Source organism: Zingiber officinale, chromosome 5A (genome assembly GCF_018446385.1).
Source record: "Zingiber officinale cultivar Zhangliang chromosome 5A, Zo_v1.1, whole genome shotgun sequence".
Taxonomy (NCBI): Eukaryota; Viridiplantae; Streptophyta; class Magnoliopsida; order Zingiberales; family Zingiberaceae; genus Zingiber; species Zingiber officinale.
In genome coordinates, this window is record NC_055994.1 from 99,901,831 (window position 1) to 99,973,919 (window position 72,089).

The 72,089-nt window shown below is 37.9% G+C and overlaps 4 protein-coding genes across 11 annotated transcripts; 2 read left to right on the plus strand and 2 right to left on the minus strand.

The window, feature by feature from the left end:
• The first annotated feature begins 2,633 nt into the window (after positions 1-2,633).
• LOC121981220 (G-box-binding factor 3-like) lies at positions 2,634-9,007 on the plus strand. Of its 4 annotated transcripts, none has more exons than XM_042533633.1 (13): positions 2,634-2,911; positions 4,553-4,632; positions 4,916-4,966; positions 5,051-5,140; positions 6,318-6,395; positions 6,543-6,584; positions 6,666-6,808; positions 6,896-6,953; positions 7,051-7,099; positions 7,252-7,490; positions 7,934-8,011; positions 8,115-8,240; positions 8,425-9,007. In XM_042533633.1, exons 2-13 carry the CDS (start codon positions 4,573-4,575, stop codon positions 8,683-8,685), a joined length of 1,275 nt encoding a protein of 424 aa, XP_042389567.1. In that variant the 5' UTR covers positions 2,634-2,911; positions 4,553-4,572; the 3' UTR covers positions 8,686-9,007. The 4 variants fall into 4 exon arrangements, with proteins under 4 accessions (XP_042389567.1, XP_042389566.1, XP_042389568.1 ...); XM_042533632.1 differs by having other exon boundaries at positions 2,636-2,911; positions 8,422-9,007; XM_042533634.1 differs by having other exon boundaries at positions 2,636-2,911; positions 4,922-4,966; positions 8,422-9,007.
• Positions 9,008-10,356: 1,349 nt separating this feature from the next.
• On the plus strand, positions 10,357-26,735 carry LOC121981221 (mitochondrial carrier protein MTM1-like). 3 transcript variants are annotated; one of them, XM_042533636.1, is made up of 10 exons: positions 10,357-10,745; positions 11,018-11,107; positions 11,930-12,058; positions 12,146-12,205; positions 13,517-13,687; positions 15,505-15,601; positions 25,681-25,772; positions 25,891-26,040; positions 26,375-26,433; positions 26,599-26,735. In XM_042533636.1, the coding sequence occupies exons 1-10, from the start codon at positions 10,494-10,496 to the stop codon at positions 26,729-26,731; spliced, it is 1,233 nt and encodes a 410-aa protein (XP_042389570.1). In that variant the 5' UTR covers positions 10,357-10,493; the 3' UTR covers positions 26,732-26,735. The 3 variants fall into 3 exon arrangements, with proteins under 3 accessions (XP_042389570.1, XP_042389572.1, XP_042389573.1); XM_042533638.1 differs by lacking the exon at positions 13,517-13,687; XM_042533639.1 differs by lacking the exon at positions 26,599-26,735 and having other exon boundaries at positions 26,273-26,411.
• A 199-nt stretch (positions 26,736-26,934) lies between these two features.
• Positions 26,935-27,631, minus strand: LOC121981222. The gene has a single exon (XM_042533640.1). The coding sequence runs from the start codon at positions 27,615-27,617 to the stop codon at positions 27,372-27,374; it is 246 nt and encodes an 81-aa protein (XP_042389574.1). The 5' UTR covers positions 27,618-27,631; the 3' UTR covers positions 26,935-27,371.
• Positions 27,632-28,746: 1,115 nt separating this feature from the next.
• LOC121981223 (protein SUPPRESSOR OF PHYA-105 1-like) lies at positions 28,747-42,463 on the minus strand. 3 transcript variants are annotated; one of them, XM_042533642.1, is made up of 8 exons: positions 42,240-42,462; positions 40,120-41,707; positions 39,081-39,238; positions 35,081-35,912; positions 30,759-30,905; positions 30,175-30,489; positions 30,026-30,085; positions 28,747-29,554 (listed from the first exon to the last, which is right to left on the minus strand). In XM_042533642.1, the coding sequence occupies exons 2-8, from the start codon at positions 41,602-41,604 to the stop codon at positions 29,363-29,365; spliced, it is 3,189 nt and encodes a 1,062-aa protein (XP_042389576.1). In that variant the 5' UTR covers positions 41,605-41,707; positions 42,240-42,462; the 3' UTR covers positions 28,747-29,362. The 3 variants fall into 3 exon arrangements, with proteins under 3 accessions (XP_042389576.1, XP_042389575.1, XP_042389577.1); XM_042533641.1 differs by having other exon boundaries at positions 42,116-42,462; XM_042533643.1 differs by lacking the exons at positions 28,747-29,554; positions 30,026-30,085; positions 30,175-30,489 and having other exon boundaries at positions 30,759-30,910; positions 42,116-42,463.
• Positions 42,464-72,089: the final 29,626 nt, after the last annotated feature.

Here is a 72,089-nt window from a genome sequence, read left to right on the forward strand (position 1 = left end):
GACTTGGATATCTATCTAAGATCCTTCAAGAACTGGCGGTGAAAGTGGAACACACTGTGGAGAAGCTGCTGAGAAGATCGGAGATGAACAGTGCAAGTTATGCCGAAGGAATCGCACGCCAACGGCTTTATCCAGTGCCAACGGTCGGATCCCGATCGATTGGTTTGCTCCCAATCGATCGGGGAGGCTTTGGATCGATCAACTGATCGATCCAGAGCGCCTCTGTGCTCTAGGAATTTGCCTGGATCGATCAGTCGATCGATCCAGGGTTTATCGCGACAAATCGCAGCTTCCCAATCGATCCACTGATCGATTGAGACCTCTGGATCGATCACCCGATCGATCCAGCAGGCTTCTGTGCGCTCGCGACTGCCTCCCAATCGATCCACTGATCGATTGGGACGAAGGCTTCTCGCGAGGACTCCCCAATTGATCGGCCGATCGATTGAGCTTCAGCCAATCGATCGACTGATCAATCCAGCTGCTGGTTTTTGCCCAAAACTAAGTCCCAAGCCCCCAAAACCAACATCCGGTCAACCTTGACCTGTTGGTACATCATGCCTAGCATCTAGTCACCCTTGACCTGCTAGAACTCGCTCACCAAGTGTCCGGTCAATCCTTTGACCCACTTGAACTTCTACTAGATGTCTGGTCAACCTTGACCCATCTGGATTTCTAAGTGCCAAGTATCCGGTCAATCATTTTGACCTACTTGGACTTCCCAACACCAGATTTCTGATCAGTCTTGATCCATTTGGATTTCTCGTGCCTGACTTCACTCATCAGGACTTCCCATTTATTTGGCTTCACTCACCAAGACTTTCCATTTGCCTGGCTTCACTCACTAGGACTTTCAACTATCTAGCTTCACTCACTAGGTCTTTCAACTGCCTAGCTTCACTCACTAGGTCTTCTCTTTTGCCTGACTTCACTCACCAGGTCTTTCACTTAGCTTCACTCACTAGGATTTTCACATGGCTTCACTCACCAGGATTTTCCTTTGTCTGGCTTCACTCACCAGGACTTCCCTTCTGCTTGGCTCCACTCACCAGATCTTTCACCTAGTTTTACTCACTAGGATTTTCATCTGACTTCACTTACCAGGATTTTTCTTCTGCCTGGCTTCACTCACCAGGTCTTTCACTTCTTCACTCACTAGGATTTCCCATTTGCCTGGCTTCACTCACCAGGACTTCCCTTCTGTCTGGCTTCACTCACCAGGACTTTTACCTGGCTTTACTCACAAGGATTTCCCAATCAAGTATTCAGTCAACCTTGACCTACTTGACTCTTCTTCACAATCTCCACACATGAATAATTGCACCTGCAATCTCCATGTGTTGTCTATATGTATTGTCAAACCAACAAAACATAAACATTAAGACTCGAGCTTGATCCAATTCAAGCTCAGTCAAACTAGGTCAACCTTACTTAAAGAATATTATACCAACAATCTCCCAACCGTTTAAATAATAAATGAAAGATTACACATTTCTGATCTCCTTTTATTTTTATCCAATAATACTATAGTATATTTTTTCTGTCTAAAAAGCATCTTTTATTATTATTTTAAAATAAAATAGCTACGTATATTTTTCATTCTAAAAATATTATAAGAAAAATTACTTAAATGTAATTAAAAATTTAAAAGTATTTATAGCAAAATAATTTTTATTAATTTATTAAATTTACTTAAATTTGTATAGTTGATATCATATATTTAATTTACGTCAAAAGTATTTATAATAATGACTTATCAATTTAATAATTTTAGATTAATTATCTATTAAAAAATTTATCAGTTAATTTATTAAAATTAAGATTTAATTTTTAAATATTTAAAAAAATTTTGAAGGCGTCATCATTTAGTGTAGCTGCCATAAATAGTTATTACAAATTATTTCGATAAGTTTCGATAATCTTAAATAATTTAGTAAATAGCATTTTAATATAAAAATATTTTATATGTAATAATTTTTAATAAATTGAACTAAAATTATATTTTTTTTTAGAATGAAAAAAATGAGACTGTTATTCTATTTTAATACCTCGAAAAGGGCGTCCTTTTAATTTGATTGGACCATATTATATATTATATTTTTCGTCTCACGCCATCGCCACGTTATCCCACGCCGAGTTGCCTCCTTTTAATGCTCATTAAGCAAACTCCCACCTCGCGTCTTCGATCATTTTCGTGCGTTTTGATTGGAAGTCATTGGGCCCCACAGCGTGGGCTCCTGGGGTCCAACCAATAGCAAGATCGCCCAACAAGTAGGCATAAAGAAACGCATTCACGAAGACGTGAGAGGGCGGTCCCAGAGTTCGCATGCTTGCCGACCACCACGTCACCGGCCACGTGATTGCTGGCAGCTACCTCTCAACGACACGTGTACGGGCGATGTCACGCCGAAGGAGGTAGTGGCGCCCGACAACGCCGGGATCCACATCGACCCACTGCGAATACCCGTCGCGTCACCGCGGTGACTCGTCAGCACAAGTATGGGCCGAGAACGGCAGTGTTTTGCTGAGGCCCACTTGGGTGCGTTCGATTAGGTCAGGTTTTGCGTGAGCTTAGCGCTGGCCCAGGTTCGCAGTATCACGATAAGCTGATACGGACACGTGTACGGTGACGTGGCCTCTTCCTCTACACTTCGCTCGATTTGGTAATAGCTCTCCTCTCCTCTCCGCCGTCTCCGATGGATCCATGGAGAAGAGACTAGCATAGGGGTTGGGGTCGGTTTTGCTTTACTCGGCGGCGTATCGGTCGTTCTCCTTTTGAGATCCTTCGAGTCCGGCGTCCCTTCGAGGGGTTTGATTCCCTTTCGCCAGTAGGTTTCCACTTTTGGAGGCATAATCGTTGCGATTCGGTCAATTACGGAGTTGGTGAAGCAATTCGTGTAGGATATTGCAGGTAAGAGAAATTTCTGGGTGATACGGTGAATTCTTGTTGCTCTGTTCTGGTTTTTATTGTTTTCTCGTCGCCGATGTACTTTGGTCCATATTTGGGGATGTTTACTTCTTGCGCTTTGTGTTCGTTAGAATTGGGGTTTTGGCTCTTTTCTGGCATAAAAATTGAATCTTGGTTCCTTCTTTCCGGTACGGCTTTGGAATTTACAATTTTCGATGTAAACTCGATTTCTTCTGTGGGTGTTTGTGTTTCTGCGTGGGTTATCAGAATGATACATGAGATAGATCTGGATAATTTGGTTTACCAAAGGATAGGAAAGATTTGAAATGAAGAATCTGAGTAGCAGATGATAAGGAAGTTATTTTCCTCTTTTTCAAAAGAAAAAGGAGCTTATTTTCCTAAAGCAGACTGAATTCTATGATATGGTTCATAGTTGTACTTAGGAGCCTGCAATATAGTCCAGTTAAGATGAGTCTGCTCTCGTCTGTTGTCCCGAACAGATTCCGTACTTGAAAGGATTTACTGCTTTTTCAAGTTTTGTCGTTTGGTTGGTAAACAGTAGTTCGTTTTGTTCCTTCTACTAAAATGTTTGACATATTCTATCATTTTTGACAGGAAACACGAGTTAGTGTTTAGTTCATCCATGAATGCAATTTCAAATGGTTCTTTACTCTTTGAATTTAGATACCATGATGACGCTTACTAATGCGTGTCTGTCTGTTTGCTGATTGCTATTTTGGCCTATTGACTAAGGAACAGTTATCCCTTACTACTGGCTCCTACTTATCTGTGTAGTCGTGAGAAATTAATGATAAGATGGTAAAATTGGTTGAACCGTGACAATAAATTCATTAGTTATGGTGATGGACCTGTCTTTAATTATGGACAAAGAAACATACTAGAGTTTGCCATGGAGTACTAGTTAATCAGAGTCTAAGAATATACATGAAGAGATAGTTATTTTGACTGTCTCAATCAGTTCATTCTGTAACACCCAAGACTATATGTCTGGATTACCATGTTATGCTGAACTAGGGAATTTGAAGTCTCGGTTCCATCCTGGGTTCTTCAAGGCTCTCAAAGAGAGATGGCTGATTATAATTGGAAGCTCTGGATTTGTGGCAGTTTTCATTCATCTTCATTATACCTTAAATATTTCTTGATTGTCTTTGCTGCCTAGAATAGGCCTATTTCCAAACAAAAAATTATTTCTTCTCTCTTTATGAAACTTGTTATTCAGTGTCAATCTAATCACATGATTTTGTGATTTTCAGCAATTTTCTAATGTGTTTGAATCTTGATGATCTTCCAACCAATTGCCCTGCTGAATTTTTGGTTTAATTTATTCATACTACTTAGCCGCCCAATCTCTAGCATTTTCAACTATATGTGGGCATGCACACATGTTCTGACTTATTACAATCCATATGTTTTATGAGATACTGCAGGCAACGCAACATATTTGCAAGATGGACATTTGGTAAATTTCTGAGTAATTATTTGTTGGGTCATTTGTCAAAACTCAGGTTTTTTTCTGAAAAGAAATATCTTGTTGTATATTATATTGCAACAAGTCCCTTTATTTTGAAATTTTAATCAATTACAAAAGCAAAAATCTATTAACCATACAATTTGTTTTCTCAGGTGCTTCAGAGTGCAATTTAATGGGAAATAATGAAGCTGCAACACCTTCAAAGACCGAGAAATTGCCTTCACCTGTGCAGGTGGGTGGATACTTTTTGTGAACATTAAACGCCATCTTTTAAATAACAAATTGGCTATAGTTGGTGGGCCCAGATGTATTTGTACAATGGTCCATGTAGGTAATCCCCTTGTGGAAAGAGAAAGGAATAATTTCATTTTGTGCTTTCAATATGTCACTATTTTTATGTCATCCTTATGATAACCTAAATCTCTTAAGATTAGTTCTTTTCCTTGTTTGCTAGTAGCCTAGTAGTGAGAAATATAGTTTTTTTTTTCCAACTCGTAAATATTCATTCTTTGCAGTTGCAGGAGCAGCCTGCACTTCATCCATATGCTGACTGGGCAGCTATGCAGGTTGGTCACTACTTGATTTTATTCGTATGGTTGTGGATAGTATCAAAGAAAATTACCAACGACAGGTCATTTCTTATCTTTCAGGCATATTATGGTCCTGGAATGATGCATCCTTATTTCAGCACTTCGGTTGTACCTGGTTATGCACCGCATCCATACATGTGGGCTCCTCGGGTACATGAAACTCTCTGTTCATGTCCTGAACTGTCTTCTTTTCTAGAAACTTCTTTTTGTATCTAAAAGGTGGATTCTCTATAGCATAGCATGTGTTAAGTAATGTCGTTAGCATCAAGCATTTGCGGGGTTTTTTTAAGGAAAAAAAATCTTGAACATAATTTTGTATGATCCTTTTGTACATTTGGGAAATTGGGTTTGCTCCCTCTGTGTGCATCCATGCATGATTTCTTGAAAGTACGTTTCTGTTCTTACTCTATCCTTTGAGTCTAAGATGGATGTGTGATATTACTAGAAAGAATAAATGGAAAAACATGCACTATCTCAGTATGAACCTCTGATTCTGTCTTAACAGCTGTAAAAGACAGAGACACCACTGAGTGCTAACTTGATATGACTTTCTATGAACTAAAACCTATGCATTTAGCTTAAATACAAGCTTATGTTTGCGGAAATAGTCGGATGAGGGACTTCATGTTGTCATGCGACAGGAATGAAGTTGGTTCAAATTTATGTGGTTGGACAAACCTTAGAATACTTGGATCTTATTTCCATTTGGATTTGTCTCAAGTAATTGAACCTGTGGAATAATATATTTCATTTTGATCTTGAATTGGAAAAATAAAAGTAGGTTTCCAGTTACAGTACCTTAGCTTAAAGTTTTAATAATATAATCATACAGGTCTCGCTAATCATGTTTGATCCTATAGTATTTTGTTTCCCTCCATTTGCTGATTATTCATGCTTATTCTTCTGTTGTTTGGTTTGACATCTAAGTATGGAGAAGATGATCAGAGAACACACGTGCAAATTGTTTCATCTTCATTAGTGAGGCAGGTCCATGTGCCAATTACTTCAAATTGTCAATCTAATTCAGTGTGCAATGACTAGTATAGAAACTATATTACTGTTATAGTTGTCTGCTTTCTATGATAAAACAGTTCAAGTAGACCTTGGAAGATGTATGAATATTATTTTTTTCTTAAGATTTGACTAGATTAGATATGCATACAGTAAGATTCCCTAAATATCAGTGTCTGTTGTTGCTCACAGAACTAAGATTGGAACTGCAAAAAAATGTTAAAGTGGCAATTCAACATGATTTTTATTGTATAAGTGACTATTATATAACTTTCATCATCTTGATAATTGTTATAATTCTTTTTCATGAACTTAGCCGCTTGTTCCACCTTTTGGGTCACCATATGCTGCAATGTATCCAAATGGAGCTTATCCACACGCATCAATGCCTCTTGTAAGTTGTTCTATGTCATTAATCTTATTGGTTTTGTTCTACGTTTGCTGTGTTGGATATCTAACAGCTGTTAGATGTAAAGCTTACTATATTGATGATGATTGACTGTTAGAATTCTTTTAATGAGAATTATGGTTTTATTTGCAGGGTTCTCATGCACCACATCCTGGCGCAACTGAGGCAGTTGTGGTGAACACTATTTACTTTTGCAATCTTTTGGTTGTACTTCATTTATTTTTTAAAAAATGATTATTTGTCCCTTTTTTACAGATGGCAACCCCTTTGAACGTAGAAGCTCCTGATATATCATTGGGATGCAAGGACAAATGGTTAGTGACTAAGCTTAATGCAACTGTGGGAAACAAAACTTCAAAGAATGCATCAGGTGCTCATGGGAATGAGCTGTCACAAAGGTTTATTCAACTGTATATTACTGAAATTAGTCAGATAGTTTACTTTGATTGGATCTATTAGAGAACCTTTTTTTGTTATACATACAGCGGGTATAATAGTGCAGATGGGTCAAGTAATGGAAGTGATGGGAGTAATTCGGCAGGAGTAATGGCCTTCTGCCCTCTTCTTTATTTCTCTTCTTCTTTCAAAAGTATCTTTGGTACTTTCTTGAAAATATTCAGAATGTTTTGTCTTGTTATAGGGGTCTAGCAACCACGTAAAGGTTGGTTCAGAAGATAGGCCATCATCAGGTATCACTGCATTACTCTCTAAATGAAGCATCAGTGTTCCAATTTGTTTGAAATATTATCTATTTACACATCATTTGAAATATTATTTTAGAGGATTCATATTTATTATGTGAAATTACTTTGAAATCGTGTTATATGTTTTCTTATTGCAGATGAAAGAAACATTGACTCAAATATCAATTCTGCTAATGGTGGAGGAAAAACTTCCTCCAAAGTCTCTTTTGGAGTTTCTGGGACACCTACTGATATTGCTGGAAATCGAGTGAGAAATAAAGCTTCCCCTGGTCCAGCACAACCATTGGTAGTGAAAAACACCGGCACCCCTGTCCCTTCATCAGCAATTCCTATGATGCCTGGTTGTAATGGCGTACCTTCTGAACTATGGATACAGGTTCGATCTCAAGTCCATCTGTTCGTTTTTTATTTCTGTTCTTGGAATTGCTACTAAAACTTCCAGAAGCAATGATCAGCCATGCACTTATTGCTGTAAAAAAAAATTATGTTATACTTTATTATCTTATTGTTGACCTTTCTTATTAATATGCTCAGCATTTAGTTTATTTCTCAATCCTCATACAATGTTGTAATAGGTCATTAACTGTGCTCATAATTGATTTCCATTTGTGCTCAATCTCAGAACTTTCTTGTAGGGTCTTATAGAGAAGCATCCATTTAAGAAACAAAATGCAAATCGACATGTTTCTTTGTTGCCCTGCATCTAAGCTAGTTGTTGATGCTTTAAATTCTAAAGCACTCCTATGGCGGCATATAGAAGTGTTCCTTTTCTTGATGTAGCTCGTCTCAGCTAAATCTCTAGGTGATTTATTTCTTCAGGATGAGCGAACACTGAAACGGGAGAAAAGAAAACAGTCTAACAGAGAGTCTGCCAGAAGATCAAGGTTGAGAAAACAGGTATTTTTAAGTTCGACTTTTGACCGATATATATACGCCATAATTTCCTTTCCATTTGCTGCCATCTTTCTCTTGCTGAAATTTCGTTTGTTTTGCATTTCAGGCTGAAAATGAGGAGCTTGGAAAGAAAGTGGATACCCTGGTTGCTGAAAACACAAATCTTCGCTCTGAAATTAGTCAACTTATCTCAAGCTCTGATGCACTGAGGACCGAAAACTCAGTTTTATTGGTACTCTTCTTTTCTGCTAGTGCCTTCCCTCATTGCTATAATCCATCTTAACCAAATGCGCATGCTCCGCTCCTTTAATGCAATAAAACCGTATTGTAACAACGATTGTTTGGATAAACAAACATTATGAATTGTATCAACAATAATCTGAATCTCACAATTTGTTTTATTTTTTGCACAGAAGAAACTTAAGAATCTCCAAACAATCCACGCCGAGGAACCATCTCTTCCTAACGCAGAGATTGAAGGTGCACCATCAATTGTTGCTGTAAACTTACTGTCGATGATTGATAAACCAAACTCGATTAGCTCGGGTGAAAATCTAGAATCCGGCAGTGCTGATGACCCAGATGGCAAGCTTCAGCAGCTTCTTGACACTAATCCAAGAACAGAAGTTGCTGAAACTGTGTTGACCATGATTCCAGTGACTGTGCAGGACAAGTGATTATAGTGATCCTGTATAATCTTCTAATTCTTTTCTTCTCTCGGCTTACGAGAATCCATGAAACGACGTTGGAAGCTTTTAGAAATCCCAACTACTAATGGAAGATAACTAGGAATCCATGTAAACTACTTTGTTGGAAGTTCAGAAATCCCAACTGCTAATGGATGACAAGAACTGCTGTAAGATCTATAAAAAGTTGTTGCCTTAACCATTAGCTTGCTTGTTTGTGCTTTGTAGTTTTGGCATAAGTCTGCACAACTTTAGGATTATGTAAATGAATTGAGCTGAGTTGGTTTCGGGGTGTTAAAATCTTTTTTGCCAAGGTTGTTTAAATTTGTGTTATTAATTTTTTTTTTATTAAATTTACTTCTTATTTGTTTGTTAAAAGTATGATCTAACTGAAACTTGTTATCAATTTCAACCAGTGGTATAATTATATTTAAAATTTAACTAAAATAATAATCTAATAATAAAAGTATAATGTGAAATTTAATTTTAACAAATATTTTAAAATCAAAGTTTGGGATGTCAATGGTTGTAAGAATATAAATTTTAACTCGAAATCTAAATCTAAATTCAATATAAAAATTGAATACTCAACCAATCTCAATGTCTCTCCCCACCTAATTTTTTAATTATTATTTTATTTTATTTTTATCTAAATATTTCATAAATGTTATACTTAATAATTTACTATTTATATACATAAAATATTATAATTTTTAAAATAAAATTTAATTTAATCCTTAAAAAAACTCCTAAATATTAAATTCAGATGAACTTGAATTAATCTAAATCTAAACCAATCCAAAACTTTCCTAATTCGAATCCAATCCTAATTTAAATCCGAATCCGAAGACCTCTTACTCTAATTAATATTTTTCGGATGATTGACGGATCAGATCCATTTTTACTAAGGCTATAAATAAGTCGAGTCGAGTCGAGCTTTGAGAGTGTTTAAACTTGTTTGATAAGGTAACCAAGTCGAGCCAAGCCGAGCTTAAAATGAACCAAGCTTTTGAAATGAGTGTTCAAGCTTGGCTTAATTTATTTTTTATGAGCTTGAGCTTGTTTTAAACTTAGTTTGAGCTTGGTTCGTTTAGATGTTATCAAGCTCTCAATTCAAGCTTGACTTGAGCTTAGTTCGAGCTTGGTTTGTTTAGATGTTATCAAGTTCTCAATTTAAGATTGTTTGAAACTTTTAGTTGTTTAATTGGTTATTGAGCTTGATAATTTAAATTTATTTATTTTATTTTATTATTTATTTAGCATATTAAAAAGAGTTTTATTAATGAATATAGTTTGTGAACATTATTCATGATCATTGTTCATGAACATTATTCACGAACGTTGTTCACGAACGTTAACGAGCTGAACATATATGTGTTCAAACTTGATTGTTTAGTTTAATGAGTTGTTCAAGCTTGTTTGTTTATTTAATCTAATATATATTGAACGAACATAAATAAATTCTTACCAAACTGAACATCAAATTTGTTCATGAACACTTGATTCATTTACAACCCTAAGTTTTTACATTCCTTTGAAAGTTTCTCTTTTTGAAATTGTTTTGATCAGTTAAATTGTTAGATGTATTTTGAAAATATAGAAACATTTGTGCTGAAATGAAATTCTGCTACTATAAATTCGTCGGGTCGTTATTTTTATCCGTTTGGGTGTGCGTGTGTTTTTTCTTTTCTTTTCTTTTCTAGGGTTTTAATACGCTTCTGTGAACCTTGACCTGACACCACCGGCAGAGAGAGAGAGAGAGAGAGAGAGAGAGAGAGAGAGAGTTTGGAGTTTGGACGATGGTAGGTTGCTCGAGAAGCGGGTTTCCCAAGTGGATCCCCGCTGCCACCAGGGTCGAGTTTGATGGCGCCTCGTCGGCAAATGCATCGAAGTCGGAAGCCCAGTCCACCTCGTCCTCGCCGTCGCCCTCCGCTGCTCATCTCGTCTCCTCTTCGCCCGACTTCCAGATGGGATTCGGGGAGAGGGCGCTCTCTGCCGCGGGTGCCGCTGTGATATCAGCCATCCTTGTGAATCCCCTCGACGTTGCAAAGGTGAGATCTTGACTTTGTTTTTTTTTCAGCTGGCGTTTTCCTTTTTTGTTTTTTTTTTGGGTCGCACGACCATGACTTTGTTGTTTGTACCATGTGGTTTCCAATGTTTTTGGTTGGGCGAATCCATTCTTATTTATCTCTTGTTGATACTTCATTCTGTGCCACTTTTCTTTCAGTTGTTTCCAATTGAGTTTCTGGTGGAATCAAATTTGTCTCTTCTCTTCTGATTACTTTTTGGAGTTGTAGCAACCTTTCTATATTTGTAAACGCAGACGAGGTTGCAGGCGCAAGCAGCTGGGGTTGCATATTATCCCATGCAGCATCAGTACGGAAGAAGCATGGCGTCCATCGGCCCAACAACAGTATGGTTTTACCTGCTTTAATATATTACTATTTTAGTGCCAGTGTCTGTTTTTGAATTATCATTCAACTTGTGGTGCTAGCATTACATCTGTTCTTTTTACATTGTTAGATTAATACGACCTAAGATGTGCAGATTCTGCTCTAGTCGATACCTGAAAGCTTGATTGGTTGCAAATTAAGGGTCTCAGTATCTGTGGCAGATCATATGAGCAATTAATTGTTCGAAAAATTTCAGTACTAGCATTCCTCTATATGGTTAATGACTTTAGTTGATACTTTTGAACTCCAAGACAAATGTCTGAGCTTAAGATATCGGTTGATGTAATTTGGCTATTAAATTTTCTGATTCACTGAGAACTATATTACAATTTGCAAGTTATTCTTCATTCATATTGCGTCTTTGGTCGGCATTGCCCATCTGGTTTAATATCATACTGGCATGATGTTTGCCTTTATGCTAAACATGCCATTTTCAGAAAAGAAAATTATTATAGATGTTTGCCTTGAAGGCGAGCCTTGGCACAACGGTAAAGTTGTTGCCATGTGACCAAAAGGTCACGGGTTCGAATCCTAGAAACAGCCTCTTGCAAAAAGTAGGGTAAGGCTGCGCACAATGGATCCTTCCCCGGGACCCCGCATGGCGGGAGTTTCGTGCACCGGGCTGCCTTTTTTTTTATTTTGAGATTAGGTTTGTTAAAGAACACCATGTTTTTATTTTGAGGACACATCTCTCTTCCGACTATTTTAAATCTTTTGTATTACTGTGTTTGGGTTAGTTATGCAGTATCTCATGACTGACATAACTTTGATAATGTGCTCAGATAATTTCAGATTTGAGATGCTCCCCATCCTGCAATCGTGCTGCTATATTTGGCACTGAATCTATTTGCCCTCCTGACTGTTTCCAGTACAAGGACACAATGGATGTTTTCAATAAAGTTGTTAGACAAGTAAATGCACTAAACTAACACAAATATAATAATGTCTTTGCAAATTTTCCCCATTATGTCATTTTTTTTAACTTCTAAAAACAACAGGAAGGTTTTGCTAGATTGTGGAGGGGTACAAATGCAAGCTTAGCATTAGCTGTACCAACTGTGAGTTTCCAATCTCATTGTCATATAGCTGCATAAATTCCTTGATTATATTTTTCCCTTTTTTATGTACTTTTATTTTTTGAACTTGCTTTCATGCTATACCTTCTGCACAATGTTCTCCAATATTCTGGGCCTACATTATAGATGTTTGACATGACCTTAGTTCACAAGGTCTACTACTTAACTATTAGACTTTTTATATGAGTTTTTTTCTTCAAATTTTATCAAATAAACATGCAAATTTGGAATATATTTACAATTTATTAATTATTGCTGTGTGATAAGGGTCTAAGTTACTACTCTAGGATAATTTATCAAACAAAGATTTTAGATCTGGCTTTTGACAAATCTAGCTTGAATTTTGATTTGTGGCAAATCTATCTATTCATGTACTTTTGTAACCATCATAACTCATTGTCAATTTACAATTAGCTGATAGATATGTAAGCCTTGTGACTTTTTGGGTGTATCATCATGGGATTTGTAACAAATTTAGCTCGAATTTTGATTTGTAAAATATCTATTCATGCACTTCCAACTTTGCCACCAGTGTAACCAATTGGCAATTTACAATGGATTCTCTTAAAGATGATATAGCATGGTATTTTTTGGGTGAATCAACATGCCTCCTTGATTGACATAGACTAGTAAAAAATTTAATTGATATACGATTACACTATGATTCATTAGGGCTTCTATTTAATTTTAAATTTTTTATCAACCAAAACTATTCCTTGTTGTGGTAGCTCATTGTGGATGTGCCATGTGGTAGCAAAGGTGCCACATTGTGCCTGGTGATGCCATTAGGTTGAACATAATATGAACATGCTGACTATATGTTTGATTCTTACAAAGTTGAAAGTCAGTCAAGTTTATTAAATGCGAAGATTTGGGCTGCTACCAAGTTTTAATTATTGACCAACTTTTTCATAATGGAATAGGACCTCAATGGCTCAATTCTTAAAGAATTAAAGTCACAAGGCAATTGAATTTAACAAAGAAAGTATTTGCCAATTTTGGAAGGTTAAACTAACTACTTTAATGGGGTCTTGGTCTCTTGGATTCAGTTGAGTTAGGACAGGACATACTAGAAAGAGAAAACAAATTCATCATCTTAGTATGTATAATCTGACTTTTTATTTAAGTGAATTATTGTAATCTGTAGCTTGTGCAGCATGAAATTTGTTGAGACATTACTTTTTTTTTGTTGGCTACATTAATCATAATTTTTTTCCTACATGGCTCGGATAGTTTTCTTGAAAATTTTCTATTTGGAAATTTATGTGATACCTTATAGGACTTTGCTTGTAGGTAGGAATATACTTACCCTGCTATGACATATTCCGCAATTGGATGGAGGAGTTCACTTACCACAATGCTCCAATTTTGACACCTTATGCACCTTTATTTGCCGGCACACTTGCACGTTCATTAGCATGTATTTCTTGTTCACCAATTGAGTTGGCAAGAACACGTATGCAGGTAACCTCATATAACTTTAAGTTGGTTGATTCACTATATTAGATCTAATACTTTTTGAAAATAAGAAAAATATCATATCAGTGTACCTATTTGCGATGGACTACATGCATTTTATCTTGCCATTAAGCTTTTATATACATAAAGTTTAGAAGAATGAAATATTGTATTATTATTATTAAAGTGAACTACTGCATCATATTTGTTGGGCTTAACACAAAACTCTATAACTAAAACATCTTATGTGGAACTAAACTCACAACACATACAATTAGCAACTTTGATAACTCAATATCTCTAACTTCCAATAACTCAATAATGCTAACACTCCTCAAGTTAGAACATAGATATTATGGATGTCTAACTTGTTATAGAAAGTATTGACGTTTGGATTGCAGTTGTAGGGAAAGCAATCTTTAAAGCCAGTGAACACAGATATTATCTATGCCTAACATGTTGTATAAAGAGTTCATGATTGGATTGTAGTTTCAGGGAAGAGTTTTTGAAGCTTAGTGAACACATTGCAAGATATTGAATTTTGGAAGGATGGATGACAATTTGCAAGAGCTTGTAGAGGGAGATAGAGATATGAGGGTTCTAATGTCCACTCTTTTTATGAGGGAATAAAACAACTAGGGGAAAAAAGAGGGTAGAAAACAGATTCATAAGAAGAATAATTAAAATATTTTTCATCCAATCTTTTCTTTTGACAGAAAGAAAGAGAGCAGATAATTTTTGGAAACTTTATTCATCAAATATAAAAATCATAAATAAAAACAAATTACAAGTTGTCAAAGTATCTTTTTGCCTCTTCCTGGTGATTGAACAAGAAAATCCTTATCATAGGAGGCAAAACCACTTAGATACTAAGTTTGATGGAATAAAATATTTTACTATTATTATTATGAAAGATATTACATCATATTTATAGGACTCGCATAAACTCCTATTACTAAAATATCTAATGTGGGAATGTTGGAGTAAATCCACTGCACATGTAGCTAACAACTCTAATATCTAATAACCCAATAACACTTATTACAGAACTTATTAATCTGTTCATGTTTCCAATTACCGGCTTGATTTTGTCATGTTATGTTTTTAATACTACATTTAGGCCATGTTTGCCTCATAAGATTGGGATGTACAAGTGCAATAGGAAGGAATAATCATAAAGAATCTTCAGTATTGTTTTCTTGGAAGCTAATGATCGTATGGAGGGCATGAAAGGGCAGTGAATTCATGGATAAGAAATTGACCACATCACCCTTTTACCATCTCTCGCCTTGTTTGCCCAATTTTGGGTGGGTTAATTTCATGGGAAAAGAGTAGTTGCCTTTGGTTTCCCTTCAATTCAACCATTCAAGAAAACAACAAATTCACTTCGTTTCCCTTCCCTTAACCTAAAAGCTGGATCTTTTACTGAAGTAAACAACCCCTAAGATCATGTGTCTCATTATGGAAAGTAATGCGGATGAAAACAGGTTGAGAAAAAGGTTTTTCCAGTGATCATTGTACTCTGTTTCTTTGGCAGAAACAGAAGGAGGGAAGGAAAGGGCTGGGGAAATCTTTCTTTGGCTAGCTCAAATCTATTTTTGATTGATTTTGGGCTGAAAAATACTCTTCATGTGCAAGAGAACCCAAAGCTAAATGCTGCTATCTGTTCATGTGGTATTTATTTAGAATGAATTTGTTTACCAGTTACCTATATATCAACTTAAGGCTTAGTCTCCACTGGTTAACCTTTGCTTGCTTTGCTTTCTATAGTGCAAAGTCAACTCAGAGATATTACAATTGTTTATTAAATTTTGTGTCATCAGGCGCATAAAGAATTTAAAGTTGGAGTAAAACCCCCTGGAATTTGGAAAACACTAGTTGGAGTACTATCTTCTCTCCGTACGAATGACAACAGTGGCTGTAAGTTGATAGATTTTTATCTATGTAGCACAGATACTCTGAATTTTTTTTCTCGAAGTATCGGATACGGATACAATACGGGTATGACATGCCGATATGTGTGTTGGATACGGCAAAATCAGTATCATTGACTTTCTGTAGGTTTGACTAGTTGGATACGCCTTGGACACGGAGGGATATGTTTTTTCGATATGTTTGGGTGGAATTGCAAAAAATTAAAAGTTTAAGGGTCAAATCGAAAGAAATTGAACTTTGGGGGGACTAATTAAGAAATAGCTGAAAACTAATTGGGCTTAATAGCCCATTAGCCTTAGACCTGTGTCTGATGATTGACTATATTTTTTGTTTGCAATGGATATTATGAATGATGATTATAGTTTTCTATCTCTAAATTTTTTAATTTTCAATACTAAATTTATATAAATATATATAATATTTATATATTTTAATAATTGTGGTATTCTAGCCGTATAGTGTCTTATATTTTCAAAATTTACCGTATCGCCTTATCCGTATCGCCTTATCTGTATCGTATTGTTACGATACCCGTCATGTATCCATGCAACATAGATTTTTATACTCACATCACACTGGTTTAACTCTCCATGAAGTAGGCATGTGCTTGAATTGTACAATGTAAGTAGTCTCTTTTAGTTTGTCAAAAATGGAAACTGTATTCATGTTGGATAGGAATTGAATATAATGTGACACATATACATCTTATTTGATATTGAGTCTTTTTCAATTGACCGCTTCTTAGATTGATGCACTTGATATTTGTCAAACATGTCTAGGTTTTTTTTTAATAATGTTGGTCTGATTAAAGATTTGGATAGTTATTTTCTTAGTTGTCTTGCTCTATGCTATAAGCTTAGAGAAGGATTAATATTTTGTATTAGGGTTGTGCTTTATCAGTAGTTAAGCAACTCATTCTAAGTCCTTGGTTAATTATTTATCCTTTATAAAATTCATATTCCAATAAAATAATACCCGTGATCCTTCAATAAATTAATCCTGTTTATGTCATCTCATATTTTGGAAGATTTGCAGTGTTTGATTTCTTTTTTCACATGTTTTGTTTTACCTGATTCTAATTTAGGGTCATAATATAATTGTAAAAGAGAAAGATACTATATATTTCTTCACACAAGAATCCGCCTCCATGTAGGTATTTATATACATAAGGAGGGAAAGAGAATCCTATGATTTATGGTATGCCTATCAATCATTAATTACAATCAATCACAATCCCTATAATTAAGCTAATCTAAATCAATCATAATCCCTACAATTAAAGGAACCTTTGGAAATATTCAACACTCCCCTCAATTGGAGCAGATATGTTAATCATATCCATTTTGTCACAAAGTTCTGAGAATTGTTTTCCTTCTAACACTTTAGTGAAAGCATCAACAACTTGGTTGGATGATGATGTGAATGGGGTGATAATTTTCTAACTCATTACACACTTGCGAATAAACTGATAGTCAACTTCAATATGCTTAGTCCTCTCATTTAAAATTGGGTTACTTGCAATGTGAATAGCTGCTTGGTTTAGGAGTGTAAATGAACCAAGCTGCTTGTGAGCTATTCGAAGCTCGATTCGATAAAAGCTCGTTTAAGCTGGTTTAATGAGGCTCGTTAAGATAAACAAACTAAGCTCAAACTTCGCAATACTCGGCTCGTTAGCTCGTGAACACGTTCGTTAAGCTTATGAATCAATTTTTAAATAAAAAAATAATAGTTTTAATATTGAATTTATAGATTTTACACTCTACTTATGAAAAATATAGACAAATATATTAAATTTATTTATTAGAATAAAATTATAAGTTTTAATAAGAATATTATAATTTTCTCTAAATATATAATTTAGTTTTTAATGAATATTTAAATTTATAATTTATATTTATTAAGCTCGTTTAGGCTCGATAAAAGCCGAATAAGCTTGTGAGCCATGAATATATTCGTTAAATAAAGCTCGAGCTTGGTTTGATTATAAATGAGCCAAGCTCAAACATTCAAGAGTTCGGCTCGGCTTGATTACACCCCTAGCTTGGTTATCATAGTACATTGGCAGTGGTTCAATATAGGTGAATCCTAATTCTTCAAGCAAATTCTTCAGCCATAACATCTCGGTTACGGCGTGAGTCATGACTCTGCACTCAACTTTAGTAGTCGACCTAGTAACAACAGTTTGTTTCTTACTTCGTCATGTTACTAGATTTTCCCATACATAAGTGCAATACCTAGAATTGGATTGTCTGTCGGTCTTAAATCCAGCATAGTCGGAATCAGAATAAGCTTCGATCTTTAGGTGCTCATTTATCTTAAATGACAACCCTTTTCCTGAAGATTCTTAATGTACTTAAGAATCCTGATAGCGGATGAGTTTCCCTTATCCTCAGAGAACTTTCCAATATCATTCCAAACACTTAAATTGATATCTATAAACGTATCAACGGGCTTTGTTTCAAGCAATCCAGTTTCTTTAAGTAAATCTGTAGCATACTTCCATTGGCATAATGAAACTCCATATTTCTTGTGAGCAATTTCAATTCCCAAGAAATACTTAGAATGACCCATATCCCTTGTCACAAAGTGTTGCTACAAATGCTTCTTAGTTTTGTCTATCCCACATATATCATCATCGGATTTTAGGATGTTATCAACATAAACAATAAGAATAATAATCCCATTCGTGCTCTGTCGTACAAACATAGAATGATCCGATTTGCACTGTTTGAAGCCAACAACACTGATTATATTACTGAATTTACTAAACTAGGCTCCGGGGGTTTTGCTTAAGACCATAAATAGGCTTTTTAAGTCTGCAAACCATAGTAACATTCTCCCCCTTAGCAACATACCCTGGAGGTTGCTCCATAAACATAGTCTTGTGCAAATCTCTATAAAGAAAGATATTCTTCACATCTAGTTGATACATTGACCAAGATTGATTGACAGTCAATGAGAACAGAACTCTAATAGAATTCAAGTGAGCAATAAGAGAGAACTTCTCAACGTAATCAACACCATAAGTCTGTGTAAATCCTTTGACCACTAGATGAGCTTTGTATCGATCAATAGTACCGTCAGCTTTAAATTTTAGAGTAAATACCTAATAACAAGCAACAATATCAACAGAAAGTGGTGCATCCACCAGCTCCCAGGTACTGTGAGAGATAAGGGCAGACATTTCCTCATCCATTGCAGTTCGCTAAGCCAAATGTTGATAAACCTCGAAGTAGGAAGTTGAAACTTTTGTAGATGATAAAGAAATAGCAAAAGCGAGGAATGTAGGACCAAGATAATCAAACAAAATATAATTAAACAAAGGATGAGTAGTGTAAGACCAACTACCTTTACGAAGAGCGATAGGTAGATCAATATCAACGGGGCGAGCATCAAGATTTGCAGGAAGAGGAGGTGAGGAACATGAATATGGTTTTGGCCGAGCATGCCTCGTGTGCACCTGCAATGGTTTAGGAGTCGGAGAATTTGTAGTGAGAGACATGGATGGTGGGATAGGTAATGGAGGAGATGCTAATGTATCATGCGACTGAGCTATACGGAGGGAAAAGGATGGTTGGGACTCAAAAAAACGTAACATCAACATAGGTGTAACTGCATTTGTCATGGGTTCAAGATAATATCCTTTTTGTGTACAAGAATATCCAAGCAGAATGCATTTAATAGAGCGAAGAGACAAATTATCCAAGCCAGAGTAAAATTATAAACAAAACAAACATAATCAAATATGAGAGGAGGCACAGAGAAAAGAGAGAGAAGCGAATATCCCTATGTAACACAGTAGAAGACATTCTATTTATGAGAAAGCAAGTTGTGAGTACATCATCATCCCACAAAAAATTAGGAACATGCATGTGTCAAGCAAGAGTACGAGTTACGTCTAAAATATGATGGTGTTTGTGTTCAACAACTCTATTTTGTTGGGAAGTGTATGAACAAGAGGTTTGATAAATTTTGTCATGGGAATTACATAATGTAGACAGTCTTTTGAATGAACTCAAATGCATTATCGGTACGAAGAATGCGCAAGGCAATAGAATATTGAGTTTTTATTTTGTTATAAAATGACTCACTTCTATTTTTGAGTAAATATAACTAAGTTATGTGAGAATAATCATCAACAAAAATTATAAAATACTGAAAATCTCTTGACTTAACTCTACTAGGTCCCCAAACATCACAACAAAACGTTTATCAACTCTAGAAGGAAAAGAAGTATGATGATGTTTGCTGAACTCACAGGACTTGCACTAAAATCAGTAGATTGTACGGGAACTAAACTTTTGAAAACGGAAGATGGGTCACCTAGACGACAATGCACTAATAAGGGGAGACAGTTGTTGAGTGCTCGAGAATTTACAGGTGTAACTGAATTCAGATAGTATAAGCCATCACTCTCATGTCCTCCACCAATTATCCTCTTCGTGTGCAGGTCTTGAATAATACAATAGGATGGATAAAAAGATATAGAACAAAGCTTTTGTTAGTTGGCTTATGGACAGTAAACTAAGAGCTTTTGTTAGCTGGCTTATGGACAGTAAACTAACAGGAAATTTAGGTGCAAAGAGAACATTATCAAGAGTGATATTTGCAATGGGCCTCACAACGCCTCTTCCCGTAATCGGAGAATAGGTATCATTAGCTAGACGAACAAGAATAAAGATGAGGAAACAAAAGAGGAAGAGAAAACAGACTTGTTACCAGTAATATGAGAAACGCACCGAAATTCGACATCCAAGACTTATCACGAGACACAGCAAATGCACCGGGAGAGGATGAGGCAGCAGTGGTAGAGAGAATGCTAGCAGAAAAGCGAAGTAATTTCTTATAATCAGTATGAGAAACAGAGACCATATCATCATGACCGTCAGTATCTAGTGATGGAGTCGATAGTACGGTAGATGCATTATTAGTCAAGTTAGGCTTACCAAACTTCGTCCAACATTTCTTGGAGGCATGGTTGAAACGACCACAATGAACTCACGAACGACTACTCTTGGTGGTATCAGTTCCACGACCATGACTACTATTACAACCTTGAAAGAACCCACAACCATGAGTAGTCATAGTTAGTGTTGGAAGATGAGGAAAAACTGGTATCAGGATGGCCCGTGGTTACACGAAGAACTCGAGGTAGAAAAGGACGTCAGCGTAGAAATCGACAGCACAGGGCGTCAGTGCCGAAATCGGTAGAAAAGGAAGATGGGATCAAAACGGCAGCACAGTGCATAGACACCAAAATTGGCAGAAAACGATGCCAACCAAAATCGGCAGAGAAGGACGTTGGTGTCGAAATCAACAATAGCAGTAGGAGGCGATAACCTGTGTTGTTAAAGGCGTGCTCGAGGCACGCCCGATGCGCTAGGCGCACAAGGCGATGGAAAAACCCCTCTTCCCACGCGAGGCGGGCGTTGTTCGTCAGGCGCGCGCTTGGGCGTGCCTCATGCGCCTTTGCACCTCAACGAAGGCACGATCGAGGCGCGATCGTGAACAAATCTGGATTTTAAACCAAAAAAAACATTCCAAATCAACTTTGTTTGGAATTAGGGTACGGGAAACAGGAGCAGAAAAGAACACAGGAAGGGAAGAAGAGAACGCAAGAAGAAGAAGAAACCTGAACCCATTTTCGTTCGCCGCCACCATCGCTGAGTTGCGTCGTCGCCCAAGTATGTTTTCCTTCTTTTTTCTGTTTTTTTGTTCTTCACTTCGTCTTCTTCTCTTCTTCTTTTTCGTCTGTTATCATCTTCTTCTTCTCTTCGCTTCTTCTAGTATTTCTTTTCTACTTCTTTTTCTCTTCTTCGTTTCTTCTTCTTCTTTTCTTCTGCTTGTTCTTTTTTTTTCTTTGAGTTGCTGATTTGCGTTCTTCTGCTGTGCTGCTGTCCGGTTTTGTTTTGTTTTTCCTGTTTTTTCATTTTTGCAGTTTGTGTTTTTGCTTCCTACTGCTGTCCGGTTTTGGATTTTTTGGTACTGTTTTTCAGTTTTTACTGGTTCGTATTGGTGCTGTTGTTCGATATTTCATTTTTTTTACTGTTTTTCTTTTTTGTTTGTCTTGTTTTGCTTTTTGTTTTTTTACTATTTTGTTATTGCTGGTACAGACTGTACAGTGCTTTTCTATTGTTGGTACCATATTGATTTTATTTTGTTTTTAAATTTTCAGACTATTTTCTTGTTCAATTATCATGGAAGGTAGTAGTGATACTCCAACATATATATCAAAAGATCCGGGATGGAATTATTTTCAAAGAGTTAATTCGGATAATAAAAATGATTTAATTTGTAATTTTTGTCAAAAAGTTACAAAAGGGGGTATCTATCGTGCAAAACAACATCTTGTTGGGGGGTTTCGAAATACTACGACTTGCAAAAAATGTCCGCCTCATGTACGTGAAGAAATTAAAAATTTCATGGAGAAAAAGACGGAGAAAAGTAATCTTTCTAAACTTGCGACATTGGACTTTGAGGATGTAGACCCTCTTGGTGATGATATTGGAGCTAAAGTTGTACCACCTATAAGTACAAGTATAAGTTCTAGATTAGTGAATATGCAAAAAAAGGCCCAGACAAATAGGTCCAATGGATATGTATTTCGCTCCTAATGTAAAAAAAAAAAAAATGTTGAAAGTAAAAAGGGTAAAGAAAGGCAAACAACGATAAAGGAGGCATACAAGAAAGAATTGAGGGAAAAAGCTTGTATGGCTATAACTGAGTGGATGTATGATGCGGCAATTCCTTTTAATGCCGTTAACTATTCAAGCTTCAAAAGATTGTTGGACTTGGTTGGCCAATATGGTATAGGTCTAAAAGGACCTAGTTATCATGAGGTGCGGGTTCCTTTTCTAAAAAAGGCTGTTGATAGTGTGACAAATGATTACATTAAGTCGTGTGAAACAGAATGAGCCAAGTATGGTTGTAGTTTGATGGCAGATGGGTGGATCGACAAAAGGCAGAGAACATTGATTAATTTTTAATGAATTCTCCTAAAGGTTTAGTTTTCATCGAATCGGTTGATGCTTCTAATTATGCAAAGACCGAAGACAAAATATTTCAGTTGCTTGATCGATTTATGGAGCGTGTAGGAGAAGTAAATGTTATTCAAGTTGTTATGGATAGTGCAAGTAACAATGTGCTTGCTGGTAAGAATCTATTTAATTCTTTCTTATCAATATGCTTTTTCTTATATATGTTAAATTTATCTACTTTTCTAACTTCTTTTGTAGGAAAATTATTAGAAGCAAAAAGACCACACTTTTATTGGACTCCTTGTGTTGCTCACTGCGTCGACTTAATCTTAGAAGATATTGGGAAATTGCCTGATTTTAAAGCAACATTGAAGAAGGCAATGAGTGTGAATGCTTACATTTATGTTTGCCCTGACATGGTAAATATGTTGAGGCAATTCACAAGACAAAAAGAACTTTGTCCGGCGGGTGTCACAAGATTTGCTACTGCTTTTCTCACTCTTGAAAGGATGCACCTACAGAAGCAAAATTTAAGAAAAATGTTCATTTCAAAGGATTGGGCAGAGAGTAAATGGGCAAAAGAAGCGGCGAGGAAGAAGGTAGTTAAAATCATCATGACACTTAGATTTTGGAGCAGTATTGTGCATATTTTAAAAATATATGGTCGTTTAGTCCGTGTTCTGAGACTGGTTGATGACGAAAGAAAACCTGCAATGGGCTATATTTATGAGACTATGGATAGGGCAAAAGAAATAATTATGAAGGTCTTTAAGGAGAAAGAAGAGAAATACAAAGAAGTGTTTGAGATCATTGATACAAGATGGGAATGTCAACTTCATCGGCCTCTGCATGCTGTAGGACATTATTTGAATCCAGAATATTTTTATTTATACACAGATTCAAATATATGTGGAGAAGTGGTGAATGGTTTGTTTGAAACTATGGAGAGATTGGTTTCAAGTGTTGCTGAGCAAGATAAAATCACTACCCAACTCTCTATATATCGAAAGGCAAAAGGGCTATTTGGGAGGAATGACAATTGTACATGTAAGAGCATTATCTCCAAGCAGAATGGTGGAATGTTATGGAGCAAATACTTTAATCTGTCAAAAGTTCTATTAAAGTGCTTTACCACTGAGTGCTTCCCGTCACAACAAGAATCGAGGTGTTATGTAATAAATATAAATGTTTAATACTATTAGTATGGTACTTTTATAAGTAGAAAATATTCCTATCTATTTTATTATACTTATTGTGATTTTTGATATTTTGTAGAAAAAAGGAATTGTCTAGCTCAATAAATAGCTTAAATGATTTGGTATTTGTGAAATACAATCGTGCCTTAAAACTTGAATGATGCACGTGATAAGATTGATCCCATCTTTGATAGATATTGATGATATTAATGAATGGTTGATGGGTAGAATGGATGGAGAAAGTGATAATGAAGAAGATGAGTTGGTTTGAAGGTGATGACTTGACATGAGATGTCGCTTGCAGGCTAGTGAGTCGAAGAGCTGAATATTATACTAGAGGAAACAATATTACATCCATGACCTCTAGTTCATATGCTAGGCCTAAACAAGTCGAGAAGGGAAATACATCTTCTTCTATGAGACACTCATCTCTAAGACTTAGAGATGAAGAAGAAGAAAAAGAAATTGAATTTGAAGAAGATGAAGATAAAGAAGAAGAAGAATACAATGAGGATGATCTTGAGCTTGATGATTAATTTGACTTATTACGCTTGTTTTGATGAACTTTGTTAGTTTAAATTAGAAAGTTGAAACTTGAAAGTTTGAAACTTTTATTAATTTTATCATGGTGTTGTTTTGCTTGTCATATTTGATATTGATGTGTGTGGAATATTAATAGTTATCATATTTGACATATTATATGAGTGTCTCAATAGTTTAGTAGTCATCAACCTCATGTTCAAGAGACGCGCACCTCGGGCGTTCCTCGTGCCTCAGGCTCTAGGAGCCCTTTGCGCCTCGCGCCTCTAACAACATAGGCGACAACATCAACAGGAAGTAGCAACAGGGGACGGCAGAAAAATTAGATTAGGAGAACCCTGCTCTGATACCATGTAAAAGAGAAAGAGACCATATATTTCTTCATATAATAATCCGCTTACATATAGATATTTATATACTAGGGTTGTAAATGAGCCGAGCTCAAGCCAGCCTAGGCCGAGCTCAACTCGATTTATACCGCCTCGACTCTTGCTCAAGCTCACTCGAGCATGTAGAGTTGAGCTTGAGATCGATATTTAATTATGGGCTCGAGCTCAAGCTCGATTTTTTTAAAATTATTTTTTAATAAATTAATTAATATATTATAAAAAAATATATTATTATTGACTCGTTTGGTTCGACGAGCCGCTGAGCCAGTAATAATTAGGCTTAAGCTCGGCTCAATTTCTAATTAAGCCGGCTCGAGCTCGGCTTGAGCTCGGTCAACTTCAAGCTCGAGTTGAGTTTTGACTGAGCCGCTCGTGAGCGGCTCATGAGCGGCTTGGCTCATTTGCACTTCTATTATATACATAAGGAGGGAAAGAGAATCCAATAATTATGGTATGTTTATCAATCATTAATTATAATCAATCATAATCCCTATAAAGCTTGTTGCTTTGTGACCAAAATGGTCATGAGCTCGAATCTTAGAAATAGTCTCTTGCAAAAAGTAAGGTAAGACTGCGTACAATGGATTCTTCCCCAGGACCTTGTATGGCGGAAGCTTCATGCACCGGGCTATTTTTTTTTTTAATCATAATCCCTATAATTAAGATAATCTAAATCAATCATAATCTCTATAATGAAGGGAATCTTTGGAAGTATTCAGTTATGACATCTCATATTTTGGAACAATTGCAGTTTTTGATTTCTTTTTTCACATGTTTTTTTCTCATCTGATTCTATTTTCAGGTTTTGACTTGGATTATGTGACTGTAGTGTCTTATCGTCGTCACATATTTGTATTTATCCTGAATTGCTTATTAGATATTTCTGTTATCTTATTCCCTCCTATCAATTTTAACTATGAAACTACAAGACAACTTACAACGACTTATACTTCTGGAAACAGTCCGAGGATACCGTGTTCTATGGACAGGTATGGGGGCACAACTTGCTCGTGATGTTCCCTTTTCTGCCATATGCTGGCCAACTCTTGAACCAGTATGTTATATACGCTGCAATTTATGCACTCGTGCAATTTTTTTGCCTATTCATTTGATTTTAAATGTTGCTTAGAAATGCTTATAATGTTATGTTTGGCACTTGCCTAATTATATAGATCCGTCGAAGATTACTTTCACTAGTCGGTGATGAAGGCAATGCTGCTAGTGTTTTAGGGGCGAACTTCTTAGCTGGTTTTGCAGCCGGGAGTCTTGCTGCCTTTGCCACATGTCCTCTCGATGTTGCAAAAACAAGGAGACAAATTGAGGTTTGCTCTCAGAATTCCTATGTTTCCTTTCGTCCCTCCTTACAGTTTTCACAATAAATAAGTTGGCATTTGGTACCATCAGCATTCTAAGCTGTATGGGGGAGGGATGGGAATCGAGCGCCTTCCTCCACCATATCGTTATCCCTATCCAGCAGTAGAAAGCCAGTCTTCTGAACATTCTATTATCATTTGACATCATGCTTATAACTGCTATTTTTTCCTTTTCTTTTAGTGTTCCTTTTAGATGGGGATCGATTTATATTAGATTACACGAAAAAAGACCCTCCCAATTGAGACTCATACTAATTCACTATTATCTGGACGCTCATAACAGAAAGATCCATCAAGAGCACTAAATATGACGACGAGACAGACACTGGCAGAGGTTTGGAGGTACATCTCTTCTTAACATAGTTATCTTGAAATAACTATTCATTCTGAAAGCATTTTTTATGCTTATCTTTTGCTTTTGTGCCAAACTGATCATTTGACCAACTCACAGTGTAAGTAGTCCATCGATAAACCTTCCAATTAAATGACCTGCTTTAACATATGCAGGACTGGAGGCGTCAGAGGTCTCTTTACTGGTGTAGGTCCTCGGGTCGGACGAGCAGGTCCTTCTGTCGGCATCGTAGTCTCCTTCTATGAAGTCGTCAAGTACATTTTATATCAGAGAAACACAGATTCATGAAAGAGTAAGAAGTTATATTTGCAACGGCAGCACATAAAGATTATTTTGCTCAAACTCTCTAACAGTCCTCCATGGCTCTGTCTTCTAACCATACAAGAAAATAAAGATGACAAACCGAATAAAGACAGCTTCCAATTTTGACAGAATATACAAACAATTTTCCGTTGTCGAGCAATGGTAACTCGAGAACGTTGTATTTCAAGAGGCCGAACAATATGAATTTTGAGATTTTTTTTTTTTTTTCAGTTACTGGGCGAAGTACGCGATGCTTGATTGTTATATTTTTGCTCTATTTGAATGGTAAAGAGTTGATGGCTCTATTTTTAGACTGAACATTGTTATTCATCTACTGTGGAGGCTTAATTTTGTAGCTCCAATTGTTTGAATCTAAATGCTTTTTTTTAGTTAAACGATCTGTTGCCATGAACTTAGTCTACATCAATGATCTAAAACTAAGATATCATTGTCAAGATGCTACAATAATATCAAAATGTGGTGTTTAAATAATGAATGAAGAAGTAATTGTTTCACTCGATCTCAATAAACCATGTAATTAATCATAAACCTATCACATTATATGGCCTTCTTTATATATAGCAGCACACAGCAACTGTTTAATGGGTCACCTCAATTCAAAGCATCAGTCACCGCCGGCGACGGAGGACGAGGTCCAGAGGAAGGCGCCGATGGCAAAGCCCCTCTTGTCGGCAAGGTCGCCGGCGACCGGAAGCCCATACTGGGCCAGCAAGCGGTCCAGCTTCCACTCCGGCATGGCCTCGTAGTCGTCCTTGCTGTAGCGAGGGTAGTGTACCGGCATCTGGAAGTGCCCGCCGCCGCCGTTGGTGAACAAGTCGGCGCTGTTTGGCTTTGCTGCCACGGACTCCATTCTCCCTCCCTCCAAAGCCTAATTATTAATTGCGAGTACAAGTTTGTGGTGAATGTTTATAAAGAGAGGGGCTGTTAGAATACAGTTGGAAGGAGAATGAGGGAGGTGGAAAAGGGTTAGGGAATCACTGAGCTCATGATCTCTTCCTTCCTTTTGAAGACAACTAAGTCACAGCTTTCCTCGTAATTATATATTTTATTTATTTATTTATTATTATTATAATCACCATACAATGTGAATGAACTCTCACTAGGTGCATGGCCATCACGCAAAGTTTATGGACTACCAGTTCCATAGATCTTCTTCAGGTTTAATCTTAGCTATTAATGGTTAATTAACAAAGATCAGTTTAAACGTTTAGAATATATAGCCAAAAAACGTTAGTTTAACAAAGATCTTCTAGCTGAAACTATTAATAGTATATAAAGTCGAAGATAATACATTAGATTGTTTTTTGAGAAGATTTTAAACAATAAAATTGTTAAATAGAAGAAATAAAAAAAATAAATTTAAGCATCACAAGTAATAAAAATAATAATTTCTTAAATTTTATTAACTCTGACTATTATTCCAAGTTAATTATCAGGAAAATCTAAAATCGGAAGATTTTCATATTTGGCCAAAGCACAGTTGGTGTATATAAATATGTTTGAGGGGTTTGTGTTTATTTAATCTGCGTTCTGTTTAGTAGTTAACTTGCATATTCAATTATAGGAAAAATAACAGATAATTTTGTAAAGATTTTTTATTATCTGAACAATATTTTAGATTAGATGGTAGCTAGTAAAGACTTTAAAAGTTATTGTTAAAATCTTGATTTGAATTCATCAACTTAGTGAATGTTTGCATGAGTACCTTTAAAACAATATATGTAACCTATTTAGTCTAATTGATTCAAAGTAAACCAATTCTCAACCAACAACAACAACAAAGAGTAGTTTGCCAACTTAATCATGTGTTAGTTTGCCCTCGAACTTCCATTTAGAATAGATATAAAGATTGAGCAGCTAATTATTATTTTTTTTTAAAAAAAAAGTGAGATGGGGTTTGATGGATAAAAGCAGCAACCATATCACACCCACATGCAAATTCCCATAAATTTTAGCCCAAGCAAATCTGAATTTTCTTCTGAAACAGAACATGCACACTTAATATATTATCAACACTAGATCAACATTTACAGCAACTTCCAAGAACATTGGAAATTCTTTCACAAACTACAACAAAATCGATTTTTCACAACTCATTTCTCTTCTAATCTAGTTCTGTAAAGAATCATTAGGTAGGTAACCATTATAGTACATTCTGATCATAGGAAGCACCTCTATATGCAAAGTATAGTGCCTCTCGTAGGAAAAACTAAAACCTGGAACCTCTTGCTTTACAGCAAGGATTTTGGAGTTTTCTATTTCGGCGAGTTGCTAGTATCAATCGACAGATCAATTTTGTGCATCACATATCGGAATAAAACTTGGAAGAAATAAGCATCACATTGCAGCACCTCCTTGTTTAATTGATGATGATAGTTGTGATTCTCAGATCGTGTCATTCCTTTGACACTTTGGCATCTTGGAATTTGTTTCTGGTGAAGCCTTGGCAACATAAAGTTTCAGAATAAAATGGCAGCGGCGCACATAAGGTGCTATATCATGTGCATATTGACAGACTGGTTGCGACTTCAGCAGAATGCCAAGTTTGCCATCAGGAACATCATGGAGATTAATTATGACAACTTTTTTTTTTTATCAAACAAGCTTCAAAACTTTTATTCTTCCTGTGGAATTTGCTGCGATGACCATATTTGATTTGCTTCTCCAGCAGACACTCGAGACAAATTGTCCACCATCATCATTTGTCTCTTGCCCCGTTATTGGGTCAATGGAGCCAAATTTGTGCGAAGTCATTGGCATGGGAAATGCTCTATAATAAGCATAAACCTGGAGAAATGATAGAGTTTATGAATAAAAACATATAATTGATAGTCAGTAGAATCTCAATTAATTGGAAACAAACAACATATTGAGATGACCAATATGAGGGAGAGAGGGAGTTTGCAGTGGGGAAGCAGAAACTGAAATTCTCCATTTGGAATAACCAAAGAGGAAGGGTGAAACTGTTGCCTATGCTCCTGAATATTTAGATTTTTGTCTCCATGGATTTGGGAGTTCTATTTGCTGGCTAGGCATCGGGTTTTCAGTATTTGCTATATTGCAATACACACTTAAAAAATCTGAGCACCCAAGACCTTCACATATCAAAGTTCATGGCCAACTAGTACCAACATAAACTTTCTCAGAAATACAAATAGTATATTTTGTTGATCAATTTCTGATGATTTTTCTGTTTGCTATTTCCCTTGCCATAATTATTATTATGAGAGTGAGCAACAAAGTTGCAAGCAAACTTACTTCATTTGTTTCTGAACCACATGCTATATACCCATCACAAACAGACAAGCCAATGAAATTCTGCAGAAAACATGATAAATGCGAATCACAAATAAATTCCTCAAAAGATACAGTTATGTAAGTAGCTAAAAGAATTAAAGTGGGAATACCTTCTCATTGGTATGGCCACTTAGAGTTAGGCTGCAGGCATTGGTGGAGAAACCACCAGAATTTGTTTTCTCAAGATCCCAAATTTTAAGTGTGTTGTCAGTTGATGCAGAAACAAGTGTTTCTGAATCTATAAATTTAACATAGCTGACTGCCTTTCCATGCCCAGAAAGAGTACACCAAGGAATTCGAGTGTTCCTTAAATCATAACAGTAGGTTTTGTAGTCAGCACATCCAATAGCCAAGAGGTGTGAGGAACATGAGAATTGGACAGAACACACATTGGCCATAGTTCTTATGGTGTCTATAGAATTTTTCTGCAATAGCAAAGTAAGTTCAGTTGATAGTAAAGTAAGCAGGCAAGTCCAGTAATCAAATAAGGGCTTTATTGCCAAGAAACATAGCAAATCCCGAACTTTCAAGAATAATTTACTTTCTTTCTATTTTACTAACTTATTACAAATCCACAGTTTAATCATGTGATGTATTACGTGTACAAAATAACTTTCTTTTCAACATGTAGCAGATTAAGACTACATGTGACCATTGAGCAATGCCTAAATACAATATTTATTCAGTACCATACCTCATTGATGCTCCAGAGTTTCACAGTGCAGTCATCACTTCCACTTGCCAGCTTAGTTGGATCAACAACAGAGAAATTGACAGACCATGCTCGTTTCTGGTGCTCTGTGAACCTAGTGAATCCATGCCCAGTACTTGCATCCCATAACTGAACTTAACAAATATGAACAAATCAGAAAGCATTGAAAACTGATGCGAAATAGGAAATTTATTTATTTTTAAGTATTAGAATTGTAAGAGTTTATTTTGTAAGGTTCTCATCTTTAGGAGAATAAATCTTCAAAGGAAGGTTACAAGTTGGTAATTGTCTTAAGAGCATATGGAAGTTTTGGTAGTTCAATTTAATTTTGTTTGTTTCTTATTTTATAATTTAATTTATTTCCTAGTTTTTTAGGTTGGAATCATTAAAAGGAGTGAAGGGGAGCCTTGGCACAATGGTAAAGTTTTTGCTTTGTGACCAAAAAAATCACGGGTTCGAATCCTGGAAACAACCTCTTACAAAAAGCAGTGTAATGCTGCGTACAATAAATCCTTCTCCGGTATCCCGTATGGCGGGAGCTTCGTGCATCGGGCTGCCCTTTTTTAATCATTAAAAGGAGTCCAGTTCTCCCATGTTAGAACATTTTTGCATAATAAGATTTTCCTCTTCGTGAGTTTTTATTCTTTGTTTGAGATTATTTATTTCTTTGTGTGAGATTGTGTGTGCAAGTTCAAATGACGTTAAGCCTCTATGCAAGTTTTGATTTGCTTCTGTGCCACATCAAAAATTTGACCAAAAAATATATTTCAAAAATAATGAAAACAAAACCATGTTGCACTCCTCTACCAATGAGTTTAAAACACATGAAACTAATAGAATCTGTATCAAATTTTAATTTCCAATTATCTCCTCTAGATAGAATCTTTAGCTTCTTGTAAACTTTCAAGAAAAAAGGAAGTTATCTAGCATCTCCACCTACATATAGGAATGATGCAGCTTATTCAGTATAGTAAAATTCAAGTCTGATCAATCAAGTAAATGTATCCCTTACTAGTTCAAATTGAAAACAAACTGAACTAAATCAAAACTTCTATTTGGTTTGTTTTTTCACCAAATTAGTTTGATTCATTTCAGGTTAACTGAAGCATGACAGTATTTCAACTAGTTTTCAATGTGCTTAATTAATGTAAGCCAACCAAAATTGAAAAATAAAATAATATTGTCTTTGCAACAATAAAATATATATTTAGCAGTGAGGACTTGTTTAGAACATTCAAGGTGTATAAAATTTATTGCAAAAATTCATTATAACAATATAACTTAACACATTAATTTTTTCAATAAAAATTTGGTCCACAAATAGTTGTAATTTAATATCAAAATTAAGAAATTACAGAGTTTTAAATGCGAAAACCAAAGTAAAACTGAAAACTTTAGACCTTGTGGTCATGAGTTCGAGTCACAGCAAAAAAAAGCCTCTTGCCATCTAAGGTAAGGCCACATAGAATAGACTCAATGTGCTCCAAGCTTCATGCATCGAGCTTCCATTTATCAATTTTGTTGATATGTTGATTCAGTTTATTTTGATTTCCAAATAATCAGTATAGAAAAATGCAATTCAATTAGATTTGAACCCAATGGGCACACACCTATAACCAAGGCTGGTTTTTTTTATGTTCCTCTCACCTAGAGACATGAGATGTGATATGGTAAGTGTACTCTTATGAGAAGAATTTTTCTTACATACATCATGAATATGGCAAATATTTGCAATTTAGAAGTGGGATGAACTTGCTATGTGTCATTCTATCACATCTCCATGGATCCTAGAGATCTGAAGCTCCAGCTTGAAGAGCATCAAATGTGCAAAATTCAAGTGTGGTGTAGCCTAGAAGATCCCTGTAGTGTCAGTTCAATCTTGCTTATGAATGCAATAATACCGCCTCCTGAATGCATTGGACTTTGTGCTTTCCTTTCGCATGCATTTAGCTACTTCTAGTCTCCATTTGAAGTTCTTTCTAAGGTTGTTGGACAAGATTGTGGATATGGATGGAAATGATTGAGTTAAGTCATGCTTTGAATAAACTCGACCCAATCAAAATATTTTCCAAATTTTTTTAGTTATGGAACAAAAATCAGATTCAAATTTGAATACATTAAGAAAAAAAATTTAAACTGGAAAATTAGTTAGGTTTGCTTTTTATTTTTGAGAATTTCTCAATACACATAGCACATATTGTAGATTATGAAATTATATATATAAACCAGATCTAACTCAAATTTCTATAAAAACCTGAAACTCAAAGATGAAAGATATTTCCAAACCCAAAAGAATTGGATTGCTTCAGGTCGATTTTTTGGACAGTAGCTGCAACTTTATTATCCTCTGAATCTGTTCCAACATCCACCATTATTACTACTAGTTCAGATGAGTATGAACAGTATAGACCTGGCTCAAGAATGCCTTTAGTTCATCCAACATTATTGGCAGAATCTCCATTTTTGGAACTACTTCCATGGTAAAATACAGTGCCATAAAGCTTCTTGGTACTATGCAACTTCTCATATAACTAGTAACTAGGAGTTATTTTCTATTTTTTATCTTAACTTTATCATATCCTCATTGCTAATTGTTTGCATAACCCTGTTATTTCCCTGTAAATTGGTTCTCCATAACACTTTTAAAGATAGTTGAATTGCGATGTAGGCTTAATACTAGTCATTTGTATTTTAGGACTTACAGACAAATATAACGATAAGTAGCAGTCATGAATATGATAGAGCTTACTAACTTGATGACCAATATCCCTCTAGCACTCTAACTACCACCAATATCTTTACTAGTGGGCATTATCATCTTGATCATTTGTGTTTGAAATAAAGGAGTTTTTCAGTCTATGGTTACAGTGAGACGTGTAAGCTTAGCAAACACAACCCTGTCTTTTTCTTTTGGTACTAATGAGTGTAGTAATATGATGATCTTAGATTAATTACCTTTCATAGTAGTAACCTAAGCATAATATGACATCTCAACTTCTGACTTTCACGTTTTCCTTCCAAGAATCCCTCTGCAAGCTTAATTCATAAATTTGTAACATCACTAGTCCCAATTCTCCCTACCCCCGCTAGTGCCAATGAACGGTTGAGTGCAAAATCTTGATCATAATTTTTTGTCTTTCTAGAAAATAACTCCAATATTTAACACAACAATCCTAGACTAATGGGGAGCATTTTATCAGGACTCATTAGGCAGGAGAATTGAAACATTAACCTGTTGCCAAAAATTGACAAACAAATGCTTAGCCCAAATTAATATTACTTGCTCATCTAAGCTTAAAATTTGCCATTCATTAGCTCTATCTCACCAAGTGGGACTAAATTAGGATGTCACATTTTTTTGGTGAATAGGCATAGGTTTCTTGGAAAATGATTACATCATGTAGAAGATCACCCATCAATTAGTATCTAGGAAAAAATAGATCATAAAAGAGCAATGAATTCCATGTGGTACTTTCTTAATTTCAAAAATCAAAGGCATCACTGCAACTCCCAACTCTCAAAACTGACTTCATATGGCCTGTACTTCATATGTTAGGAGAAAATAGTCTTCAACTTAGTTTTCTATGCAGTTAGGGTGGATGTGGTTTGGTTTATTGTTTTGGTAAGAAAAATTGAAACCAAACCAAAATATTTCAATTTAAAAAACCCAAATCAATACCAAACTGAAACCTTATGGTTCAATTTCTAAATTGGGCCTAAATTTTTATATTGGTCAATGCTGACCGGCCGACCCCACCTAGTGGGAAAAGGCTTGGTTGTTGTTGTTGTTGGTCAATGCTGATTGAAATTGAAATTGAACAATAAACATACATGTCAATCAAAAATAGATTAACATTGCCTTTTAAGCAAGGTTTTTATTGAAACAACAATCAAACTTTTTACAGTTTTAATATTTAGACTAAAACAACGAACACAAGCTGATAACACTAAGGAAATACTGGCTTAGCTATATATTCAATTTATTTATACAAAACTTTAACAATTTAGTTTGGTTTTAACAACTTGTAAAATTTCAAACAGAAATCAAACCAAAATGACTGTTTTCCAAATTGGGTTGGTTTCAGTTTTGTTTTGGGTATAGATGGCCACCCCTATCATGCACACCAAATGTATTGGAAAATTATTTTGCATGACCTAGTCCCCTAGAAAGGCAAAACAAAGTCATAGCATGGATAAGAAAGGACCTTATAACCATTTGTAATCAAATTAAGATAAATAAGTAAAATTGCTAACACATTACTAAGCAAATGTAATAAAAGATGTGAGATTATCAAGATACATACCTGGACGACACCTTCATAATCTGCTGAAGCCAAATAACTATTTATATAAGTATTCCAACAGACACAGCTGAGCTTGGATCTACTAGACATTTCAACCAGTGGGTAATGAACATCCAAATTGTCATTCAAAAGCGCACCAAACTCAAAAATCTTAATTTTCTTCGATACTCCAGCAGCAGCAAAGTAATCCTCATCACGGTCAAAACTCAAAGCACAAATGACATTCACAGAGTTGAAGGTGTCTACCTTTTTCAAACTCCCACAAACTTCAAATTTACTATACCGAGCATACTTGCACAAACCATTAAAGAAGGTGCCCAGACAATCCTTTGCTTCATTTGCATCATTCTGAATAAGGGAATATCTATTACTATTCTTCAAAACGCCACAGTCAGAATGGATTGCAGTAATAGGACCAGCTGTGTCAATTTTTGAGATTTGAGAGAAGTATGCATTTTCTAGTTGATCAAAATTCTTCATCAACCTCTGCTCATATTTATTTGATTTGGAATGTGATTGTAGTTGTTGAATATGTGATACTGTGTTTTCATTCATGCTGGAAGAATCTACGCGATTTAATAGGAACTTTGTGCTATCCAAATATAACTGAGCTCTTGATAAGTGCCTTTTTTCAGCCTCCTCTATATCTGCCTTTAACCAGGCAAGTTCTGCTTCTAGCTTTGAGGCCTGCTTCACTTTTTCTTCTTTCAAAGATGAAAGAAAATACAATAACAAATCTGATTCTGCATCTTCCTCTTCTACCAAAGCTGATGATTTATCTACCGAGAGCAAATCTTTACTTTCATTTAACAGATCACTTTGAAGAATATCCCTGAGCATGAATTGGCATTACCTTTAGGTTATACCATATCGACTCCATCAAAGAGGAAATGAAATCTTACATGAAGTAAACATGATGGTAGATATTTCTCAGCAAATATTATCATTAAAAATGCAACAATCCATCCCATAGTTTGCGGAGTTGATATCCAAATAAGCCAGCCCAGAAACATCCTTATTGGTCAGATTGCCTCAATCATATTGGAGTTTGAACACAGTAATATGAAAAGAATGTAATAATGAAAATAAGAGTTAAAGGGAAATTAAATTTGTTTAATGTGAAAGACAATGAATGAGGAAGTGTGCCATTGTTTTAAGGAGCATCCAAGAAGGAGAGCTATATGGATATACTGTCTGCAATGGATGCCCAGTTAGCTAAGGTGGAAGTCACTGTTGGAAAGCTGCAAGAATAGTCTGACGACTCAGAGGAGCATCTCGAGGAGCTAGACTCCACAGGTGAGGAGGTTAAGAAAGAGATGTAAGGTGCCCTCAATAAAATTGTAGACCAACTGACCTAGAAGAATGCCATCCGGGAGGCTATGGTGGTGTTTTGCGCAAGGAAATGGAAGAGCTCAAGGGAGAGCTCGCTTCTTGCAAGATAGTAATGGTAGGAGGCTTGCTTGCAATGCAGTCCGCATACTATGTGAAGGTTCCTGAAACTAATAGGTCCACAAAGGATGTGGACAATTTCCTTTGGGGGTTAGAGCAATATTTCAAGGCCACCAACATCAGAGATGATGCGCTTAAGATTCATACTGCGTCCATGTATCTTACTGATATAACTTTACTATGGTGACACCGTAGGTCCATTGATAAGAGGAGCGAAGGTGCTGCCATTGATACTAGGGACAATTTTAAGGGTGAGTTTAAGCAACAATTTTACCACGAGAATGTGGAAGATGAGACCCGAGCTGACTACATGTTGCATCTATGGTTGCCTACATGTGGTTGGCTTCAACATGTGAGACAATGTGAGGCGGATGTAGTTGCTTATGGTGGCAAAAGGCGAATACGCTTGCCCCTAGCGCCCCCGCCAAACCGTCCCAAGGTCAACACGGAGGAGGTAAATCACGGGCGGCTACTAGCCTTTGGAATAGTGACTAGCACATAAAGGAGGCATTTACCTCGGCTTTGCCGAGATTCGAACCCCAGACCTCATGGTGGCAACACCTCATGCGCTAGCCACTAGACCCATCCAAGGGGACACGTGCAAACACCATGAATAGATTGCACGTGCAAACATCCAAAAAATCAAAACTATAATTCATTTGACTCGATTTGGCTTGTATCAAACCAAATATATAATCCTACTTATTACCAATCTGATCCTTCTCAAATAACCACCTTTAGCCCTTATGATTGTGGAATACTATTATAAGTCTAGTTTTCAGTGTGATAACTTGTATGTGTTATTTTAAACACCTATTTTGCCAATATAGAATAATATTGATGTTGGTTATACAATATGTTTTGCATTATTGATTAACATGGATTTTTTGATATTTTATAAGCTTTAAATTGTATAATAACATTTATTTTTTAAATGATTATTGATGGGAAATGTTGATTAGTATACTTCATTGCAAATATGCTAATCAATTTTATAATATATCTATATATTAATATAAATTGTATATGCTTCTGCATATGCACTAAGTAGTGAGATCATTGCATACCACTTCCATTTACTTTATTACCTGTAAATTGTTAGATAGAATAGGAATAAATTAATTGTTGTATTACTTAGTCTAATGTCCTAGCTTTTAGATTAGATAATCTACAAGATATCCTAGTTCTCACTTGATATCCAAGCCTATCCACTACCCACTAGTTCTCCTCTATCCTTCTTTTCTTGCCTATGTCACCTAGAAGTCTTCCTATCATAAGATCTCTCTAAAAGGTTACCCTTCTTCATCTTCCCAATTTATCCAACATACACCACCAGACTCCACTCCTTTCAACATACCACCACCGTTAATGAGACAAGCCCCACTAGTTTCCTAGTCCTACCTATCCCCAACCATCCGACACTCTCTTCTGAATCTCGTAAATGAGGTCATGGAGGTGGAGACCATGGTCGTGGACACAAATAACCACAACCTCTTCAGATTTTGACTCTACTCTAGAATTAAAGATGAATAATTCTAAATTTTACTCAAAAACTGATCTAGTTCATCAAATCTTGCTATGATTTCTAGCCATGATAAAAACTAAGCCTTTGTGGTTAATTAATTCAAGAGCATTTCCACAAATGAATAGTAATGGTGAATTATTTTTTGGACTCTATCTTTTTATTTTACCACATGTTTCTATTGTTGATGACACTTATATTTCTATCAAAGAAGATGACTCCTTGCTCAACTCCTCATTGCTCTTGAATAAAGTGCTTTATGTTTGAAAGCTTCCCATGAGTTTATTTTTTTTGCTAGCACTTCTACAAAACCCTTAACCTTTTAACATGCCCATTGTGTTTTTCCGGTCATAATTTTAATGAAGTCTATCAGTTAGATGATCACCTAGCCTCTAACGTTCTTACTACAAACAATCTCACCATACAACAATGGCATTGTTGACTTGGTGATCCTTTTATCTAGATTTGAACAGGTTGTTAATATTCCATCTCTGTTGACCAAGCTTTATTGTGAAGTGTGTGAATTTGGTAAGGATCATTGAGTATCATTTCCTCCTAGTAGTCAAGAATATACCTCTTCTCCCTCCATTGCAATATTATATCTTAGTCTCTATTTTGTGCATGCCTCCATGAGCTTCAAGTGTTTGTTCTCTGAGCCGACATAGAAAAATTCTTGATAGTCCTTCAAGTGTGTCTCCCTTATTACTTGGTTCCACCCAATCCAACATTTTAAGAAAGGGTCTATCAAATTTGAAGCGCATACAACCATTCTCAATGATGATTTGACATACATGAATGTTCGTTTCCTTGGTGAATTTCTTACCATAGCCTTCTAATGTTAAAAAGGCAAACTATGGACCCTACTATGAAAGGAAAAAAACATTTTCCCTTTGCTATTCAAAATTACGATCAACATACATCTAGAGTAGCATGAAATGGCAGAGATTGGAGGATAATGTCTCAAAGTGCATCAAAACTTGTGCATGGATTTAAGGCATCTTCAGGAATACATGCAAAATGAATGCACACCTTGGTCTTGGGCGACAAGAAGGGTCAGGATGCAACAACCAAAGAATAAAGCCAACTTCCTTAAGATTTTCTGACACAAAGGTTGGTGGAAGAATACGGTGGCGCAGATTCAACAGTGCAGCAGAATGGAGTTTCCAAGTTTTGCAGCAGCATAACAACTGAAAACAAAGAGGTGAGAAATTTACTAAAAATATAACAAAAATAATGTATTAACTTGCTCAAATGTATAAACGAATCCAGTAGAGAAAATATCCCCTTCATTTGCCTACTTAGCAAAACTGTTTTTACTTCCATGAGGTTATTGAACCAAGACCAATGAAAACTGTGTTTATCTAGACATAAATCACCTTGAGCCATCATCAGTGATAGAAGGGGGAAGAGAAAAACAATATGAAGCTGACCCATAAGAATGTGCTGGTTAATGCATAAGCAAATTCCTTTCATAGTATTCCTAGGAATAGTTCTTTGCTAGCAGCCAACATTCCTTTTCTGTACACATCGAATAAAGGATAATAAGAAAGGAATGGAATGAAAGAATCAAACTGTCATCCCTACTTGTCTCCTTCATGGACCTATATGTTTAATTTGTGTGCCAGAAACCATCATTAGATCTATAATTCGCTCTCCTTATATCCTTGGGAAATCAATAACTTGATCTTTTTCCTTCACAATACTTCATGGCATTTTTTTTATTGGTGCTGTAATCTCTATTCATTTTTTCCAGTGTAACCACATTTTCAACTATTACAAATACTAATGACTAAACGCCAACAAAACAGATGAGAGTAAATGCAGAAATGAATCTTGTTTCTCTAGCATTGTTGGAAATAAGAAAATCATTGAAAGGAGAAGATCATTAAAAAAGGAACCTTAGAAATAAGCAAACCAAATACATATATTCAAATAGTAACAAAAAATGGCAATGGTATCAAGAAAATAAAAATCATGAACATGTATCCACCATCCTGAAAGAGGTTGGGCAATTCTACCAACACAATTTATGTCTTAATGAAGTGTTTCAGTTGTCCGCTTCACTCACCTCAAACAGAAGAAGCCCAAGACTGTAAACATTTGTTGAAAAAGAGCATGTGTGATCATTTATTTCCTCAGGACTAGCATACCAACTCTCCTCCAATTTCGGTAGTGTGGACTGTTGGCTGATGAAACTAGAATTGCCGTGCATATTCTTTCTGTCCAATTTTAATACCATAGAATCATTGCTAGGATTGCTTGATCTGAAATTATCAGCATCATGTTCAAGATGATCAACACCTTCAAAATCACTGCTTGACGGGCATGTGGGGTGCTCACTACTAAAGCACTTAAGACCATGAAATTTCTGTAGCTTCACCGAAGAAACTTGACGAGTGTCATTATCCTGGTCACTGCCCTTCTTTCTTTTCAAACGGCTGTCTAGATGGTGAATATATCGTCCCACAGAATCTTGATGCTCTATCTCACTCTGTGGGGCAAACGAGCCAATGTATTTAACTTGATTTGAGGGCAACTTGACAAAATATGACGGTCGTAAATTTTGTAAAATGATCTGTCGGGAGTGACAGATGTCAACAAAATCCACAATCTGCTTAAATATATGCATGCGTTCAGCCTTATTTATCTTTTGGTCTTTAGGCTTAAGCCACTCCCTCAAGATAATTTCTCCTTTATAAGGATTTGAAGTTTCTACCTTGTCAAACAAGATAGCATCTGCTTTAGCACTAGGAGTGTGAGATGATGCCAAAGTGATGCCCAAGCTAGCACTAGGTTGTTCAACATGTTGAGAAATCACAGTGCCAGGAGCATTATACTTTCCTTGAAATGTGACTCCTTTACCCTTTAGTGAAGTCTTCAACAAGTATTGGTGAAATCCAAACCCAGAGGGAACCTTAGTCTGAAGCACAACAGGAGAATTTGTTGGCTCGGTATTTGAGCTGAGATGCTTGTGAGCCTTAGATATATGATCAGACAATCCAGAAGGTTTTGGCTCAGACTGTGTCACTAGCATTCTCTTTGTACCTGATGATGGAGGCAAAACCTTGTTGTCCAAATCATCACTGTGATCCACTGAAAAGGATTCACTCACATCTTTGTCTCTTGATTTCCCTGTAAGCCTTGTGAAATTCTTCCATAGACCCAACTTATTTGATGGTTTCTCCCCGCTACCTGTGCTACTTCCTGTAGACAAGTTAGGATTCCTATAGCTTTTCAGAGTCAACTCTTCCACCATCTCTTCCTGTCTCCCTAGAGAGTTGAGGCCTGAGCAGTGTGGTTGACGTCCAGAATCTGTTGGCATATCAACATTTAAGTCCTTTTCTGTGACACTGTTACCAAACAACCCAGGTGGGTGCAGCAATGCAAAGTGTTCAGACCATTCAGCATCTTCAAGGTTAATATGTGCTTGCGTTTCTAGTGCAGAATCACAATTTGGCTCCTCTGGTGCTTTGTCAATCTCTACTCTTTTGAAATGAGGAGCATCAGGCCCTGAGTCCTCAATTATCTCATTTACTTCTTCCGATCTTTCCATAACTCGTGAAAAGTTCCTCAGAAACAAGGACCAAGACAACTTTGAGAACCAACTGCTTCAGTAGCCATTCATAAAAATTCCATATTTAACTTCAACAAGGCCCCTGCACCATTGTTTTATATCCAATGCAACGATAAGTAGAACGTAAGTGCAACAATGCGCATTCTATCCAAACGGAACAGAAAATATTCATTAAAACGAAATAAAATGCAGGACGGTCCTAGGGTTTCAGTTTGTAAATGCCAAAAAAAACAGTTCTGACATTATAATAGAGGAAAAATCATATTTTTCCACGAAATTCTGGCTTATCGGAACCGCAGATCAATGTTTACAGAGAGATTATAGATAGCGCCATAGTCCCTAATAGATTACGTACGTTAGGCAATGACCATCTAGTAACCAATCAGGCAAAAGAGGGGGAAAATAAAATAAAATAAAAAGATGAACTTGGAATGTGAGGGTACCAATTAAAAGCACACAAGTCAGTTGGGAAACAAACTAACAAGCATACCAGGAAAGAGGGCGGGATCGAGGAGCAGAGCTGAGGAGATCGATTGGAGGAGCAGTCGCGGGAACAAGAAGCGACGACAAAAAGAACCCTAAAACTGCCAAAAGCGGAAAGAAGCAGAGGTTACCTGAGCATTCACCATGATTAACAAGTAAATTCCACTAGGCCTGGATCTGCCATCTGCACATGACATATTCTCTCTCTCTCTCTCATCCTCTCTTCCCCTTATTCAAAGAAGATGAGGGGGAGAGAGCGAGGTGTCATCGTGCCACTCGAATTGTACGATTTCGTTAGGCGACACTTTTCATTGGATGGTTGCGTGCTTCATTGATCATCCAGGAAGGGACCTGGAATAAGGTTTCCATTTTTTAAATCATAGTTCATTTTTGGAAAACTTGTACGAACATCCTTATAAATATACCGTTCAAATATTTACGATTTCAAAATTTACGCATTTTACAAACTGACCATTTTAATTTGGCTAGAATTTTTTATTATAAAAAACATCCCTTATTTTTATTATCATCCATTTTTTTTTTTAAAAATGGCATGTTAAATTTTCATCCAAAAATGATTCAAAGGGTAATGATTAAAATGTCTCTATCACTAGTTAAAATTAGTTTAGAAGATGAAAGGAAGGAAATATTATTTAGTTTATGATACAGAGATTATTATGAACGGATCCAGATATAATATAGTAGTTAAAGTTAAGATAATAGAATAGTGAAAGTTAAGATGAGGTGGTAGTCTAAGTTAAAGGGAGGTGACAGTCGGGGGTTACTTTTAACAGGGCTTGGTTCTTCGCCTAATGATAAGACCCCTAAGTACAAGGACAGCCGGCCTAGAGGCCAATCAAACCAAAGGAGCTTAATGCTCCCCGTCTATATTAAGACACTTAGTATAAGTGGGTTGATTTGACAATCGATTAGATATATGGGCGTTCACTGTTCATTCCGCTGTTCTCCTGTATATGGGCGGCCGGATATACAACTAACTAAAGTTATAAGGCTCGGTATCCTTATCTTCACTGAGCAAACATACAAGGCAAATTTTAGAAGAAATCAGACCGGATTTATAAAGCTCAGATATCACTTCAGGGATAAGTCTCCCAGTACAAGGATGATCGGTGAAAAGTATCGGTCGGGGCTCTCAGGGCTTATTTTCCCATTATCCAGAGATAAGTATCCATGTGTATGGTCAATCGGTCATAAAGTCGTTTGGACCTAGGAGACTTGATTCTTTATTCATGATCAGATCTTTAACATTACACAACATATATCTGAGTAGTTTTAAGAGTCAAACGTCCTACTATACTTGTTGGGTCACTTCAGAGCTAGAGGAGGTGAATAGTTTCTCGTGCTTCAATGATAATGATTTGCAACGGAATAGACTCGAAGCAAGTTCCCAATGTTAACACAAGGATTTACTTGGTATCCACCTCAAGAAGAGATGACTAATACAAGGATCCACACACTGAGCACACTCTCCACTAAGAAAGAAACTCCTTCTCGGAACAATTGGAGGTGGAGAAATCTCTTACAATACTCACACAAGTATATAACTCAATAAAAGAAATAAATACAAGAATACAATGGAAAACCTCATTCTTGCTTGAACTCGTGTATCTTGTAGATGCCCCTTGACTTTAGAAGTGCAACAACACTTATCTCCAAGATGCTTCAAGAAATGGTGATGAGTAGTCATAAGCTCAATGAAGAGAACAGGAGAACTTTTTTTTTTGCATTTGAACCTCGCCAATGGCTTTATCCCGTCGTGATCTAGGGCTCCCAATCGATTGCCACGTCAGATCCACGCAATCCCAATCGTCCAAAGATTACATCCTGCGCAACGATCATATCCCAATAGATTGACCAATCGATTGGGGAGGTTTTGATCAATCAACCTATCGATTCAAAGTGTCTCTGTGCTCTCACAGATAAACCCAGAATCAATTGACCGATCGATTCAGGCTGCCTCACAATCTTGTGAGAAAATTAGCCCCAATCGATTTGCTGATAGATTGGGGAGCACACTATGCTCTTCACGCGAGTGACCTTCAATTGATTGTCTAATCGATTAGCATAGCCCCAATCAATCAGCTTGCTGATTGGGCTATCCTTGCTCGCGAACCTCTCCCAATCGATCAACTGATGGATTATGCTCTAGTTCAATCGATCAGCTGATCGATTCACCAACCCTAATTTGACTAACTCAAGTCTAGGGTCCTAAATCCAACATTTGGTCAATCGTGACTTGTTGGGACTCACTCATGCCTAGCATATGGTCAACTTTGACCTGCTGGGACTTCGTTACCAAGTGCCCGGGCAATCCTTTGACCCACTTAGACTTTTCTTGCCGTGCCAAGTGTCTGGTCAACCTTGACCCACTTGGACTTATCGTCTCGTACCAAGTGTCTGGTCCTCCATGACCCACTTGGACTTCCAAACACTAGGTATATGATCACCCTAGACCCACTTGGATTTTCACATCCCTGACTTTACTCACTAGGACTTTCTTACTGTCTAACTTTACTCACTAGGGCTTTCTTACTGCATATCTTCACTCACTAGAGCTTTCAAATTGCCTGGCTTCACTCACTAGGACTTTCATCTGGCTTCACTCACCAGGATTTTCTCACTGCCTAGCTTCACTCACTAGGTCTTTTACATGACTTCACTCACTAGGATTTCCCATTTACCTATCTTCACTCATTAGGTCTTTCATTTGGTTTCACTCACTAGAATTTTCTAACTGTCTGGCTTCACTCACCAGGACTTTCCATCTGTCTGGTTTCACTCACCAGGACTTTCCACACCAAGTGTCTGGTCAACATTGATCTATTTGGATTTTGATAATCTATCAACCTCCCCGTTGGACTTACCCTTACCTAACTTTCAGTTAGGACTTCCCAGTAAGGTATCCGATCAACCTTGACCTACTTGACTTTTCTTCACACTAAATTGGTCAAACATTGATCGGAGGAGAATTGCTCCAACAATCTCCCCAAATGGACGATTGCACCTGCAATCTCCATACATTGTCAACATCAAAACCCTAACATCAAGACTCAAGGTTGAGTCAATTCAAGCTTAGTCAACTTGGTTAACCTTGACTTAGGGAAATTACACCAAAAATCTTCCTTTTTTTGATGTTTGACAATACGTTTAAGTTAGGCTAAACTCATAGCCTCAACTTCTTCTTTACGCCAAAGCATGAATGAGGGTTTCCTTCATCCTTCCCTTTAACATAAGGGTTTTATAATCTCCCCTTGTGAACATGGAGAATTTCCTAACTTAAACACTACATTCTCCCCCTTTGGTACACATCAAAAACTCTCCCCATGAAAAGGTCTCCACACATTGTTTAACAACCTCACTCGTTGCTCACAACCCCATAATAAAGGTCTCATGCCCTTCATTGTGCTCAATGCTCACCTTTGAGCATTAATCCATCATAATGAAGGTTTCCAATCTTCTATTGTTTCATCAAAAATAATTACATGTCTTTATGGAGTAGATCCCCCTCAAAATATGCTCTAAGTTTCTATCATTGCACCAACAATGACTTGGAGTTCCTAAAACATTAGGAAATCTAAAATGTAAAGTTTTGAGGTTCAAGAATCAATATTGAATGCAAACCTCATCCTAAACTTCAAGTTAGTCTTCTTGGACCATTCCTTTCCTATTTTTATCAAGAAAATTATCCTTAAATGTTCACAAGAGAATTTCTTAGGGTTAGAGATAGTTAACATGACTAACCGTGGCTTAATAAACTGAAATCAGATCATTTCAGCCAAAAATAAGCTTTTTCAATTGATTGAAGTTGAGACTGAAGCCTTTCAATCAATCCACTAATCGATTCAGCAAGGCTATTTACGAAAAAACACTTGAATTAATCAGCTGATTGATCCATACAGGGTTTAATCGATCTGTTAATCGATTCCGCGAGGTTCTATTCGTGGAAAAACTCAATTCAATCGATGGGCTAATCGATTGAACCTTCCCAATCGATGAGTTGATCGATTGAGTTTCTGATTTCCTGAAATCAAATTTTAGCTAAAATTCAGAAATTCAGAAATAATTATACAAAATTCTAAAAATCACAAAAATCCATATAGACATTATTTATGTCATATACTATCATGGAAAAATAATTTTCTAAAAAAATATATCTTATTTTCAAAGATTGACATAAAACTTAAAACCAATGAAAAACTTCAAAGTTTCTCCTCAGCTTGTGTCTAACTATGCAATGATGATTTCTATCAAAAGATAGCCTTCACTAAGGTTTTCCAAAAGTATTTTGAAATGATTTTCAAAATCAATTTCCAATCATGTTCTTTAGGCTAAATGCATATAACTTGAACATTAACTTTTTCAATGATTGGATAATACATAACTATGTGTTTGGATGATACTAAAACTCAAAAAGGTGCACTAAATCAACATCTTGAGTCATGTTCATTCTCCTAACATCTCACTTGTATCTAATGTGCACTAAAACACATACAAGTTAACTTATGGTCTTTGTAAGATGTAGATATTGGTTTTTCCTAATCTAAGGGATCATACATATCTATCTAAGCATTATAAAATTGATCATCCACCTAGGATGTTATTTGTTGATTAACGTCATTATCCTTAATTACAAGGAATTTAAAATAATGCATGATGATTTATGACATATATCAAAATGAATAATTTTTAAAAGAAAATATACTATTACTACATAATATATGTATGACATGACATGATATTTTTTATGTTTTTATTTTTCATAATAATATGAATGCAAAATATGATATCATAGTATATGATGGGCAAACAATCATGACAATTTAGTATAAATATATATACCTAGATTATCTATCTAAGTACCCCTAATTAATTTTTTTAGCCAAAATTTATCCTAAGTTGCCCTCATGATCAAAGAAAATGTCAAAATCTCAACTTGACATTTCTTTCACCTTTTCCTATTTGTGTCAATTTAAATTAATCCCAATTCCTTAAATTTTGGCACATTTAACTCTTCTGAAAGAGTAAACACTTAAACTATTTTCATTTTTAAGGAGTACAACTATTTTAAAAATGCCCTCCAAGTGGCAACTTCTTCAAGGTTAGGTTAACTATTCTTTCAATTGGAGTTGACACTCTCTAAACCATCTAGGGTGTAGAGAACACACTCCTAGGAATCTAAAATCGATTGGTGCTCCTTGGGTGTTCTAAGTATTCACTAGTGATAACTTCCCTTGATACCTTCCTAAACTTCTTAGAAGTTTTGGTCATGCTAGATTCCTCTTGGTCAACTCTAGGGATAACTTCTCTTGGGACCTTCTTAGTGACTTTTTTAGGCTTCTTAGAAACCTCAGTCACGCTGGTCTTCTCAAGGTTAACTCTAGGGATGACCTCCCTTATAACCTTGATTTGACCCCTAGATATAGAATTGGTTATATAACTATATAAAACCTTATGGTATAATGTCATATCCTTCTTGGCTTTAGGTTTGCATCTCAAACCTCTATGGCAATTGTATGGTTCTTGTTTATCTATTTCTAAACCTAAGTTATGTCTATTTGACCCCTTTAAGATTCTTTCTATTTTCTTTAGGGTCTTCTCTAATTTATCAAGCCTTGGTTTTTAATCCTTAAATCTATAGATTTAGAATTTTCTTGATTCCCATGAGCATTTTTATTTTTAGGCATATATCTAAAATTTTTAGAATTTTTGCCTAATTTGTTATCTACCTTCCTAATCTTGGGTGAGGTAGTGTTTACACGATACGCTACATATTTTTTCTTAATCCTATCATACTTTCTATTTTCATGATAAATAGAATTAAAATGATATAACCTAGACCTAGCATGCTTTTTATCATGTGTCAAAGGAATTGGTTCAATAAATGATACCTTGCGTGCCCCCTTAGAAGTTTCTCCTTGACTTGAACTTCCTCCTTTGACTTTGCTGGATTCTTCCCCTTTGGACATTGGCTCCAGTAATGTCCATTTTGTTTACACAAGAAGCACATAATGTGCTCGTTGCTCTTGTGTATCATGGGGCCGATCTCCTTGGATTTCTCCTTGCCCTTTGGTACCACTTGGTCTTCCTTCTTGGCCAATTTGGGACACTTATCTTATAGTGTCCTTTTTCCCTGCACTCAAAATAAATGATATGATCTTTATTATTTACAATTAAAATTTCTATACCTTTACTTGTAGGGGTGACACTTTCTTCATTTAATCTGGATGAAGAGACTTCTTGATCCAGCATTGATGTTCCACGCTCCCCCCTCAATCCTTAAGGTGGAGGCCTTTTCATCTTCATCCTCATGCACATGAAATAAGGAGTATGCTCCTTTAATTTGCCTTTGTCTTTGTGATCTCTAGAGGATGAGTCTTCTTCTTCTTCTTTCGATGTTGAACATCTCTCAACTTCGGATTCCTCTTATTCTTGATCCAATGAGTTGTCCTCTTTAAATTCTTTTTGATTTTGTACAGTGGAGGGATCTTCATGAATCTTTGCCAATTTACTCCAAAGCTCCTTGGCATTATCAACTTCTCCTATCTTGCTCAAGATATTGTTTGGCAATAAATTGACCAACAATTTGGTCACTTTGTCATTGGCTGCACTTCTCTTGACTTGTTCCTTGCTCCATTTGCTCTTCTTGATGAGTTTACCTTTATCATTTATTAGAGCTTGAAAGTCTTCTATTAGAGCAAACTATTGCTCTATCTCCATCATTAAGAAGTTTTCAATTTCTTGATTTCCAAGAATCAAAGCTCATGGATGTGAATGGTGGAGACATCCTTGTGTCGTATCCGAGTCTATCTCAGAAATCCATTTGAAGTTGAACTTTTGAAATCTCTGACTTGATGAAATTGGTGCTTCAACTTCTTCTTCCTCTAGCTTATTTCCCTTCCGGCAATGAGTCTGGTGAAGAGAGACCTTGCTCTGATATCATTTGTTGGGTCACTTTGGAGCTAAGGGGGGTGAATAATATTGGGACCTTGACGTCTGCTAGAGGGGGAGGGAGGTGAATAGCATTTCACCCAAATTGATCGCTTCCTATAATGTTAGTGCACAATGGAAATACAAAAACAAATCTAACAAATAGAATGCTAAACTTAGAGGTAATAATTAAGACAATCAAACCTCTAACACATTTATGTAACGTGGTTTGGAGACCACTTACTCCTACTCCACGGTTGTCCGTAAGGTAGACGATCCTGATCCGTCGGTGGATGACTCCCCGGAAAACCTCTGGCTAGCTCAAGCTCCTTGTCGGTGGAGAAACCTTGTCACAAACACTTGAATACAAGTACACCAATCACACGAGGGCTTGGGAGACTCTAATAGGCTTTAACCAAGTCTATTTCGTCAACCTTAACCAAGCTTCCAATACTTGGTTATATAGGCCACGAGTTGGAAAACCCCGCCTACTAGTCGACTGCCAAAACTATCAGTCGACTGCCCTATGTGGAGATTCGACTGTTACAATCTAATGGCTCGATATCAGTTGACTGATACTTCCATCAGTCGATTGCTCCCACTAACCGAACGAACAGAAGCATTCTGTTCGCTCCCACTGTCTGGTCGACCACACCAGTCGACTGCTACAGTGATGCTACAGTAAAACTCTAATCCTAGGATTTAACCCCCGAGTACATTCACTCAGCATTCGTCCTCGCTCGACCAACCTAGACCTACCCTTCTAGCCTCCTTCATCAGCCTTGTGTCCCTCGGATGCCTCCCCATCCTTCACGTCTTGCCTTCTGGAGCTTCCATCGGCCTTGTCATTGTTGTTGGGTCTTCCTTTGCCAAGAGGTCGTGCCTCCGGGACTTCATCCATTGCCAAATCACACTTGGATTTACGTTGCCAAGACTACATACTTGGACTTACACCGTTAAGACTCATCCTTGGACTTTCCTACTTTGCCAAGATCACACTTGGACTTTTCATGTTGTACCTGTATCCTGCATACTCACAATGCATATCAAATATAACAATAAATATAACTTAAACCTTTGCCCAAAAATCAAAACCTAGGGTACCCAAATTGCTCCAACAAATAGCCTCTTGTGCTTCGATGATGATGATTTACAATGAAATAGACTTGAAACAAGCTCCCAATGCTAACACAAGGATTTACTTGGTATCCACCTCAAGAAAAGGTGACTAATCTAAGGATCCACACACCAAACACACTCTCCACTAAGAAAGAAACTCCTTCTCAGAACAACCGGAGGTGGAGAAACCTCTTGCAACGCTCACACAAGCATACAACTCAACACAAGAAATAAATACAAGAATACAATGGAAAATCTCCTTCTTGCTTGAACTCGTGTAGCTTATAGATGCCCCTTGACCTTGGAAGTGCAATAACACTTATCTCCAAGATGCTTCAAGAAGCGGTGATGAGTAGTCGTAAGCTCGGTGAAGAGAATAGGAGAAACTTTTTTTTGCGTTTGAACATCACTAATGGCTTTATCTTGTCATGATCTAGGGCTCCCAATTGATTAGGTTTGCTCCCAACTGATTGTCACGTCAGATCCACGTAATCCCAGTCGTCCAAAGCTTGCATCCTGCACAACGTTCATATTCCAATAGATTGGGGAGACTTTAATCAATCGATCGATCAATTAGGAATACGTCTATTCTCTTGTAGATATATCCAGAATCGATTGATCAATCGATTCAGGCTATCTCACAATCTCGCGAGAAAACTAGCCTCAATCGATCGATCGATCGATTGGAGTATCCCAATCAATCGGCTAATCAATTGGGAGCACATTGTGCTCTTCGCGCGAGTGGCCTTTAATCGATCGTCTGATCGATTGGCATAGTCCCAATCAATTGGCTGATCGATTGGGCTGTCCTTACTCGTGAACCTCTCCCAATCAATCGACTGATCGATTGGGCTCTGGTTCAATCGATCAGCTGATCGATTGACGTACCGACCCTAACTTGACTAACTCAAGTCTAGGGTCTCAAACCCAACATCCAGTTAACCGTGACCTGTTGGGACTCGCTCATACCTAGTATCTGGTCAACCATGACCTACTGGGACTTCGTTACCAAGTGTCCGGTCAATCCTTTGACTCATTTAGACTTTTCTAGCCATGCCAAGTGAATCTGGTCCTCCATGACCTACTTGGACTTCCAAACACCAGATGTTTGGTCACCTTAGACCCACTTGGATTTTTACATGCCTAACTTCACTCACTAGAACTTCTTTACTGCCTAACTTCACTCACTAGGGCTTTCTTACTGCCTAGCTTTACTCACTAGGGCTTTCAAACTGTCTGCCTTCGCTCACCAAGACTTTCACTTGACTTCACTCACCAGGATTTTCTCACTGTCTAACTTCACTCATTAGGTCTTTTCACTTGGTTTCACTCACCGAGATTTTTCAACTGTCTAACTTCACTTACTAGGACTTTCCATCTACCTAGCTTCACTCACCAGGAGTTTCCACACCAAGTGTCCGATCAACACTGACCCACTTGAATTTTCATCATCTGTCAACCTCCCCGTTGGACTTGCCCTTACCTAACTTTCAGTTAGGACTTCCAGTCAGGTATCTGGTCAATCTTGACCTACTTGACTCTTCTTCACACCAAACTAATCAAATATTGATTAGAGGAGAATTGCTCCAACGATCTCCCTAAATGGACGATTGCACATGCAATCTCCATACATTGTCAAACATCAACATCCTAACATTAAGACTTAAGTTTAAACCAATTCAAGCTTAGTCAACCTGGTCAACCTTAACCTAGGAAAATTACATCAACAATACTTAGTACTATGCTTTTATATATACATACCCGATCGACTAAATATCTGGCCGAAATATCTTTGGGGGACTAAATTGTTAGAGAATCTCAACAGCTTATCATAGAATAACAATCGTTTGTCAAAGAATATTCTTTTATTGTTACATAAGCATTCAATGGAATCTTCCTCGAAGGTGACTCTACACTTTTTATCAGTCGACGCATTGTGATAACATATTTCTTCAACCGCCTCATTAATGACATAAGTTTAAAAAAGGGTGCACATGAATAATGGAAGATTCCTTGGACGGTGACTATACTCCTCCCAGGCTATACATATTCCCTTATTTGACAACTTTTGACACCCGACATTCTCTGTTATCTCATAATTGAAGAGGTTATTAGAAAAAATGATTAATTAAGCTGGGTAACGTCGAGCCTAGGGTGACCAGCCCGACCCCTTGAAAATTTTTCATCAGCCACTAGGATAAATCGGGTAGCACTTGCGACGGGCCGCTCAGAAGCCCAGCATCCCTTAGTTGTAAGTCTTATTTGGAGGAAAAAAATCCCTGTAAATACGTCATAGTTGGGAAATTACAAAGGTTATTATAAGTGGTATATAAAGGGGTCCTTTCCGTTGGCAAGGTACGCTTTTACAGCAGTCTCATTTATGTGCAAGCCTTTATTGTTTATCTCTTCATTGTTTCGCTCGGTCACTACACTAACTTGAGCATCGGAGGGTCTTTCCCAGAAACTCTTTCCCTGGTTTTTGGATATTGATGTTTTGTCTACTCGTTTGAGTGTGTACAGAGAGAATCTCCACTCCCGTTCGTAGCCTTCACTCTGATTAAAAGTCTTACTCCAGTCAACATCCGAGCTACCTGTCTAGCGCACTATCACTTCAGCTTTCAGACAGATTAGTTTGATTAATTTTAAATGGACTAAAATTTTAGTAAAAAATTATCTCTAAATAGATTTGCAAATTTATACAGTTGACTCTCAAGCAGTTTTTCAATGACTAAACATGGTCAAAGTATTTGAATCTATCATTCTACACGACCACATCTTCTACGTCGTCCCCCACGCCATTAACCACCTTATCCACTAGCTACAACTCTAGATTCCCTCCTCCGTCTCAATCCTCCACCAACGTCGGCATCCACTCTACGTCATGCTTCCTCGCCTAGCCCAGCGACACCACCTCCCGTTACTACCCCGTCACCAACTCCGGCACCGACGCCACCATCATCTTTCTCTAGAGCTAACAGAAGACACATACGCCGAATGACGTTCTGGTGGTGCAAGCGGAGACAAGCATGCTTGATCTGGCTCTACTCATCGACGATGACACAGTGCTACATGTCAACATGAAGCATTATGAAAATATAGGTCTTACTGACGGAATATTCCGTCGTAATTCCGTTGGTGGGGGTTTACCAATGGAAAAGAGATCGTCGAGCGTTGATTTATAGAGAACATTTTTACCGACGGAATATAGGGTTCGTCAATAATTACTGATGGAAACTAAAAATTACAACGAAAATTTATGAAGGGGTTTATCTATGGAATTAAAACGGAAAAGAGTTTGTCGGGAGTTGGTCCTTGTGAGATGATACCTATAAGGCCTTTCATAGACTCCCTAGCGATTGCTTTTCCTTTTTTTGTCCTCCTTCATTTGTCTTCCGATGACAAAGAGGCTTCGCTTGGTCGTTTTGAAGGTTCCCGCTTTGGTTGCTCTCTTTACGTCGATTGACCTTCATTTTGACTGGGTTAGGTAGATTAGAGGAAAACATGCCTTGCATTTCTATGCCATGTCCGAGCGGCCGCTCGTTTCTACTAATTCTTATAAGTGTAACAGTCTTCAGTAGCATAACTTCGAGACTGATAATAAGTGCAGAAACATTCTTGCTTTAGAGCTGGAGGAGTTGCCTCCATATTCTGAATGCCTCCTTCTGCTCGATGATCCTTTGGTTTGAAGGAGTAAGTTTCTTTTGCCTTCAATGGGAGAGGCGGTGCTTTCCTCTCTTGTTGAACATCTTGTTGATTCTGCATTCCAAGGCCTTTCCTTTGAGCAAACTAAACTTCCTCCATGTTCATATACTTAATCGAGTGGCCAAGTAAATCATCAAAATTAGCTGGAGGCTTTTTTACGAGAAATATGAAAAAATCTCCCTCCAAAAGGTCTTGTTAGAAGGTACTCATCAGTATTTTAGAGGTCGTTGAAGGAATATCTTGTGTTATCTTATTGAACCTCTGAATATAGTCTTTCAATGTCTCCTTCAGCTTCTACTTTAAAGCAAATAGATTCATGAAGGTTTTGCGATACCTTTTGCTACTGGTGAAATGGTATAGAAATATATTCTTGAATTCTCAAATGAGTGGATGGAATTCGCTAAAAGTTTGGAGAACCATCTTTATGCCAGTTATGAGAGTGTAATTAGGAATACTCTACATTTTATTCCATTGAAATACTGGTGTAGCATTGACATATTCTCGAACTTACAGATATGATCTTCAGGATCCGTTGAGTAGTTGTATTCTCTGGTAGTAGGTGGTCTATAATGGCAAGGCAATGGATCTGTTGGAAAAAGTTGAATGGAAACGCGACTTGTGGGTTATAGTCCCACAACGAAAGAAAGCGAGGCTTTCCGACTGATTTGGAACAAAGAGGATGAGACTCCAGGGCCCGGAGGACATCAACCCATTGCTCGTAAAATCTGGTCAGGACACGATATGTCTGCGTAAGGCAACTTGTTGACCAGTATGCAAACCAAAGCCAAAGTCGCCAGCTTACTTGCATGCCACGTGGCAAGCTTGCAAGCAAGCCACAACACGTGACAAGCTTGCAAGCCACTTGGCAAGCATGCAAGCCACAACGTGGCTTGCTTGCCACCAACAGCAAGCCACGTTGTGGCTTGCTGTCAAGTTGCAGCCAACAGCAAGCCACGTTGTGGCTTGCTGGCAAGCATGCAAGCCACAACGTGGCTTGCTGTGCTTGCAAACCAAGCAAAACAAAGGTCTATATAAGACCTGAGAAGGGGAATGAAGAAAAACACAGAAACGAGAAAAGTTTCAGTGAGTTTTGTGAGAAAAGCTCGAGTGAGTTGTGTGAGAAAAGCACAAGTGTGCTTCCATTCCTCCTTGAATCCCCATGTTTCTTTCCCTTCTGTTGTGCGCTTCTTTTGCTCAACAGAAATAGTGATAGTTTTCGGATCTAGTTCAGATCGTCACGACAACCAATGCTCAGTTGTGCTCGTGATCCTGCTGTTTTATCCTGGGAAACAGACGTCCACCTGATCCTCTGAGCACCGCGGAGGGACCGAATCTGTTTTAAGGAGACAACGCTTTGCTGGACTCAGCATCCACTCTGAAGTCGTGTTATAGCTCCCGACATCCTGTCAACAACTCTCAGCGGCAACTTGGCGCCGCTCGACAACTCACGGTGTCCACAACTCACCTACTCGGCGCGTGGCTCAGCTCGCTAGAGTCGATAGTTTGAGATTATCTGCTCAAACCTACTTGATTGTAAGTTCTTGTAACTCTGGTACGCACTCAGAAGCGTGGAAAAGAGCTTCTGAGAAGATCACACAGATTGTAACGGGTTTACTCCCAACAAAACTTAAAACAAATTCCTTCTGTTACCATGGCGGCAGAAAATGTTGAGATGCAACAGGCTCAACATGTGCCGGCCTCCTCCGCCCCGATTGGGAATGTGCCAATCAATCATGGGGAAAAGCCAGAAAAATTCACAGGAGTGAATTTCAAGCGGTGGCAGCAGAAGATGTTCTTCTTCTACTTAACCACGCTAGGTCTGGCACGTATCTTGACCGAGGAACCTCCCAAGGTTGTTAAGGGTGTAGATGAGGTGAACACTCTCCTTCTGATCGACAAATGGAACGATTCTGAGTTCCTCTATCGAAACTACATCCTTAACAATCTTGCCGACTCACTTTATCTTGTGTATTGTGAGATGAAAACGGTAAAGGAACTGTGGGAATCTCTGGACAAGAAATATAAATCGGAGGATGCTGGGGCCAAAAAGTTTATTGTTGGTCGTTTCCTGGACTATAAGATGAGTGACTCGAAGTCTGTAATCAATCAAGTCCAGGAGCTTCAAGTACTCTTACAAGAAATTCACTCAGAAGGTATGACTCTGAGCGAAACCTTCCAAGTGGCAGCTATCATTGAAAAGCTACCAACTGGCTGGAAGAACTTTAAGAATTATCTGAAGCACAAACGGAAGGAAATGTACTTGGAGGAACTTGTTGTTCGCCTTCGTATAGAAGAAGACAACAAGAATTCAGAGAGAAAACTGTTCTCTCAGGCTACTGTAAAAGCCAATGTTGTTGAGCATGGACAAAGCTCAAAACGGAAGCATCCAAAATCTTCCACGACGCAACCCAAAGGACAAAACATGAAAAAAGAAGTTCTTAGGGAAATGTTACAATTGTGATCGTATGGGTCACAAGGCTTCAGACTGTAAAAGGCCAAAGAAGAAAAAGCCTGAGCCAACCTGGCAGGAGAACAGGATATGGATATCTGCGCCGTGATCTCTGAGGTGAACCTAATAGGTTCCAATACTCGACAATGGTGGATTGATACTGGAGCCACCAGACATGTGTGTTGCAACAAAGAGCTGCTCAACAACTTCGAAGAAGTCACTGGAGACAAACTGTTCATGGGGAACTCAGCAACCTCGGACGTCATGGGCCAAGGAAAGGTGGTGTTGAAGATGACCTCGGGCAAAGACCTCACTCTGAACAATGTGCTGTATGTTCCGGAGATTCGGAAGAATCTAGTGTCCGGATCACTTCTGAGCAAGCATGACTTTCGTATTATTTTTGAATCGGACAGAGTTGTATTGTCCAAGAACGGAGTGTTTATAGGAAGGGGCTATGTATCTGATGGGTTGTTTAAGATCAATGTAATGGACATTAGGCCCAAGATAAATAAAAATGAAAGCTCTTCCACTTATATGCTTGAGTTTTCGTGTTTGTGGCATGGTAGACTAGGACATGTTAACTACGATGTATTGCGTAGATTAATAAACATGTAAAGCATACCTACATTCCACCTTGACCCAAAACACAAGTGTGAGATTTGTGTTGAAGCGAAAATGACAAAGTCATCCTTTCAACATATTGAAAGAAGTAATGAACCACTTGACCTAATCCACACTGATGTGTGCGACCTAAAAGGTACGCCAACACGTGGTGTTAATAAATATTTCATCACTTTTGTAGATGATAACACAAAATACTGTTATGTGTATCTTCTCAAAAATAAGGATGAAGCTATAGAAAAATTCGCTCTCTATAAAAATGAGGTTGAAAACCAGCGTAATAGAAAGATTAAGGTGGTTCGAAGTGACCGAGGCCGTGAATATGTATCACCATTCGCTGAGTTGTGTGCTGAACAAGGGATCAGCCACGAAACAACAGCTCCTTATACTCCTCAGCAAAATGGAGTTGCTGAGCGAAAGAATCAAACTCTAAAGGAGATGATGAATGCTCTTTTATTAAGCTCTGGACTGCCAGAGTTCATGTGGGGGGAAGCTGTGTTAACAGCTAATTACCTTTTAAATAAGGTGCCCCGGAAGAAAATAGATAAGAGTCCTTATGAGTTGTGGAATGGAAGACAACCGTCCTACAAATATTTACGAATGTGGGGGTGTCTTGCCAAAGTGTTGGTACCTGATCCGAAAAGGATTAAGATAGGACCAAAGAATGTTGATATATTGCATATTTATTGGATATGCACAAAACAACACTGCGTATAGATTTTGTATGTCTGAGTCACATATACCGGAGATACACAAGAATTCGATAATCGAATCGAGAAATGCCTCGTTCTTTGAGCATGTATTTCCTTTTAAGACCCGAGAGGATGCTAGCTCCTCAAAACGGGCATATGAAACACAAGACGAAGAAAAAGATGATGAACCAGTTGAGGTTGAGCTTAGATGGAGTAAACGAGCTCGAGTAGAAAAATCCTACGGATAAGATTTTATCACTTTCATGCTGGAAAGTGAGCCCCGGAGTTACTCAAAAGCAGTAAGCTCGTCTGATGGACCTCACTGGAGAGAGGCAATTACATCTGAGATAGAATCTATTTTGCAAAATCACACTTGGGAACTTGTGGATCTTCCTCCGGGAAGTAAACCATTAGGTTGCAAGTGGATCTTCAAGAAGAAAATGAAATCAGATGGCACAATCGATAAATACAAGGCCAGATTGGTAATTAAAGGATACCGACAATGAGAAGGCCTTGATTACTTCGATACCTACTCTCCGGTATCTAGAATAACTTCTATTAGAGTATTGTTGGCTATCGCTGCTCTATGGAATCTCGAAATACATCAAATGGATGTAAAGACAACCTTTCTAAATGGGGATTTAGAAGAGGAAATCTATATGGACCAACCTGAGGGGTTTTCTGTGTCAGGACAGAAAAACAAGGTCTGTAAATTGGTGAAGTCATTATATGGTTTGAAACAAACACCAAAGCAGTAACATAAGACATTTGATAATGCCATGAAGGACTGTGGCTTCAAGATCAATGAATGTGATAAATGTGTCTACATGAGAACCACAGAGAGTGACTATGTCATCTTGTGCCTCTATGTAGATGACATACTTATTATTGGGAGTAATGATAAGATAATCGAATCCACTAAAGATATATTGAACTCAAGATTTGACATGAAAGACATGGACCTAGCTGATGTGATTCTAGGAATCAAAATTCTTAGAACGACAGAAGGACTTGTTCTTAGTCAGTCCCATTACGTGGACAAGATTCTTGAGAAATTCACCAAGGGTGATACTGCGTTGGCACGAACGCCGATAGATACGAGTCAACATCTATCTAAAAATCGAGGTGAAAGTATCTTTCAGATAGAGTATTCTCGAGTGATAGGTAGTCTGATGTACTTGATGAGTTGTACACGACCAGACTTAGCCTACGCAGTAAGCAAACTAAGTAGATATATGAGTAATCCCGATGTTGAGCATTGGAAAGGGATAACAAGAGTACTGAGGTACTTGAGGTATACTCGTGAATATGGACTGCACTACATACGATATCCTGCTGTGATCGAAGGATACAACGATGCAAGTTGGATATATGATATAACAGACTCTAAGTCTACAAGTGGATATGTATTCACTCTAGCTGGTGCAGCCATTTCCTGGAAATCTTCTAAGCAAACCGTAATAACCAAATCCACAATGGAATCTGAGTTTGTAGCTCTAGATAAATGCGGTGAAGAGGCTGAATGGATACAACAATTCTTAGAAGATATTCCACGATGGCCAAAACCTGTGCCGACGATTTGCATACATTGCGATAGTCAATCAACAATCGGTCGGGCACAGAGCCATCTGTATAATGGTAAGTCTAGACATATACGTCGTAGACATAATACCATTAGACAACTACTCTCAACTGGAGTTATCACTGTTGACTATGTGAAGTCAAAAGATAACCTAGCGGATTTGCTAACCAAGGGGTTAAATCGAGAGTTAATTGCAAGCTCATCACAGGGAATGAGCCTGATGCCGTTGTCAGCAATCAGTGCAGAGGACACCCAACCTATGCTGATTGGAGATCCCAAGAACTAGGTTCAAAGGGACAACTAATCTGCACTGACTAGACACACTGTAGGGAGAGCCCAATGAAACAGTGACTAGACCAGGATAAGCCGATGAATTTTTAATGATCAAAAAGAGTAGATGGTAACTCTTGAGAGATCACCTATGTGAGAAAGAAGTGGGGCTGCTTCGAAGAGAATTGGAGGCACAATTCTGAGAGCTTCTCACAGAACCAGGCATGTTCATGGCCAAGAACGAACACACTTATAAGACCTGAGCTATATCAAGGAGAGTCTTGGGTAAGATCTGTCCATGCTTACACCAACGGTCGAACAGTTCAAAGACATCATGTCTACTAATCAGCCAGTGAGCAAACAGAGTTTACAAAGGAAGGTTCAAAGGGTAACACCTACCTATCCTATACTCGACTCAACTGTCGAAGACTATCACAAATCCTTGTTTTCATTCATGTGGGGGATTGTTGGAAAAAGTTGAATAGAAACGCGACTTGTGGGTTATAGTCCCACAACGAAATAAAGCGAGGCTTTCCGACTGATTTGGAACAAAGGGGATGAGACTCCAGGGCCCGGAGGACATCAACCCATTGCTCATAAAATCCGGTCAGGACACGATATGTCTACGTAAGGCAACTTGTTGACCAGTATGCAAGCCAAAGTCGCCAGCTTACTTGCACGCCACGTGGCAAGCTTGCAAGCAAGCCACAACATGTGGCAAGCTTGCAAGCCACAACATGTGGCAAGCTTGCAAGCCACTTGGCAAGCATGCAAGCCACAATGTGGCTTGCTTGCCGCCAATAGCAAGCCACGTTGTGGCTTGCTGGCAAGTTGCAGCCAACAGCAAGCCACGTTGTGGCTTGCTGGCAAGCATGCAAGCGACAACGTGGCTTGCTGTGCTTGCAAGCCAAGCAAAACAAAGGTCTATATAAGACCTGAGAAGGGGAATGAAGAAAAACACAGAAACGAGAAAAGCTTCAGTGAGTTTTGTGAGAAAAGCTCCAATGAGTTGTGTGAGAAAAGCACAAGTGTGCTTCCATTCCTCCTTGAATCCCCATGTTTCTTTCCCTTCTGTTGTGCACTTCTTTTGCTCAACAGAAATAGTGATAGTTTTCGTATCTAGTTCAGATCGTCATGACAACCAATGCTCAGTTGTGCTCGTGATCCTGCCGTTTTATCCTGGGAAACAGACGCCCACCTGATCTTCTGAGCACCGCGGAGGGGCCGAATCTGTTTTAAGGAGACAACGCTCTACTGGACTCGGGATCCACTCTGAAGTCGTGTTATAGCTCCCGACATCCTGTCAGCAACTCTCAGTGGCAACTTGGCGTCGCTCGACAACTCACGGTGTCCGCAACTCACCTACTCGGCGCGTGGCTCGACTCGCTAGAGTCGACAGTTTGAGATTATCTGCTCAAACCTACTTGATTGTAAGTTCTTGTGACTCTGGTACGCACTCAGAAGCGTGGAAAAGAGCTTCTGAGAAGATCACACAGATTGTAACGGGTTTACTCCCAACAGGATCTTCCAGAATATTGGTGCTAAGAGGAGAGATAACCAGATTTCTTGATGACTGTGGCAAAGCGGAGTTGCGTTGAGGGCGCGAAGGAGTATTCCTAGTCAATGATTCTACCAATCAGACATCTCCGAGATGCATGATTGGTTGTAACCCTATGCCCCCAATTTTTATAGACATAGGTTAGGACAACTGGGGATGTTCTACTTGCGTAGGTGGCATAATTATGGGCGTAGGTAGGTTTACTATCTCTGGTGGCACTATTGCTTGCAGTTGTTGCGCCTGGTCCACTTGTTGCTACAATAGGGCATCCCTCACTGCGTTTGCTACCATCTTGGCCAATTCTGTTTGCGTCAGAGTAATAGTATGTTCGGTGTCTTCCATGAGTTCTCGGTTCAGGTAAAGATTCCCACATATTGTGTTAATTTAATCCTGTTATGAGGTTCTCCATGAGAACTCGCCGGTGTGTTGGCAAGAGAGTTGACGCAACTGAGCAATGTGTAAGTTAATCAAACTAGAGAAGATAAATGGTCCTCTGTCCTCACTGCCTTTTCTTATTACTATCATTTTACACCCTTTTCTTTCAAATCTTTCACCTTTCTCATTAATGATGTTGTATTTATTACAAGAGAGTAATGAACCAATTATTGGTTCATTAATTACAAGAGATCTTTCGTCTCTTTCCAAACTTGTAATGAGACTATGATTGATGAGGACATAGTAAATACACATGACTATTAATTTGCTTCTTCTGTCCGTTCTCCTTTCTCATGTAATTATGAGCTCATATAAACATTGAATATAAGCGGCGTTGGACATTTAATGTAGGTCATAATAACGTATTGAGTTAATGCAGTAATTCTACCAATTGGTGACTCAATAATTCTATCGATCGGTGACTCGGTAATCCTCTTGAGTAGGAGGATGCCCAAGTTATAACACGATTTCTCCAAACCTAGAAAGGATACCTGAGTGTTGGATGGTGACTCTACTTTAAGCCCACTCAGTAAGACTTATAAATGATAGAGCTTTCTTAGTGAATGAATTACCCACTCTCAATTTGATTATTTTCCAAGCGGTGTATCTTCTCTCCTCGATTTTGACTTTGACTGCTATCTCCCTTGCGACATTGATTTCTTGATTCCATATGGCACCTCCTGTGGACCGCACGTCACTTACCATAACACTGCATCCATTGGAAATCCCCATTCCAGTTGAAGAAAAGAGTGTCTTATGGAAATTAGGTAGTCCTAGATTACGTACATGGATACATAAGAAAAGGCGAAGAAAAGTATTTTGCCCATGATCAATCTCCCTTAGCTACCCTCAAGTCTTAGAAAATTTATAGGATTATTCCATCTCTATCAAGAGAATTCTTTTATTGCTGGATAATAATGACAATCAAAAGTGAAACTATAGAGTTTGCAGTTTGTATAATTTACTCTTATAAAACACTTAGATGGTGGATCAAGTCTCCTACTCTTGCCATTCAGGGGACTGTAGTTATTTGACTTCTGTGCAATCCTATAGTTGATGTGCTACTTGCTTCGAGGTTTTAGCAGTAGAAGTATAGAGGTCGTTGAAATCCAATAAGCAAGTTCACCAACATTCACCTAGTTTTGTGCAAAGTAACATAACAAGTCACTGGCATTAAGAAATAATTCTATAAGGTGAAAGAATTATGTTGGTCTTATATCCTATAGTTGGTCTGACTACCTTAGTAAATGATTTGATTGTTTGGCTTATCCAGTCAAATAGGTTTGTCTTCTCTGCTTGAAATGAGTGCCATTGAACTAGTGATTTATACACAATACATGTTACGAAAGGTGTTTTATTCTCAAATCTCTTGTATTTTGTATCACACCTCGAGGGTATATTTGTCCATTAAATCAGACGATACTCTCTAGTGATAATATAGAAAATACTTAATAATAAATAAATTTAAGCCAATACAAACTCTAATGCAATATAATAACACCAAGTCACTAACGAGAGAGTGATAATATAGAAAATACTCAATAATAAGTAAATTTAAGCTAATACAAACTCCAATGTAATATAATAACACTAAGTCACTAACGACAATACATATATGTATGCATGAACATGTAACCATATTAAACTAACAAAAAACATAACTAATAACATAAATTACTCAATACAAAAAAAAACTAAAATTTTAAAATAGCAGAAGGTACACCAACAACTCAAACAGAAATTCAAACTCGAGTGGGATCAGTAGCCAAGACCTCTGAGTGACACAATACCTTTTTTATCTACTAACCTGAAAGTCAAAGAAAAAGCCAGGGGTAGTGAGTATAACAACTCAGTGGGTAGAAGAAAATAGTGCATGAATAATATACTGTCAGGAGATCAAAGGATGTAGTTTTAGATAAAATACTTACTAACCAATGTGGGTGTCCCAACATAATCATCAACTAGCCAAAAGTATAATCAATAATATAGCACTTCACTAACCTGCTCAACCAAGTATAACCAACAAATCAAGAGTACATACAGTACATCCAAACCTACATGAATAAATACATGACTGACATATAGCAAACACATAACAAATACAGACTGTAGGAGAAACACTCTACCACGGATGGTCCCGTGGGTAGTCTGTTGGGTTCTTCGGGCCGCGAAAACCGCTTTTTCGCATCGCGGAAACCCCGAAGGACCCAAAGCCGTAGATCCGTGCAAAGATTCGTATACAAAATTCGAAAAACTATTTCTTGTACGAGTTCAAAAACCGATCTACTACTTAGATCTACGAGGGAAAAACATTTACCCTTGATGCGTGCCCTTCGTAATCCCGCAACGTCAAAAGGTAGCCGGATCTCGAGACCGTCAAGCGAACGGTCCTCTAGCGGTATCCACACGAACAAGGAGTGGTCTCCTACCACTCAAAGATGGAGAGGAGAACCCACAAGTGTGCTAGCACTTTCTAGGGCTCTCGGATTGGATCTAAAAGGTGAGAAAGGAGAGAAGGGAAAAAGGAACTCATACACTCCTCTAGGTACTCTCCTTTTGTGACCTTCACACCACCTAGTTGCTTGGAATCAACTCTCACTTCTTCTCCACCATGAAGCCACGACCAAAAGCAAGCTTGAGAGAGGGAGAAGCACCCAAGGAAGAAGAAGCATTGAACACCATTCAATTCCCACCTAATGAAACATTCTCCTCACTTAGTGTGGCCGGCCACACTAGTGTAACTCCCACATTAATGTGGCCGGCCACATTAATGCATTTGGTGTGTAACCTCCATGAGGTGGCACACCATTAAATGAGGAGATGATGTGGCTAATGATGTGGCTAGATTGGTCATACCAAGTAGGATGAGTCAACCTTCATGATGATGTGGCAAGACATCAAGTCAAACTTGATGTTTCAACTTCCATTTGGTCAAGTCAAACATGACCAATTTTCTTCCTTGTTGAGTTAAATCCAACCTTTGATTCAAGTCAATTTTAATTTAATGAATCTCAATTCATTAATATAAATTGACTCATGAATCAAATTTAAATTAGACTCATTCAACAATTGAATCTAATTGAGTCTAACTCAATAAGTCTAATTTGAATCCAATCTTTGATTCATCATATGAATCTAATCCTATTGGTTCATCATATGAACCTAATCTCCATGCACATGTTCTTTGTGTGTGACCCAATAGGTTCTTGTAACGTTGGCAATGTTATAAACTCCTTTAAAAACATAAGCAATGAGCGGCATCTAGCAATACATCATTGCTACCCAAGTTACAAGAAATGTTGAGATCCAACATCACCTTGTGACTACTAATTGTGACTCCTCACAATATGTGACAAGTGTCCTTCTATCCTAGACATCTAGATTGATCAATGTGAGGCATAGACCGTGTCATCCTCTGACCAATCTAAATCTTGAACTCCGAGTAGACTCACTCGATCAAATGAGCTCAATATCTCATATTGACTCATTTGGGTATGGCCATACACTTCGTGGTCTCACTCTATCAAGAATATCGATGTCTCTCCCGTCATATAGGAGGGATAGATCCCATCTACATCACTCACATCCCTCTGCATAATTTGTTATATACCCAGATCGCCTTTATAGTCCACCCGATTCGGGTGACGTTTGACGAAACTAAAGTACATAACTCCTTATGTAGGGATCCATGGTGACTTCAGGTCTAAGGACTAATAGTCATACTAATAGCCACATGAGAAAGTATATGACACTCATATAACGATCCATGATACTTTCTCATGGCGGGTCATTCAGTATACATTCTCTAATGCATACCCATGTGTCAGCTTGATATCTCTATATCCATGACTTGTGAGATCAAGTCATCGAGCTGACCTACATGCTAGTCTTATTGTATTAACATTGTCCCTAAATGTTAATACTCGACTAGGAATGATTTAGAGTAGTGTTCCCTATATCATCTCACTATCGATTCAACTAATCAATTGATATAGGTATGAACGTTCTACTCAAGGACGTTACTATACTTATTTTATCTGACACTAATACAAATAAGCATAATAACCAAAAACCAATGCCTTTATATATATACAAGAATATGATATACATGAGTCCGTACAATCATCAAATGATTGGCTCTAGGGCTCTAACTAACACAGTCAGGGTAAATGACTAGTCACTATCTGTGGGAAAATACTCTACCACGGATGGTCCCGTGGGCAAACAGGGTAAATAATTAGTCAGTGTTTGCGGGAGAACGCTCTATCACGGATGACCCGTGGGCAGATAGGGTATATACCAATGGTCACTAATGACTCTCTCAATCACGCATGGAAGACAAAATATATTAACGGTCGCTGACGACTCTCTCAATCACGAATGGGAGATAATGGTCGACAGGATATATCAATGATTGTTGATGACTCTCTCAACGACGAACGAGAGACAATGGTCGACAAGATATAGCAACCAAGGGTCTAGTAGGATCCTCGAAATACTTAACATAGTATAATTCTACTAATGTATAGGCATGAGCCTATATAACAAGTAAGAGTCTACTAGGATACTTGGTACTCTATATTACAATATAATCCTACTAGTATATAGGTAGAAAATAGACAATCACGCCCCCAAGTTACTAGTCACCTAGCATTAATATCTTAACTAATTCCATGGAATCATCTCAGATATAATAAACAATGAGATCAAGATTAAATAATCCTAGGGGCTGATTCAAAGGGGAAAGCCTAGTGGAATACACTACCCTTCTACTAGGGAGTGATTTCCATCAAGTATAGATCAGTATAATCTCACTAACATATATGCTCTCGCACCAGTATATAACTATAGTACTTATAATATCAGTAACCTATAGGCACGAGCCTAAATATATAACCATACTATAACATAAACTCATGAACATAAGCTATAGGCCTAAAGAACAACAAGGATCTATTAGAATACTCAATATCTTACACTATAGTATGAAATAATAAGTAAATATTTAACAAGATGTTCGATATCCTATACTACGGTATGATCATCCTAACAATAAATACAGAGTCAAATCATCTACTAAGGGATCTAGTAGAATATCCAATGTCCTACATTATGGTATGGTAATATCATGTATATCCATAAACACAATCATGAATATTAAACATAACTACATAGCTATCAACAATAGATCAACATATAAGAATAACTAAGAAGGTATCAAACTTAGGAGTAATATAGAACAAATTTAAGATAAGCGAGTAACTGCGATCTCATCAAAATATGGTAGTAAACAATCATGCACTATAATTAAAACTATCAAGAAGATAAGCAGGATCTACTCACCTGATATGTAGATTGTGCTGACTATCTTCACATCCCAGAGTCACATCAAGCTCGAATCCTATAAGTAGGAATGAAGCCGATCTAAGTAGTAGAATAATCCTACTAATTAAACCATTACCAATTTGGTTAGAGTTCAATTAACTACTAAGTTAATTATTCTTATTATTAAATTGATTACAATTCAATCATCCCTTAATTAATTTTAGTTATCATGAATCATCATTTAATTAATCCAAATAGATAAATATGATAATAACTTATTCTAAATATTAATCTAACAGTTAATTAATCAATTAATCTAATAATTAATTAATCAATTAATCTAACAATTAATTATTAATTAATCAACATTAAGTAACTATTTATTAAACATTCATTTAATTAACTAAGAAAATTACAAATCACTTAATAAATTACTAACTTTAGTTAATCCAATTTAATTACCTTATATCTAGTAATTAATCACTTGATAATTCTCTAATCAAGCAATACTCACATAAATAAATCAACAATTCCATAATCAATAATCAATAACCTAACAATCCTTATTTGATTTATAATCAAATCAAATTAACATATAAAACTTACCGTTCCCTCTTCGTTTCTCCTTTTTGTTTCTTTTCCGACAATGTTATGGTGACCGACGTCGGCTACATGTGAAGATGGCACCCCACGGTGACCAAGTGGCGATGGTTATTGTTGGATCGATACACACATGAGAGGGGGGGGTCAATCACGTGGTTTAAAAAAAAACATATTTTCTTGATTTTAAAATTACGAGTACGCAGCGAAAAAAGAAAAAAGAAATCGAGAACACATACCACAAGAAAACACAGTCGATTTACTTAGTTCAGAGCTTTCGGCGACTCCTACTCCAAGACTCAGGTTCCGTGGACCTATCAATGGGTAATCCACTAAGAAACCTCTTCTGGTACCTTCGGAAGAGGGAATCGAGTACAAGAAGATTAGAACAAGTGCAACACACTGCACTTGCCCTTTTGCAGTAAATAAGTACACAAATAGAACTTGTTACTGACACGTAGGATCAAGCATGGGAGCATTCGTGTATCGTTGTCGATCTATCGACCACGATCAGAAGTCCTTGGAACAGTCATCGAGCACAATAGCTTTGCAACAGGGTCGTAGCAGAAACTTGGAGCAGTCGAAAGCTCAAAAAGATGCGTAGAAGCTTGTATGTCAGTGTTATGTCAATGCCTTTTCGAGATGGCCTTATAAAAGGTATGGAAGGCGCCTCCGATGAGGCAAATTCGATCCTGAATAGCCCTACACTTATCCACGACTTCGGCCAAAATTTATCCTGCGAAAGGCATCTTCCATAGTCATGGAAGACGCCTTCTATAAACAGTACGAAGGCGCCTTCACTACTTGAAGGCGCCTTCGGACACTGTTCATCCAAAGGCAACTTTTCTCCTTTTGTCCTGCAAAACAACGTTAGTCCAAATAACTTGTAAAACAGGTATTATGACAATAATAATTTAATAATAAAGAGCAGTAATTAGTTCCTATCCTCCCAAGACCAAGAACTAGTCGAGGTCTCAGTTTAGAGATTCCAAATGGACCTAAACTGGACTGACGCCTACTGTCTCTCAAACTAGGACGCGTCCTCACAAGGCCACTCTCCTTCAGTGACTTACCTTAACTTACCAACTTGTCAGACATTTGGTCAGCCCAACGACCTGTCTGAACTTCACATGCAACACCCCAATTTTCTCAATTAGAGTCCTAAAAGTAATTTAAAAATATTTAAATATGCTATAGAAAAATTCTAGAGATTTTTAAAAATTTTTAGAGTATTTTTATATAATTTTTGGAGGTCGTTTGGTATTTTTACTAAACGAAAGAAGTTTCGACAAAAAAAATGTTCAAGCCGAGTTTCGAACCCGAGACCTCCGGCCGAACCAAGCTTTAAGCGAGTCCGGCTGACCAAGTGTGCAAGCAGTCATTTCTTATTAAAAGAAGAGAGAAATGTATTTAAGTAGTAGAAGTTGATAAGGGAAATAATAGGAAGAAAATGGTTGCAACCGAGATTCGAACCCACGAGCCAAGTCTTAACACATGCGCGGCTGACCAAGTGTTCACGCGGCCGGTTCTGTTTAAAAAGGGTAGCAAATTTATTTAAAGAAGTTAACAGAATATTGAGTTATAAGAGGAGAACTTAGGGCTTGATTGATTACCCGTGACCTAAATTCTTACCTCTCCTCTTTCTCTCGCGCGGCGTCGACTTCAGCTCGGGCGGAGACGCAGAGAAGCTAGGGTTTTGCTCTGGCGGCCGGCGGGAGTGTTCTCCGAGGGATTTTTCATGCGGGGGTGAACCTCTCGTCGAGGAGAGTTTATGGGCGCGAGGAGAGGTCAAGAGCTCGAGTCTTCCCGAAGCCCTAGCTGCCTTCTTCCTAGCTGTGAGTGCAAGAACGCAAAGGTAAGCGTTTTCTCACCTATGGTAGGAGTAGTTCGGATTTTTGTTAGCTTCTTGTTTCTCTCGGAGCTTGTTGAAAACCCTAGAGTAGTTTCGGGTTTTGATGCAGTGTGGTTGGATTTGAATCCTGTTTTGGTTTCTAGCGCAGCTATGTTTTTGTGAATTTTATTCGTTGACCATGGGATTCATTGATTCTGCCGTGACCTTCAAAGAAAGATCAGGATGGGTAAAGTTCAAGCATGTGGTTTTATACCTCAAGCTTTATAGCTTGAATTCGGATTTTAGTTGTAGAGAATTGAGGATGTTGGAATTTTGTTTTTCCTTGCTTCCGGATCAGATTGGCCTCCTTCTTTTAGTTGTTTGAAGCATGCCTGATGAATATGGTTGCATTTTTGGCTTTCGGAATACACTGGACAGATGTAGCTTGTTAGAGATTTGGGAGTAGGATCGAGGTTTGCCTTCTCCTTTGCATTACAGCTGTGGCATGTTATAAGACCTCCTGTTGCCGTGACAAATGGTGTAAAGAACAGATATAGTTTGGGTTTACAGTAGTCTGTGACTTTGTTTTCTTCTTTACTCCCTTGCCAAGCATGAACAATCCTTCTTGTAGCATTAGGGTTTTGAATTCATGCAGTGAATATAACCAGCCTTGTATTTGAAAGCATTGCAGATTTTTGATAGAATTAGACATAAGAATGAGGATGTTGTGCTCTTTGTTGTTGATTGTGGTATTCTTGAGTTTATGTTGAGTACCAATTTGAGGTGTTTTTCTACTCTCTTGGATATGCTCGGATTCTAAGAAGGTTTCCTTGTGTTTTTGTGCGGAGCACTATCTGGATTTCAATTGAAGTTCTTATGAAAATGTATGCCCTATGGTTTATGGGAGTTTATTTTCCTTTGTTTTCTTTATGCGAGTAAAGTTATGGATTAATTAGAGTTCCTTTATTTGTTATGGGAAGGATTCTGTGTAGGAATTTTAGATAAAGGTTGGTTGGTGTTAGGTTGCTGTTGTTTCCTTATGGATAGATTGATGATCCTGTCCGAAAGCTGAATCAATGGACGCTGGGCATGTGACGCTCTCCAAGCTGCTGACGTAGATCTCCGGTTGATCGCAAGGTGCCCCGGCGAACCTGCACAGAAGTCGGGCCGGGAAGGGGTTCCCGGCGACGACCCTCCGACGCTCAAGTCAGGCAGATGAAAAAAAACAAGAGGGTGGCTTCCAGGATTCAAGATTATATACCTCCGGTGAAGTCTAAGAGCTCTTATATAGAGCTATGGGAGCTTGGTGCACACAAACCGAGGTGTACACGTGTCCTATACCATGCCGCAGCATGGGCTTATCAGAGGAGCATGTCTGACGCCATACTGCTACAGTTTGAGCGTCTCCTTGATGGGACAGCAGAATCCTTTGTCGTACGATACTGAGTATGGCCTGGTCCTCTGACATGCTTGTTGTCAGCAGCAGGGGTTACTAAGATGACGTACCCACTGTCCCACACTCTTTGACTTCCTCTTCCCGGATCGGCCAACAAACCGCTTGTCCAGACCATTCGCCTTTGGTCTGGCATCGGTGGTCGTCCGTCCGGGATGGTTTAGAGTCATTGCCCGCTTGGCTCTCATAGCCTGACACCCTGGCCGAGCGGGCATCCGCTCGGCTCTTACTCTTGATTTGTAATGCGACCGAACGGACTGTCCGCTCGGCCATATGATCTTTTTCCCTTCATTGGAAGTTTGGGCTCACGGCCAGATGGTTGTTCTCTCGGACGAAGGTCATTGCCTAGCGCTCGGCCTTTCCCGCCCGCTCATCGAGCCCATAGGGTTAACCTCCCTTTAACTGTTGACCTCCACGTGTCGTTGACCTTGCCATCGTGAGGGCCCCCCGGCCTTATCACCGGATCACTTGCCTCCCCTTTATGTCCAGTCGAAAGAGGCATCAAAGTCCGATTGACTGGACTGCCGGTCTGACTGAGTGACAGCCACTACGCTAGGCCCGGGAAGGTTCATCCGCTCGGCTCACCTTCTTCTTCATGTCCGTTCGACACTATCATGCTGACGCCTTCAGTATCCCCTCGGAATTCATGCCGAATCTTCTCCATTACCGCCAAGCACGCGCGCTGCGCGCGGTAAGGGGCGTTCATTAAATGCACCCTATGTCTTGCTGACACGTGGCGCTTCCGCTGTTGTCAGCGTACGGCGATGGCGTTACCTCCGATGGGACAGCCGCCGTTTGAAATGAACGGCTCGATAACAGCTTCATTTTTTGCGACCTGGATCTGGCGGTTGAGGTCATTCGGGGCCAACACTATAAAGCTTTCAATCTCTTCTCTCCGCCGCATTTCTGCTCCCTCGTGTTCTGCGGCCTTGCTGCTCTTTCTTCTCCGGCGACTTCATCTTTCGGCTCTCCAGCGACCTCGCAGCCCCTTCGATCATTTTCTTGTTCGTAAGCTTCCCTCCTCCTTCATTTCATCTTTCCGTTACATTTTTCGTTAGCCGTTCTTTTCCTCTTGTCCTCATCCTTCCCCGCTTGCTCTCTTGTTTTTTTTCTGCCTTGCATTTCTTCCTTACTTTCGACCATGGCTAGCACTTCCCAACCAACCACCGGTGCTCCTGGTCTTTGGTACACGACCATGGAGAGTCGGTTTGACGAGGAGGACACCCTGCACCTCGCTCGGACGTATGAACTCCCTGCTAACCACAATATAGTATTAGCCACCCCCATCGACCGGCCTCATGAACCGCCGTCCGGCATCGTTCTCTTTTTCCGAGACCAATTTTTGGCCAGGCTGCGATTTCCTCCGCACCATTTCCTCGTACAAGTGTGCAATTAT

Bases quoted from the DNA above. Each gene is read 5' to 3' on its own strand.
- LOC121981221 (XM_042533636.1), top strand. From the start codon at position 10,494: ATGGTAGGTTGCTCGAGAAGCGGGTTTCCCAAGTGGATCCCCGCTGCC. The intron at 11,108-11,929 runs GTATGGTTTTAC...TAATGTGCTCAG, and splicing joins CGTCCATCGGCCCAACAACA to ATAATTTCAGATTTGAGATG. The intron at 26,434-26,598 runs GTACATCTCTTC...TAACATATGCAG, and splicing joins ACACTGGCAGAGGTTTGGAG to GACTGGAGGCGTCAGAGGTC.
- LOC121981223 (XM_042533642.1), bottom strand. From the start codon at position 41,604: ATGGAAAGATCGGAAGAAGTAAATGAGATAATTGAGGACTCAGGGCCT. The intron at 30,906-35,080 runs GTATGTATCTTG...TGTTAAGTTCAG, and splicing joins ATTATGAAGGTGTCGTCCAG to TTATGGGATGCAAGTACTGG. The intron at 30,490-30,758 runs GTATGGTACTGA...TTGCTATTGCAG, and splicing joins AACTCTGGAGCATCAATGAG to AAAAATTCTATAGACACCAT.
- LOC121981222 (XM_042533640.1), bottom strand. From the start codon at position 27,617: ATGGAGTCCGTGGCAGCAAAGCCAAACAGCGCCGACTTGTTCACCAAC.
- LOC121981220 (XM_042533632.1), top strand. From the start codon at position 4,573: ATGGGAAATAATGAAGCTGCAACACCTTCAAAGACCGAGAAATTGCCT. The intron at 4,633-4,915 runs GTGGGTGGATAC...CATTCTTTGCAG, and splicing joins AATTGCCTTCACCTGTGCAG to TTGCAGGAGCAGCCTGCACT. The intron at 8,241-8,421 runs GTACTCTTCTTT...TTTTTTGCACAG, and splicing joins CCGAAAACTCAGTTTTATTG to AAGAAACTTAAGAATCTCCA.